The sequence below is a fragment of the Pholis gunnellus genome (assembly GCF_910591455.1).
Source record: "Pholis gunnellus genome assembly, chromosome: 1".
NCBI lineage: Eukaryota > Metazoa > Chordata > Actinopteri > Perciformes > Pholidae > Pholis > Pholis gunnellus.
Genome location: NC_136528.1, coordinates 18,286,192 through 18,358,280, shown reverse-complemented (window position 1 = coordinate 18,358,280; position 72,089 = coordinate 18,286,192). Strand labels below are relative to the sequence as shown.

Genomic DNA, 72,089 nt, shown 5'->3' with positions numbered 1-72,089 from the left:
ACCGCTATAATAAACACATGTGACAGGGTTTCACTGCCAAATGACAAGTGAGATAAATGTGTGTGTGAACATTTCACTCAAGTGCTTTACAATACTTGAAAAGATAATCCATTTTCAAGGAGAGAGGAGTGGGTGGGAGAGTTTGGGGTTTAAACAGCACAATAATCTCACCATATCTCCTCCTCGACACGGCATACTCTCTCCCCGCCACTTACTGGAGATGTGTGGATGTGATAACAGAGAGTAAACATACTCGGGCTGCATGTTCCACCACACACACACACACACGCTCCTTTCAAATCATTCCCTGGTGCCACCGCAGCTACTTTACAAATAATGGCCCCCATGTGTGTTCAGGGCTCCAAGGCTGTGTGAGGCAGGGGGACTGGGCTCTGTGCCCAGTCTGAAACCCTGTCAAGATCACTGTAAATTTCTCCTCGTTTTCAGCAGCTGTAATTTAAGGGCCAGATGTGGAGGAGAATGAGGACAGAGTCAGATAAACAGCTTGTTACATATTTCTTTTCCATGCATATTATGGTACATGGATATCGTTCCACCCCACTCTTTGGCAAAAGCCATTTTTTTTAGATGATCTGAAATTGATGAGTTGTATACATAGGGTTGTCTGCTCAACAATATATATCATATCTACATCAAATTATCTCAGTTTAAAATCAAAAATCAAAACATTAATTAACTGTTCTATGGTTTGTGTTTGAATTTGTGCACACCATTTCTTTTTATTGCGGCTGCAAAATGAAATACACACAAAATGAAAATGATACACTGCTTCACACATCCAATGGGATCTGTCGCACACTCTCCTCATTTAGTAAACAGAAAAGCCAAGCTTTCACTAACACTGACTTACCACCTTGTGTAATAAACATGTGTACAGAAGCTCCATTACTATATATGTGACAATGCCTTCTCCAATTAATGGTCCCAAGTTTCCTAGGGTTGAACAATTCACAGTGGCGCCCATAGAGACACTGGCAGTGTAAACAGTGGGTTGTACCAGGGAAAATGATGTTAAATCCTTTAAAATCCACGCTAATTGGAAATATAATGGAGGATGAAGGGACACTGCTGGACGAGGTAGGAGGCTGATGAATGTGTGTGGACTGGATATATAGAAGGAATCTCTCATGCGTTTTGGAAAGGAAGGGCAGCCTACTGCTAAAACCCCGTCTGGAAAGTCACACTTTGTAAGTTTGAGTGACCGGGGCAGGAAACAGTACGGCAGGTCACAACGGCCTGTGGATCTGAGGGACAAAACATAGAGACATACATTTATTCAGTTGACATGGAAACTCAATCATATATGAAAGCACGCGATCACACTGAAAGGACTTCCCATCCCTTAATTTTGATTTAAAAGATGGTCAATATCACTTTTATTTATTGTCTCAGAACGCCATCCATATCTAATAGAGATTATTATGTATGTCCGTACAGTAAAGTGTATTCCTAATCACGTCTTTGTCTATGTGTATTGAAGCGTGACCTATACCAAGCCCAACGCGCACATTCTTGTACACCCCCCACCTCCTCCTTTTCATTTCATCCTGTGGTGCTGCCAGTCTCCACTCACAGTTTCTACTACACACAAGATTAATGCTGCTTAATTAAGAGCACAAAGTGACTAATTGGGGGCACATGTCAGAGGTATATGTGTAATTTGCACATCAGTAATGATAAGTCTGGGTACATCCCTTGTGTCAAAACATATTTAATTGCAGCTGGGATTTATAGCATTGGTTGCTAATGCCAGGGTAATTACAGATGTGGAGAGACAAGTGAAAACATACACATGTAATGCACTTAAACTCATATAGAGTAAGCATTTTAAAATCTGTTTTTTTTTCTTTAAATGAAGAAGCATCATGCAGTCAAAATAAAACCTAGGTTTTAAATACACACACCCACTCAAGCAGTGTCTTTATGTTTGGTGTGTATGTGCATGATATATTGTGCACTTTTGCATGTTTGTGTCTGTGTTTGTGTGTGTGTGCATCCTGTAAAAATGGTTGCTACATTGGCCATGGCCAGACAGTCTGTGACCACACAGAGAGTAGCAGCAGGAGGTCGACACCTCCCTGGTTTACAGCCTTCTGAGGAGGGAGCCTCATTTTCTGCCGGTGTTGGCTTCACACTTTATTTTTCTGCTTATAGTACAAGCACTAATATTAGATCAGCCGGGACTGCAGCTCGATAGAAAATGCTTTATGCTTGTTAAAATAATTGCTCTCAGTTTTCCAACTCATAAAATTGCCTTTGTAATTCGGTGGGGAATGTATCTACTGAGACAATCACTCTCATGCCAGAGCGATGGCAACAGTTTTAGTTAGTGGCATTGAATTTCCACAGAAATGAATCCTGGGTGCAGCACAGAGCGGTAATTGTTGAGGTAATAGTCTTATTAATTCTGCCACACTTAAGGGGGCAAACAGCAACTCCAAACCCCCTCCCACAGACCTCTTCAGGGGCAATTTCGGCATTCTGACTTAATGGAAATCAATTCACTGTATTCATGGATAATCATTTTTGTACTGCTGTCTACTATGTCTTGCTGTAGATTTTGCCAGTTTGGAAACATGCCGTTGGCTGCCGGCAGCGGCCTACTGTGCTGCTTACAAAGGCCACAGCTCTGTTAGTCCTCCTGAAGAATTCCACCTAGAATTCCTTTGTGTCACGGTGCTCTTAGCTGTACACTGGTTGCTACAGAGGGCTTTCACAGGCATGGTCCCTACTGGTGTAATCCCATAATCCTACTGCACAGGGGTCTTAGAACTGGGATGGAAAGTGGGGTGGGGTAGTGTGCTTTAATTAAGATCTGAAAAGGGGGCAACAATGTTGATGAACAGAGGAGAGAAAATGAAGTAATGGGTGGAACTTGAGAAAAAGGTTATGTGTAAGAGAAAACATTCACATCTTTACACAAGAGTGTCTACAGAATGTGAATCAATAACATTTACTGTGGATGTAAAACACAGCTTAATACTTAATTACTTACTTATTTTGTTGTGGACAATGGTGATCATGAAATACTGCTGAAACAGAATATTTGATCTATTGCCGTGAATTAAAAAACGGTTACAAAATTGAATGTTTCTGTTTCAGGTCAACAATACAGGGTATGCTTAATGAAAAGCCTACTCTTCAATACAAATCACCTTATTTACTTTGCCTGTCCTCTCTTGTTGTGTCTGATTTCATTCCTTTCAGTTAGTCGGCATTATTGCCTCCTCTTTTGTGCTATTGATTTTGGGGAATATGGTTATTACAACATAAAAACCTTAGAGTCTCCATCTATTCATTGCACTGTAGGAAGCAGGGAAAAAAAGAGTAGTAACGAATCCCATCTCCAATTTACATTCACTTTAGCTGGAAAACATTTATTTCTGTGGTGACAATCAATATCACTTACAGAATAATTGGAATGTTATTAATCTAGCAATATTCCTGTGTGGATGTATCCTACTATGGATGTGTGGTACTGGCAAATAGGAAAGATACATTATTATTTCATTTAAGTTTATTTCAGTTTTCATTTTTAGTTAGTTATCCATGTAAAAGGTATATTCAGATTGTGCATACGATTAAACCCTGTATCCAACTGGGTGTCTTGGGGCAATTTACAACGCAGGTAAACTGTCAAAGGCTTCCGAGGCCAGGCAACAGGAAGCACCTGGGGTTCTCTTGAAGCTGGCAGCAATGACAGACCATCTCTAATCCAATCACAGAATGACGGCAGGGCGACTTCAGCTGTGCCTGATTAATATGTTGCTCTGGTCAACACAAGAACACAGATTCAGAGTTCTTTTGTTTTGGTTGTTTGAATGTTTCATTTATATTTCTCAACATACAGTATTTATGTCACACACATGGTTAAATGTCCCATGTGTATGCTCTCTATAAAAGCTTTGTTTGCAAAAGCAAACCCCACGATATTCATCAGGTCAACGCTTAAGCTCTGATCACAGGTGGCCTGCAAAACATGAATTACCCCAAAGTTATACTTTTTCAATAACAATGCTCTTTAAGTTTGAATAAAAGTACATTTCTTCGTTCTTTTCTGTTGTTTAATACAGTGAAGACCAGAAGTTAGCATTGAAGATATCTAGTTCCTGACAGAACTAAAACATATATTTCCAGTTTGATCACCACTCGTGGTGCCTAACCATGCCGTTTGGTTTTATGAAGTATTAAATATAACACTAAATGTAAATCTTTGGCAGAAAAAATGTTGAAAAAAATGTGACCTTCAATCTGCAACAATCTTCTAATAAAATGTTTTAAAGCAGAATTGCATTAATCATTTCAGCTTATTTGAAGGAGCTTGTCTCTTAAACTATTCACAGCAACACCCATGAGACTCATAATTTAAAAATCACACAAGGCCAAAGGCCACATGTTCATTCATACTGAAATGCCTCCCTTATCAGAGTACAATGTTGTAATCACATGACACGCACAGTTGACCCGGACAACTGACTGATAAAATCAAATTACATTTCAAAGGTTTCCAAAGCAGGACCAGCTGGAAGAAACACCCTTGTTACAATCATAGCAGTGGCTTGCTGTCTTCCTATGTAGCAGTTTAAGCTACTGTATAAGAGGAGCAGCAGAAAAGCTGCTGAGGTAATAGTTTATCATACAACGCATATATGTTTTTTGTCCAGCCACTTCCCACCCAAACTTGAACATTGGGCTGGCATTTTTGAATTTGAAATTCCTACACTTGGAAAAGACTTGTAGTGGAGTAGGCCAAAATGGACAAAAAATGTATCTGCATAATGTAAACATGGTCTCCAACCTGACATATGAAGGCCTCACTTAGATAGTTTGGCTCAGGTCTCACTATAACACTGCCTGACAAGTCTACGGGGTAAAAAAACCTTTGACTCAGCCAGGAACCCTTGTAATTAGGTGTAATGCTGGGTAGGCCTATTGTAATACAAAACTACATGACTACTTATTCTAAGGTCTTCCAAACCCACAGCTAAATGGATAATAGCTTGGCCTTAGAGTGAAACATAGCTGAGCCACGGAATAAGAGATATTTAGCCCGATTTCTCTGCTGAATACAGAAACTAAATCAAATAGGTGGAAATTAATAGATGGGTTAATTACACTGACTGTGAGTGCGAACCAGTTAATAAGAGCAAGTTGAAGACTAGATGATTCCCTGGTGAGCAGGCAGGATTACCTCTGTAATCTCTTCTGTCACATATAGTGATGCCCCAAATCTCCCCTCGCTCAGAGGAGCATTCAACCCGTCAATTGAAATGAAAGAGGCCTTAACGAACACCTCTCTCCCTCTCATGGAGCACTCGGCCCCTGATTATAGTGTGTACGCTAAAGCTTGGAGATCAGAGTCCATTGAGGTGCAGGGTGAGCTTGATTCTCATATTCCTTGAAAGAAAGAAATTACACTCTCTTAGCTGTTGTGTGTGTGCATGTGTGTGTGTCTGTGTTTGAGTGTGAGAGAGAGACAGAAAGTAAACTCTCATTGAGTAGGCTATGACTTCCTCTTTCTTGCAACATTAATCTCAGATATTTGCAAACTATATTCTACCACAATGGAGTATGCAAATGATGTAAATATTTAACAAAAAAATTACTAAAATGAAATATTACAAATAAGTAATGTTAACTACGGACTGCAGAAATGTAATAGTCCTGGCAATATGCTAATATTTCAATCCCCAGTTGGAGTTAAGGGACCGAGGGTAGGAGTCCTGTTTCTCTTATGCATTATCATAAATCATAGTAGGCCTATTTAGTCATTCAATACCACACTGTCCCCTAGGACCATAATCTGTTTACAGGAGCATTGCAGCTTTGCATAGTACTTTCAAATCCATACCAAATGCATTTTTAATTGGTAAATAAATGCAAAATGCATGCTAACAGGCAATTGTAGCAATGCTCCTGAATGCTTAAATATGGTTCCAAGCATGATGTTCACATTATGGATTTTGCATCACCGTGTGTTTCCAAGGTGATTTATAATCAGCCAAGCATCCAGTCTCTGTTATAGCATAATGGAAGGTCTTGAACCAAGCTATGACTTCATCACATTTTAACATGAATAGTGAAGATTTCATGGAGTCTCTGAAGCAGAAACCTCATAAATTGTGTGTAAGAAAAAATATCCAACAATTAATTTTTTAAGCTTCTACCACAAACAAGTCCTGACTTGTTCTGTACATTACCAGAACTCCAAAGAGGTCGATATCATCCTTGCCACAGCAAATGAGTATAGTAACATGTACTCTACATAATATTGAAGGTAGCCAGTTCAAATATTTTCACCCTCTAATTTTAAGCTTTGTTACAGCTTTGTTACAGTGTGAGGTGATCACAACAATGCATGTGCAAGCAAATCACTTTGCTTCTTCTATAGCAAAACATTGTCTTATTTTAAATGCAAGGGGTTCACAAAATCAGTAAGACCTGAAAAACCCAATAATCATTTAGTTTTGTGTGTTACCTGAGCAATACATTCATACAGTAACAAAGTTTATTGCTCATTTTCTATCTAGGCACAGCTCTAACTTGGTTAATTATTTTTTAGCAGGACCAAGAGCGTGCTTTAAAATGTGACTGCTGTTCCAGAGCCAGAGATCAAGGGTCAAGGCACAGCACCATGTGCTGGAGCACATGATTCTGTCACAGGCTAGGGCGTAAAGAGCATAAACAACCATTTGATTGCGCAACAGTTGTCACCGATGATAGTTCGATGACGTTAAGGGAAAGGAAACCAAAAGTCTTTCACTTGTGTCTTGGGGAGAGAGACACTTGTCAGGCTTGATTAATGGACAACATTATAGTGGGTGACTTAAACAATGTTAACCTTTAAATGATATTCATCCCATATTATCTACTTTATTCTGCTGGACATTACCACTTACAGTATTTAATACACAGTGTGACATTTTAACAACAAATATTGTGATGATGTATGTGATTGTAAACAAAAGTTTATTCAAGCTACAGCAAACTTTCTTTCAAAGTGACTGACTTTAATTTATGAATAGAATGACTTTACATCAATAGGTAACTATTATGGCACCATAATACTATCCTCTCAATAATCCCTGGCAGCACTCCAGGAGGATACAGTGTCTGTAAATTAGATCCAAAGTCGAAACATTCCCTTTTATTACTTTAATTGAGGAAAATTGAAGATAGAAATACAAAGCATGGCAGAAAGAGGCAGAAGTTGCCCTGACGTTATTGTTTAACTGTTAGTTTTGTTTTATATTAAATGACACTTATCAGGTTTACAATGAAAAGCATACTGCAGAAGTAAATTTGTATAAAACTTGGAGTGTTCAATATCAATCTTGCTTGCATTCATCTGTAGATTGAGAAATTACATATTTGGCAAGAAACAAAAAAGTCAATTTTTTCATTTTGGTCCTAAAATTGAATCCATTGAAAAGACTAACATATTTACAGATAACATTACGTCTACAAGTTTAAATATTTAGCTTGTCTTCTTATTTTAAAGACAAAGTACATGCAGATACATATACTGAACATATTTTATATATATCTCCTTATCCAAGGAAGGAAGGGGGTGGTGATATGCCATTTGTACGAACACTGGCAGTAAATCAATACAACCAGAGATTTAAGATACTGTCCTTATCATGCTTTCATCACATCCTTATCAAAATATGGGCTCCTTCAGCCTCGTGGGTGATCAATGAACATTGCTGCTGCTACTGAAACAAACACAAGGGCATCCTGTGCTCAATTCTGCTCTTATCTAAACCAGTAATCATTTGCTCATCATCCAGTATTTCATCAGTGATCAAAACCAAACACTTTCTTGAAATCTGCTTCACATCAGCCATTGGATAGTAAATCCTTTCCAAAATAGTAATGGACACATATTTAAGAAGGGAATCACAAGAATAAGAACTCTCATTTGCTCATAAAAATATGCAGGACCAATGTACAGCATGTTACTATAGTATACATGATTGTACTCTATGACACATTTCTACCAAGAAGCTATCTGTGTCTTATCTAAAGCTGTATAAAGCTGGTGACGAACACGAGATGCTGGTAAATGATCAACCACAGGGTATGGATAACCTGGTAAACAACCAGGGGGAGGCATGCATATCAGGACTTGTGAAATGATTTTAGGTATTTAGGTATGAAAACATGGTTCTATAGCACCCCCTAGAGTAGATTTTAACTTTGCAAGGCCACGCCCCTCATCCTGAGTGCTCCATTGACTTTAAATTCAATGTCCAGTTCCATCTGCTCTACAAAAAAGTCCATTAGAACCCTCATTGTGTTTAGAAAATGTAGACCAATGAACATTAAATGGTCATGGCTTTGTACATCAATACACATAACTTCCAAACCATTTGGACATCATCACGAAATTTGCAGCAAATGTCTACATCACATCTCGTAATATACCCTTTTCATTCCATTCAGCCACTAGGGGACATTGTATCACATGTAGGCTTAAAAATAAGTCTCTTGGGACCATGCTCTAAAATCAAACAGAAGTCGGCCATTTTTGATTTTGTGTGATTTTTCCTTCCATTTCTGTCCAGTCCTTGGCGCACACTTCGACAAACTCCTCCTAGGGAATTTATTAGATCCACTTCAAATTTGGTCAATACAATCTAACTTTTGTGATTAAAAGTTATCAAAAGCTTTACACATCATGGAATGGCGTAGTTGTGCCGTGGCTTTACATGATTCCCCATTAAACAACAGGCTGATGTAACGTGACTAGACTTAATCAAATCTGTCCCAAACTTGCCATGCTTGATGAAAGTCATAGCCTGAGAATATCGAAAAAGACTATTTTCACTCATAGTCAAAGCGCCACCTACTGGCGAAAGGAAATCAGCATTATGTGACAAACAACATCCAATTTACATGACATTTACATGATTTGGTCTACACCTGATACAAAGCAACATAATGCATGTTTGCGCGTGTTCCCAAAAAGGCCCTGATACTATATTCTTCACATCTTCTAACAAGAGAAATTTGTGTGCAGGGACTTTATCTGTGGTTGTTGAAACCACTTGTTTCAGCTCTATTCCTCTCAGTCAACATCATTGTTGGGCAGTGAATGTGTTAGGATTCTGATCATATTGGGCTCTTAGATCGTTTATATTCTGTGCCTTCATTTCGAATGTGAGTGGGTATGTTTGCTCAAAAGATGTGTGCTTTGTCTCATATTGGCGCTTCACATTGCTGCTTTAATAATCGTCACATTCTCTGAACATATGAGACATTCTAGTTTTGAACTGCCCGTGGGAAGAATCCAATTCTTGGTCACGCCATGTGAAATAACTTTTCTGACTATTCATCCAGTCTCTCCCTTCTGTTTGTATCTCATTAAAGCTGTGATGCTTATCGGAATGCATATATTTGATTGGCTGAGTAGCATCACAATAAGGCCTGGCAGGCTAAATACAGCGCTCTGGAGGACAAGACCACCAAAGACCTGCATCTGAAAGAACAAAGCTTAGAGTCAAGAATAAAAGCGTTGCTGTCAAACCACAAAGCTCTGGATGGAAAGTTAAAGAAGGAGCTGGCCAAGAATGAACAGTTAGAGGCAAAAATTAAAACAGGTGGAGGACAGAAGAGGGACCTGGCTGAGACACAACAGAGCCAGGAGATGGAAGTCCAACAGGTGAAGGAAGAAAACAAGGTCCTGGAGGACGTCTGTCTAAAAATGAAGAAGAAGAGGAAAGGCTTCTTTGGCAAGAAGACAGGTTTTTTCAGCCGGCTGCAGAAGAAGAAGACGTGTGACAGAAACAGAAAGGTGGAGGAGGTTGGTTCTTCAGCTCAGGCTGGAAATCAGTTGCTACATCTTTTTCCCAAAACAAAACAAAATAAAATCTAAATCCTTGAAAAAAATTAAACGAACAATCAAATCAATGTTCAATGTGTCTTCATCTCTGGTTAAATATATACAGTATTAATACAATTGCATGACATGATGGTGACTATAAAGAAGAAGTACTGGTATCTGTTTAAGTGATTTTAACAAAACTGAAGCTGATCAATAAAATGATCAATATTACGTTATAAAAGATGTTCAAATTGTATTTTAGGTTAACAACAGGAGCTGGTTATGTAATAAATAATGATATTCTGTAGTACAAAACATCTTCATCACTGACGGGTTTATGGATATTTTTAATTAGTATTATTTACCGGTAATATAATATAATTATTGACAGAAAGTTGTAAACTACTCATGAATGTGAATCAATGGTATATATGTTGAATACTTGAAGCTCACAGCACAGAGGTGGACCACAAGTGTTAATACTAATAAAGACAGTTTTTCTTGCTGGCTTATATAAAACAGACGGAGACAGATCAGATCAATCAGTACGATCAGAAACATTCTGCATCGGTTGAAGCTGCAGCCGCATTCCATCGTGGGACAAAGTGAGGTTTATTTTGAGATTCCTTTGTCTGCTGTTGAAAACACTCAAATCTGTTTTTTTTCAGGTTTTAGTGAAACCTCTCCAACTGACAGGTGAACACATCTGTCGGCATTCAGGTGAAAACTACATTTATTTTTGTAAGAAGTGAAAATCTGTGTCAAGATCTATAAGACCTTAATGTGATAATCAGTAAGATTTTCATTAAAATAAATGTCTGTTGAGTCACTATTTATTGCCGAAGGAGGTTACCAATGGTGATTGCGCCTGTGGCCCACTGATGAAAGTCCTGCAATATTTCTATATTTGCTGTATTAATAACTGGGTGTCTGTGCCAACATTTCCACACAGTTCTGTTTTAAATGCAGCCACCAGAATGATAAACTCTGAGCACAATTCCTTTGTTTTCACTCAAATAGAAATCCTGAATCAACCAGGACTGAAATCTTAAAGATTGCCATGTTAAGACTCGGTTGCACCAACAAGGATTAACATTTTAACCCGTTTAAATCAAGTTCCTTGCAAAAAAGTTAAGGGACAGACTCTTATCAGTTGAGTTTTATGATCCTGCTGCTGAATTTCTTTAGAAAGGAAACTGTTCTGGAGCTGAGCAGGAAGTCTCTATTTACTTTACTGTGCTGTTGTGCATGTTTATCTCCTATTATTTGGCCATGTTGCTCCACTAATTCAGCTGTTTCTTTAAGACGGAGAAATTAGAGGATAATTAATTATTTTAATTTGAGTAAGCAGGCATCTCCATATTGATAAAACTCTATTTCATTTTGGTTTAAACTTGGATTTACTAAACAGAGGTTAGTTTGTATTTGTGCGACGGCGCTCTGCTAAATTCTAAATCTGGATTTGCTCATTTTAAACCTAGTTTTTCTAAACTCTGAATAAAACTAATGTCAGGTTAAATGAATCCTTGCTGGTGCAACCCGGCCTAAGAGGAGTGAGGAGTCGGCAGTCACTGACAACAAATTGTGAATCCCCATAACCCCGAGAGGTCCTTGAGCATAAAGTCATAAATGAGCACAAATAATATTTGGCTGGTGGGTCCAGCAGTATTCAGGATTAGCTGTGGACGGACAGATCTGAGAAAGCTTTGTTTATGTTTGAAATCATAAAAACAAATATGATAAATTACAGGACCAGAATTAAGAGAACAATTCACTGCAGGCACAGTGAATTGTTCTCTTAATGCGCCAACAAAAAAACAATTTCTATGAATTGTCCTTTGGTTCTGGTTAAGGTCAATAAAGAGCACACAGAAAACACAACGGACTTATTGAATGAACAACCAAAGTGATAGTCGCATGAACAGCAGCGTTCATGCGTTCATTTAAAATAGTATTCACAGAGACATTCAAGGTCTAACTCCTGCACGCAGTGTCTGATGGTCAAGGAAGTGCAAGGTGGCATCAACCAGCATCCAACCAGCACCCTCGACATGCCCAAGGGTGCGAGGGCCCGATCAATGCTCCTTGCAGCTTTAATTATACTTGAAACAGTATGATTTTTTATTATCTTATATAGGGCCTTCCCAAAATCATGCAACCACAACCCATACAGTTAGGTGTTACAGCTTTAAACACATGAATGGCATCCACTGAAGTTGCAACTGCAAAACTTTACAAGAGTCACCTAGTAATATGACATGAGTGGGTGTATACCATGTTTACTATTATTACATTGTCTTTAATAATTGCCATTGGTTGTAGTATAGAGAGAACAGGACCTGCACAAATATGATGGCAGTGATTCAGCAAGGGATTTCTTTCACACAATCTTTATCTATATTTTCACATTTATTTTATTTTTACCATAAGAAAGATAATAATAACAAATAGCATACCCTGCACAGCGTTGTTCCTAGTATGTGACACCTGTTATTACTTGTATAAATACTTATATATAACTGCGAGAGCATGTTAACCAACAAAGAGCAAGTGTGGAATGTGTGTGTGTGTGTGTGTGTGTGTGTGTGTGTGTGTGTGTGTGTGTGTGTGTGTGTGTGTGTGTGTGTGTGTGTGTGTGTGTGTGTGTGTGTGTGTGTGTGTGTGTGTGTGTGTGTGTGTGTGTGTGTGTGTTTGTGGCAGAAAGGGTGGTAGACAGCTTACACAGACCCAACAGCATATCACCTCGTCTGTCAATCAAGCCACAGGGGAGGTGAAGGGTAAGGAGGAGACAGGCACGCTGGCTAATCATTTTGTAATCAGGCGTCAAAACAAAACAAAAAAATGTTTATCTGATCAGCGCGGGCGGCTGCCAGAGTTGACATGAATGTTTTTTCCTCCCGTGTCATCATGTCAGGGCTAATGGACAGTGGTAAGGAGGGGAGTTAATTACTTTTGACGACGCTCCCCGCTAATTTCCCATTTATATGGAGTCCCTTTTCTCCTCTGCCAGGCAGGCAGGCAGAATGCTTGGCTGCCGTTTGTATCAGATCCATCAGAATATCTACACTACGTCTTTGCATATCAAAACATTATAGACACCATTGTTTCTTTTCCTAATTGTTTTTTTTTTTTTTCAAAGCTCTCAAAGTGAGGAAGGGTAGGCAGTATTGCTCCACAACAGGGGCGACACATTCTCACTCCTAACTGGTTACATACAAACGACTCCTTGGCTTCACTTTCTAACGCACTAGTCCAGGAGACAAATCATGGAAATGGATTCCTTTCGATGTGTCTTTCAGTTTCTGGCCTGTTCCAGGCTTCGATTCTCGTTGTGTCAAGTTTTAATTGAATTTTGATAATTTATACAGATGCCAACACGATATAAATGAATTAGATTAGTGCACCAAACCAAGATCATTATCCTGAAAAGACACAAAAATCAGATATACCTTCCACTCTTTTGTCATCTATGGACATCATTTTAAGCACGTTTTAATATCAAAGCAGTGTTCACAACACCTATGTCTACATTTTAGTCTGCTTTCTACTATTAGCCTTAAAGTCTCTCTCTCTATTCTCTTTCTCACACACACCCCACACACAGAAACACACTGGCGTACAAAGTGTAAAGTTGTGCTTCTCAAAAAGCAACAGTTGATAGTTAAACATTATTTTTGGCTACGGATTCCTTCCAAGGGTAAACAACAGAGCAACACTAGACTTGAGTTGTGACACCAGCTGTCCCACACCTAGGAAACACTCTTTGACTCGCAGACGAGCATTGGAGATGTTTCTACTCTGACTTCCTTTCACTGTGTGTGAGTGACACTTTGTCATCTGCCACACAGTCACAACCTCTGTCGCTTTGCTTTCTTCGGCTGTATTCATTTTGACGTCACATCTTGCCAACAATTGCCATTTTCTTTTCAACTTCTTACCTCGCTCCTTTACTTTCCAGTCATCATTTTAAACTCTTGAAACTTTGGTCTCCTCATTTGGCTTTCACCCTGAGATTTGTGAGCCTTCCATTTGATTTGACCCTGCTCAAAACTTGTTAGAAAGATTTGTGAGCTATCTGATAATTGGACATGTGGTAGAGGGGCAATTTTACATGTGTTTTACTTGTATGGTCAGCGGGTTGAGCGGGCCAACAATTAATTGCAGGTTGGTTGTTCAATCCTTAGTTTATACTGTCCATGTGTCATATTATATAATTGTTGAGATCTTTGGATAAAAACGCTACATATATGCAGTTTAATCATGAATAATCAATAAATGAAAGAAAGAAACCACATGATGCTGCTTTGTTTACCTTAATCGTCTGTAACTGCAGGTATACAAACACCAGATATTGTTTCAAAGAAATTCTGGTGTTATCCCTTCCAAATTACCCTCAACTAGGTCTAAATCTATGTCCCTGACAGCTGGCTCTGAGACCCAGAGAGCCCCCCCTTAAACCATTTTACATTATTATATGTTATGCTAATGGTAGCAGTCAGCATACTTCTATCTAGTGTTGAGCCTGATAAACGATGGGCCTTCTGGCAGATATATGTGAAAGGGCCAAAAGTGAAGAGGGACATTTTATTCTTGGCCATCAATCTGACCGGGATCTGTGGGCACTAGTGGAGGTAGTGGTAATTCATTTTGAAAGGGGCTCAGTGGGCTACGAGGGGCCCTAAGGGGTGGTGATGGGTCCTCACCCTATGATTGAGATTCTGAAAGTGGAGCTGTTTTATGGGATTCTTAATTTAGAGAGGCAGGTACTGCCATAGATGTCTCGTCAGTAAAGCAAAGGGGCATTTGGGGCTGACCTCTAAGGGGAACATTAATTAACCACAAGTTGGAAAAATTTCAGCTCACTATTTGTGCATCTCTTTAGGGAAATACGAGTGAAAGATGCATTCAATATACTTTCTAGACAAAGGGAAATAATCTATTACTATGTTTAGGAACTGTAAGCCATGTACTGTAAGTGTATTCAGAGTCTTAAATGATTTATATTGGTCATCTATCTTTGATTGAATGGGAAGTGGTGACATCCATATACCTTGTAGGTCATAGATATAAATGATGATACACCGACAAGCATGTCCCCAGCGTCTCCTCACAGTCCATATAGGGAAAAATAATCAATCTTTCTGCCAAAGAATCTCTGGAAAAGTAGCAGTGTTGAAGTGAACAGCACTACCTTGATGCTCCAAACAGTGGGTCTATGAGGGGTTGATTCGTTCAGGAATGGCTCTTGGAAGTCAAGAGATTGATCAGCATTTACGCATGACACCATTCAATCAGGAAGACAAATCCTCTGTGTCACTCTGTGCCGTGTGCTATTCTATGGGAGACAGGCATTCTCCTTGCATGCAAACAATGTCCCCAATTTGTCAGAGACACAATAACAGCCCTGGCAGACGCCATTTGCATCACTGTGTGAACAACAAATGTAATTGATCACAATATTGATTATAGTATTTTGGAGAAAAGAGATGTCCCTAGAGAGCAGTTGAGGCAGTTGAACATTCAGATACTTAGATTTATCTGCTTTGACCTTTCTGAAGAAATCTAAAATGTATTTAAGTAACAATGACTAAACATAATGAGATGTAACCTGGTTCGGACTCTTGAGAAAAGATACATATACAGAGACAAAAAACTAACTAAGAATAAAGACTATATGAAAAAATGGCAAGAGATTTCTTCCATAAATGACAAACTATAATCTTGTTTCGTGTCTTTTATCTTATCATACAAGCCCTAAAATTGCAAGAAAATTGGTAACCAATAAACATTTTTCATTATGTAATACAATTAAATTCTACAACCATGGAGTGCTGTAATCATGAACAAGACTACACTGTGATCATTTAAAGATTGAGACCAAAGTATAGATAGTTAGACGGAGTCAAAGATGAGAGCAAATCCAGACAATGTCGCCTGGCTTCCACAATTTTGCTCTCAGTCCATTCTTTAGTAGTAAATGACGGCTCCTTATCTGATGAGATAAATGATTTATTCAAGAATCTGTGGAGGACGTGGGTGAAATTCAGTTTTACTATACTCTTGTTAGGTGAACAGGACATTAGGGGTAAAAAAAAGGAGAGAGGGTATCTTAGGTTGACCACATTAATATGGGTAGTACAATGTCAAGTCAATATATTTCCCTTACATGACTAAAGTTGTAGAGTTAAAGACACTTCTTCAGTTCTGCCATCAGTCAGCAGAACAAAGGATGCAGTTGTACCACTTGTTTGAGTCAGCCAGCAGACAGGGTAACACTCTAATTGAAGATGTACATCACACTGCAACAGTTGCATATTATTAACACACAAAACAAGGGCCAATTGATCATTAGTGCATCAATATGTAGTTTGCATAAAATTATTTCCTTTAAATAGTCTCTGTTTGAGGTGACCCAGGGTTGGCTCATCAATAATGTAAATGAGCCATTAGGGCATTAAGAGGCTGTCTGTGGGAATGACAGACCACCAGGCGTCAGTGAGTTAATATCCAATACAGCACTTCCTGTCACGCAGGCCAATGGCCAGGCTGTGTATAGACACAGATAACACCTAATGCCTGGCCTTTATAAACAGTTCAAGTTAAAAAAAAGTTTTGTTTTTTATGTATGGATAAATATATCTTGAAGTGGGACATTGACTCACAAACGTTAACCTCTTTGATTTCATTTACCAATTTCAATATCCTAAATTGTTGGACTTATCTAACAGCTGACTGTTGTCTGTGACACACTTTGAAATAAAAAGTGATTAGAGATGATTACAAATGTGATATTCTCCTCAGTAGAATTCCCAATAAAGCAGTCAGAGCTCATCTCAGACCGTGCCCTTTGCCTCAATCCATAAGTGCTCCTGGCTGCCACCTGCAACCTTGAGACTCCCCTTATCCCGTCTCCCTCCACTCCTCTCCATGCCTGCCAATATTAAGGAGCCCGATGGAGTCGCAGTGAGAGGAGATGTTTACCATGAAATTGGTTGTTTCATCTTTAGAATCTGTGATGCAAGCCACAGAGAGGGATATCAATGCGATCCATCACACCATTGATTCTAGCAGGATAACAGATTCAAACTCACTGCCTAAAGGTTATTTAGACAAGATCAGTCTGTAGCAGGTTGCTGTGTTTAGACAATGGTGCAGTACTATACAGTAACCCCAACCCTAAATATACTTTAGATTATACGTTTAAAGTCACAAGACAAACACTTAAGTAGAATGTATTCAACTTTAGTGTATAGATTGTTGTAGTACAAACTTTTCTCTCTTTGTGTACTTTTTTTAAATACAGGAGCAGGCTGTTTCATATCTAGTAAAGTACATTGCAGGATTATGGCACATGGCTAACTTTGTTGGTGTTGGTGGCAAAGGAAAAAAAGCAGGTTATTTGTTTTCTCCACCCGCTGCCAGTAGAGATGACTGTGGAAGCCGTACTTGTGTATGGAGTTGAAATTCAATCAGGTTGTTTAAATTCAGTTTGGACATTGGCCAGTGAAATCAGAATTTAATAGAGTCTTGTATATGATATTAGAAAAAGTTATCTGTTGTGTTTTTCTGTGGACAATAAAAACTGACGTGTCATATACACTTACATGTCAGTCTGTATCAGTCCATGTCAGACTGGTAGTGTAAATCAAGCCCATATTTAAGATGTTAGGATAATGATAAACAGTAATAGCTAAAATAATATGATCATATACCTCAGCATGAGTGAGCCATAACCTGCCATGCCACTCAGTGCCCATGCTCTGCCATCATCTCCGAATGCTAGCACACAAGGGGGCTCGTTAGCCTCCTATTACAGATGTGACAAGCACACCATAATAGCGCAATTATCCCAAAATGCCAAATTTCACTCCCAAGGAAAAGGAGTGTGTAGTGATTAATGGTGAACACTTAAGGGGAAGAGTTAGACAACGCTGTTGGATAGGAGAAAATATGTATCAGGCTGCCACCATTACAGATGCTTCCTCCCTCCTGACAACAGCAATTCATTTGAGATGCTATTAACATGCATAATTATGCTAATCAAGCAGTAATTAAGTGCCAATTCATCAGAGACCTTTTTTTTAGTCTGTAATTTCATCAAGCATGGCTGTTGGGGTTTGTTTTTTCTTGCATATTTCGTTATACAATATTGTCCAAATGAGGCACTCTCATTTCATCTAACAGCCCCTTTGCTGTGTGTTTTTGAAGTTTGTAAACAGGATGTGTAAGAGATGGGATGTAATGTATCCCATCTCTTACACATTCATGGCATTTACACAAGAGGTTCTTAAAACCACAGTACATGGTGTATTCATGAATAAATACTATCAATACAAGTCTTTCTGAACCTGAATGACAAAATAGCCATTTGTCAGTGCTTTCCAAAATAACCCATATCATCAATCGAAAAGTAATTGAGTGTCTGCTGATCTGCCGCCCCTAAGGAAAATGAAGTTTACCATTTTGGGAAATAAACATATTTGCTTTCTTGCTGGGAGTTAGGTGAGTGGACTGGTACTAGAATCAATATCTGTTTACTAAATATGAAGCTACAGCAAGCAGCTTAGCACAAAAGCTGAAAACAAGTGGAAGCAGCTAGCCTGGCTATGTGCAGGCCAGCACCTCTAATGCTCACTAATTAATAAGTCAAGCTTGACTTGTCGCGTTGTGAACATTTTTAAAAGATCTTTCTGGCAATGTCTTCTACCCAACCTGACATCTAGTAGTACAACACTTTCAGCTTCCTCTAGTATGAGCAGCTTCATACAAAACCTTCATACAAAATAATCAATAATATTAACCTACACATGAAGATGCAGAGAAAAATGATGGTGAGCTATACTGTTCCTAGAGACCTGCGTTTATGCAAAGATTGACAAGAAAATAGAGTATCTGTGTACAAAACAGCCAATTTCTTAATTTTGACTCAAAAGGGGAGCATGCAACTGTATTCCAAAGCAAATTTAGGTTGCATGAAATCAAATACATCCATACAAACTATCTCTACTCAACTGAGCTCAAGCCACTGAGGAATGCCATGTGACATGATTGAAAGCCTCTAAAGCATGATGGAAGTGGACCTTGTGTGGAGGATTTTTGTCAGTAGTATTAACTTTTTTCTTCTTTGTTTTGTTCAGTGTTTTTGTTTGATCACTTGGATTGATCTGTGATCAGCATAGCAGCTGTGTCTTTGTATGTGGAAAACCAGTTTACTGTAAACTCTTCTTCCCATGAGAGATGGGCCATGACATTGCATAATTCTTCAATTGATTTATCAATTTATACACCAGGTCATTTGAAGAAACAAACAATGCTGACGGATATTTTCTCAAATACCTCAACAGGTTGGTTTTCAGGAAAATGTAAGCACACAATAGGGTGTGTTAAGCATTTAAAACAAATGACTAATGCTGCTGTTTTTTGGTGAGGACAGTCTCTGTCTTTAACTGTGCGACCTCTTCAAATCCCTCATGTCAAGAGAAGATTGTTCATATATATGTGATAATTGCTTTACATTTTTACCTTTACAGCATATGCTTGCGGAAAGATAATATAGAACCAACTGTAGAACTCAATGAATTATCAATAGCACCAAACGGTGCTCGTGTGTTGTCTGTCTGTCCCAATCAGAAGTCAAATGTCATGAGACTGTCAAGGTCAAAATATCATTTTCTTCATACTTTGGTTTATGGCCAATTTTCCTCAAAATGAGTGACATTTGGCACAGCATCAGTTGTATTTGGTGTTCAGGTTAGCATGCTAACTAATATTAGCATGCTAACCTGCTAAATTGAGATGGAGACCATGGATTACACATTACCTGTTTACATCGATATGCTAGCATTGTCATTGGGAGCATGTTATCATCATTTCTTCATAAAGCAGCACTTACACAGTATCTCTTCTGCAAGCAGCTCTTATTGATCTTTGAAAACAATGGGAGCCAATTACTCTTGGTTAGTATGGTAAACCAACATTGTAACCGGTATTGCAACTAACGGTTGGAAAAGCTAGACATACGGCACAGTATGTATAAATAAAAACACTGCAGAGTAAAATTGTCGACAATTTTACTCTGCAACACTTCAAGAGTGTTTTGCATTCATCGTCTGTTCTCTTTACAGATTGCCAACATTAACCTCTGCTGATTGACTTTCTCTTTGTGTCCCTGTAATGGGCCCCGAAGAATAAGAATAAACCAACCCACATAAAGAACTGCTCTCTCTATGTGTATCTTCTAAAAGCTGTCATCTTATCCCAGTTGGTACATTAAAAAAAAGGCTTTAAATGTCTAGGATAGACAACAAATTGTTTTGCACTCCAGCATGAAATCCAGTCATCATAAGAAGTTTGTTTCACAATTATATATTTTTTTTATCAAATGCAACAGAAACCTTCATTATCCTTTATATGTAGTATCTCTGCCCCTGCTTTGGTACACTATGCCACTATGTCTTCTGAGGTTGTGTGGCACATATGAAATGTTATCTGCAACGGCATTCCTCTGTCCACTTTCACCCAGAGAGTCAGACAGGTGTTCTCATTGGACATGAAAGCCTCTGGTGATGCATGTCAGTCTTGATCACCCATGATGATGGCCTGAGGTAAGGAAACTGCTTCCATTCCTCTGACACGTGAACTCTTTTGAGTTTCAGCACTTTTATGATAGTTTTGGCAGCCAGAACAACCAGTCAGACATTAAGGTGGACAGTCCCAACTCCGACTTTCAGTCGTTTGTACTTCAACTTTCCAGATCCTTTTCCTTTACTATGATAGAATTTGTCATTTTATTCCCTGTCTACCTGTTTTTGTCTCAGACCATTTGCGAATATTTCCCCATCTCTATTGTTATGTCAACAGTGGGTCCCTTGACCCCAAAGGTTGATCTTGGTGTTAGTCACATAGTCCTAATGGCCCAAAGCTTCTGGAGTCTTGTTTTTCAATCTTTGGTGGATTGGAGATCTACTTGATCTACTACTTGTTCCTGTAATTGTCTTATCTCATAATCACAGTTGTCTCTCCTCTCCTTCTATGAACTGGCCACAAACTAAGCATGAAAAGGAAGTTGCCTTGGCCACCAATAAAAAGGCCCCTTGGCGCAGAAGGGGCCAATCATAACCAAGCTCTTCTACTTTAGTTCCTCACATCATGTTCGATCATTCTGGTTTTGGACTGCCACTGTCACAATTTCTATGGTGATGGGTTTAGATCATCGGCAGATAATAAAGGAGATGTATCGCAACTGAATTTCGGAGTAAATACTATACAACAACATGCAATCCAGATTGTTATGCACTCAGCATGGAAAGCAAACAGAGAGAAACAGAGAAAAACAGCCTGGTTGACGGTGGCTGGCTGTACAGGAAGAGATGGGCTCTGAGGTTTGATGGGGCAGAAGAAGGCTCATGCAGACGGCTGGCTGCTCCTTTTGACGGCGTGTCAGAGTTGGCTCGCAAGCTGCTCAGCCGCATCTGGGTGATGCAGTCATCATTGTGGCAGGCCTGTCAGAACAAACTGGTGCGCTGGAGACAGATACAGCTTTAGTGGCAGGATGGGGAGTGCGCAACACATGCACCACCCTAACATCGAATATGTTCCCCAAACTGGCAAGCTGGTGGCAAGTTAATGACAGGAACGACCAGTGACATCATATAAAAACATGATTACGCTCCACAAAAGACATCTGAGTGAGTCCATAGATCAAACAGACAGGGTGATGACTTAAAGCACTAACACACTGGCTACTGGCATCACTTAAAAAGTAGCCTTGGTAACAGAATAGAAGTCGGCCTCTATAATTTAAAAGGGAAATGTCACCGCAAAATTGATACAGCATAAATAAACATTACTCTCACACACACACACACACACACACACACACACAGAAACACACCGAAAGAAGATAAGACAGAGACAAGGAGAAAGAAGAGTGAGGGCTCAGGCATTGCCAAGAGGAGGTTTGTGTTGCATCACCAATGCACTGTTTTTATTTCTGATGTATTCAAATTAAATGACAGTCTCAGTGGGAGAATAATGTATAATCATTAGCAAAGGGTTTGCAAATTATTTATGCAATGTAAACCATAATAACATCTACTGTTTTTTTCTTATGCTGCAATTAACAAGTAACTTGGAAACCAATAAATGTCACAATCACTTTCACTTAATTAAAACAATAGGTATCATATTACAAGGTAAGATGTCAGTCATACCACAGTCTCCTGCACATAGCAATTTACTGCTAAAGCGTTATGAGAGAGGGTGACACAAATAATAGCTATTAAGCTGTCAGCTAGTGGAGGCTGGATCACATTACTGAAATTAGCTGAGATGCACTATTATAAACAATGCCTCTCTTAACACATACACATGGATAAACACACATATCAGACTGGAGTACTCATTTTAATATATATTGAAAGGTGAACACATTTACAGCCATGTTTTTTATTCATCTCTATATGTATTTTTGAGATTGATCATTTGTATTCTGACTAAAAGTCTTAAAACTGCCTCTAATACAATTCTACTCTGTTTCTAATCCTGGACTGTCCATCAACCACATGACCTATGCACAATCTCGAGAACTGTCATTTGGAACCACATACGACTCAAAACCAGTTTTTGATTAATGTTGAAATCCTTTCATGTCCTTTGTGCTGACATGATCCATGTTCCAATATGTCCAGTTTAAAGTAGTAATGTAGTCCAACACACCGCAAGTATTTTTGGCAAACTGAGGACTGAGGCAGTGTCACTTACCTCCAGTATAAAAAGGAAAATTAAACAATAATGCAAAATGACAAACAAGCTAAATACTCAGTGGAATTAACTGTGAAGTAGTATTCATGGCACATGACAAAATCCATAGGCAACACTGACATCTGCTGGTTTAAAATAAGGATACCTTTTTTTCTAAACCAACTGTTTTTAAATGTGTATGATGCCTTTTATCAAATTGCATCAGACATTTACCAAAATATGTCATTTTACAATTATCTCCTTTGTATTTTTGGCTTTACATCTGAAACCCACCCCCCCCATCCTAATCCTCCTTCCTTGAGCCCTCTATATTCCATTTAACATGGATCAATTGAGTTGTGTTACCCACTTATCAGCAGGACTAATTTATTTATGAACCTGTCATTTGTAATCATTGATCAGGATTTTTTTCCGTTAGGAAACTAATGATATGCAGAGGTAAAAGATTTCCTAATTATTGTGTTTGGTCTAATTGAGACTGTGTGCTTCTGTAAGAGGGTTCAGAGGGGAGCTGACTGCTGCCCTGTCTGCCACACTGACAGACACGCCAGCAGAATCCTAGTAGATTCACTCGGAGTGAAATTGGTCATTTATTGAGACTTTGTTTCATTACAGCCCTCAGTCAGTGTAAAATGGAATACTGCTTCTAATACAGGTTCTGTCTCATTTGGCAAATACAGTAACTGCCTAACAATGACAACACACTGGTATTAGATGAAGTGGACATTAGTTAAATAGAAAGCCAGAGGCAAATCTAGCCCTAATCAAGCCAATCATGTCTGATACGTTACGATCTGGTTTGAGCTACTTATGAAGAAAAGCATTTATTTTGAAATCCAATAATGCTATGCAGCACAACATGGCAGTTATAGTCAACCAATGACATTTTCAGAAAATATATACTTTACTTAAATAAATCAACAACTCAGAGGCATAGACATGGTATTACTTTGTATTATGGTCTAGCAAGATGTTTCCTAATATCGTCAAACATAGTTGAAATTAGTTCAAATTAGAGACCATCTTGCCATGGGATCACACCATAGCAACGCCAAATTAGGCCGGGGGCATTAAGTAAGGTGCAATGACCCCTTCCCCACTTCACACATCCCTACCCATCTTCAAATTTAGCCGACAGTTTAATCTCACTGCACACCCGTAAAGGTCTGTGATTGCATCTTTCACACATTGACGAAATCTGTCCAGACACCAGAATTTAATAAACCAGAGTTTATTCCGTAGTACAGTAAGTGTCTCAATGACCACATTATGCTATGATGACACACACTAGACATACAAGATGAGACAACAATACCAGTGTTGTTGTTGTGGCTGGTAACAAAAGTTGTATATTGTACTACATCCTTTCAACTGTATACTAAAACCATATAACATCTTTCTGGTGTCAACAACAATCAGTGGATAACTAACTGCAAGTACCTCCATATAATCGGGTGATACTAAAATAATTGTATTCTGGTAAAGTTGTATCATATTTTTGTCATTGTGATAATCACTAACCTTTCAACTTTGTGAAAGCAAGCCACATTTAAAAGTTGAAGCTGTTAATATTCACCAACAAGAGGATCATTGATTGTTTGACTCATTTATTTTCATTAACTCATCAACAAAATCAAAACAGGTTTCATGTGAGTCTTGTCAGCTACATTAATGCGCATATTCAGACTCGTCAACTTTCAACCTGGGCTGGAACAAAAAAACAAACAATTGACTGTCCATTCAAGGACCTAAGATCCATCATCAGGAAGTGATGTGTCTCCGACTTTAATGAAATCTACAGCAACACTGTTCATATTTGTTTGAAATTAAAAATTTGTAAAACATCAATTTGAAATCTACATCTGTTACTCACATAACTACCATAAACCATAATCGACCATACATGTAAATATGATCAAGCTGTTCAGTGACAATAGTAAGCATTTAAGCACCAGGTGGCAGCAAAAGCATTTGGTCTCCAAAACTTACAAAAAGACTAACTATTGACCTTGCTTTGATCGTATTACTGCATATTCACAAGGATCTTATTAAACAAGGCACTATTTTGGGTAGGAGACTCCTATACAAACCTTATTCAAAGGTGCAGAATAATTAATAGATTTATTGTCAGTCACACAGAGAATCAATGATTGGCACTCTGAAACACTGACACTGGTGTCAATTATTCACTTTGCAGTCAATCCAGATATAGAACAAGAAAATGTCACCAATATTCTAACTACATCTGCAGAAGTTTAGATACAAAATGGTCAGCACAATGTTGTTTTAAAGCAAAAGTATAAGCTTTGGAATCCAACTGTATACGGAATGCAGAGAGCAGCTTTCACACAATGTCACCATTCATCATCATCTTTGATGAATATTGCTTTAACAACACCTGGTTAAAAATACATTAACAACAATTTACATCACCTGCTTAGCACAGCATTTTTACATCCCATCCAGCAATTCAACACATGAATGAGGGGAGTGTGCTGTATTTTAAATTATTGTTTTGGGCCATTAGCCTGAGCTTTTATCCCCACTTGCTCCCGGGTCACAGCCTGTCTGTCCAAGGTGGGGCTAAGGCCCCTAAGTGCTGCAGAGGGCAGGCGAGAAACCCCATTCACTGTCAGTGCTCCACTGTCTATTGGACAGATATAGTCCGCAGATTCATCAGGTTTCCTCTTTCTGAGATGACTGAATTGGGTGAAGCCCAGCTTCTTTGGCTGAAACAACAAAAGAAGTTTAACCCATCAATAAATCATTTAGATTTAATGCTGCTTCAACCACTAAACATTTGATTCTACGGTTGTGCTCCTACCTTTACTTTAGCAGTGGTAGTCAGGGGCACATGGCCTGTGGCATTGCCGTACTCTCGCTTCTCCTGCGTGGCCTGATGTCCCACCAGGGTAGAGAAGGCAGTGGCGAGGTGGCGGCGGAGCAAAGTCTTCTGTGGAGGAATATTTAACAGTAGTGCCAAAGTCTCTGAGCTGAAGCGAGGCTCCAGGATCTGTTGAAGAGATTTTTGACAGCAGATGACAGCAACACATTTAGGTTTACAGGGTTGTCATGAAAACGTGGGAAAAATCTGCTGCCAAGCTCAAAATGCTGTACTTACAACCAGCCCACCATGAACGCCGCTGCCCCGTAGATTTGGAGCGTACTCGGCTAGATCGACTGCTCTCAGCCACTCCATAACGCGATGGTTAGACCACTGCACCACCTCTGAGGGAGAGGGCTGTTTCTGAAGAAGTTACAAATCAAAATATAAATTTTCCATCTAACTCACAACCAGTTGAGCCTTCCTTAAAATTGATTAGAAGTCGGCAGTATGAAGCTTTGACAGCACTGGGGCTTTCAAGGCAAGCAGTATGAAAGAAACAACGTGCTGCGTATGAAAGCATTTTATGTCTGACGCCATCTTGTGGGTAACTGTTGGGATGACACCTATTCACCATCTAAGAGCAGTATTTACAAAAATAAATTTAGCCCAACATAACACACAACATAAAACATATACATATATAAAACTGCTACATACGCCGCTCGCTGGCACATTCAATCTCAACTTCTAATCACCATTTTCTATCTTGGCTTACCTCTTCCCCTGGCCTACGTCGAAGACAGTTGGGGTTGAACTTGTTGGCATGAAGGACATGGATGGCACATTTAATACTGAGATGATGAAGCTGACTGGTGACCTTCAGAGTCAAGAGGTCATTCTGAGTGAACAGCAAAGGAACATCAGTGAACTTCATGAAAAGTATACAGATTCATAGCATGTTTTCAAAACATGTCTGACAAGTTAATATATGTATTTTCAGGCCTCCACTTTAATAGAAAATGTCACAGTAGATGCAGGATTAAGTCTTACCACTGTGATGTATTGTATCATTCGACCATCCACTCGGGCCTCATGGAAGTGGTCTTTGTACTGAGGCAAACCAATATCATCCAACCAGCCTAAATGGGCAAAAATCAGACATTTATTCACTTCACTCACTAAAATATTGAATGCTTAATCAAGTTTCATCAGCTGTCAGCTGTCAACATATGTTCACTGTAACTGTTCAGTTAAGATACAGTTCCTGATTTTCAATTCTGGCAGTAGCTATATTTGCATTCTTCTAATATATGTATATCCCACACATTACATGTCTTTGTTTGATTTGTGGCCCGAGAAGTCCCACTCTGTATTTGCTGCAGCATGAAAAGTTCATAATATTCCATTTAGAAAGAGTCTTACGGGTGACCCAGATGTAGTCCAGGTCTGACGATTTCTCTATAACTTTAGTGGTGATTGCCTTTAGAGCGAGCTGCAGCTTCTTCCTGTGCAGTGGATTCTTCATACCCATTTCCTGAGGTTAGAAAGGACTGTTTGTTACAATAACACTAACGATTGGGGAATAATTGCAGGTTTACCCACACATCATGCAGTTTAATTTAGCCTGATAAACCTTCTTAAGTTTCCAACATATCCGATGTATCGAGTATTTATTCTCTGATTGAATACCTAAATACTGTGTAAAGTTGTAAATTCAAGATATTTTGACAGTGTTTATTTTCAAGTGCCAATAGTTGCCTCCTTTATTCTCTGACCTTCTCAAAGTCCTGAGGTGTGGCAGACAGCAGCGTCTGTCCATTTTCAACCCACTGCCTGGTAAGATTGACGTACTGGCCCAGTCCATAGTCCTCTAGCCAGCCACATACCTGCTCTTTGGTCCACTGGCCGAATGGAACGTTCATATCACTAAAATAAAAAATAACAAAAACATAAATCATGTAATACATTTATAAATGATTTTGTTCTGCTGTGTACTTGGGGTTCTAGGAAATGGTGAAGGCAGGAGAGCCAAACCAGCTAACAGCCAAACCAGCTAACAGTGCTAACAGTGAAACACGTGGCTGAACTGGTTTTGCACGCACAGAGGAAGAGCAACTTCATTGTCTGCTCAGGTTGACATTTCTCCACTATATCTTTTCATAGCAAAGTAAAGTATTGTTTCTGCTGCTATATTTATGTTCTTAATATTGTATTGATAAGCTTTAAAAGAGAATATTATAATGGTGACCTGGCTGATACAAACCCTTAAACACTTCCAATAGGAGTAGCCTACACTACTATGCTTTACCGTGTAGAGTCATAAGATTCGGGGGTCCTGGTCAGTCTGGGTCCTGCTGTCGCACGAAGTCCCCCTCTTCTAAACTGACCGACATCTGGATCCACTGCCTGCAGCCCTCCAGACTGGGTTCTTCGAAGTCTGTATGGGTGAGGGTTGACATGCTAGAAACTACTTTCATTTTCAAAGTAAACTGATACTATATTTGGCACAATCAGTACACGTTCACTTCATTGTTGATAAATATAACAAAGTACTATAAAGATTTACAGTAGGATAAAGGTGATAATGGAAACAGTTACTGCAGTCTTCAACACTGAAAGTCAATGACAGTAATCATTTATTAGGTACTCAACATCTGACAGTTTTGTGTAATTGTGTAATTTCAGTAATTCTATAGTGTTTACTTAGTGAGTGTGATAGTAGGGTAAGTGCAGTAGGAGAAGGATAGTTTAATATATGCACAAATGATTTCCTTATGAAAATATCTCTCTTAATTGTTCTCTCTTACAGAGAGAAATATTATTTATACACAATTTAATACATTCTATATAAAACATATGTTATTTAGCCTCACAGTACATATTTATACATATACTTTATTTAGGTCTATTTAATGTTTGGTTGGTCATATGTGTTGCCGTATTGTTGTTATATCAATGTATTTTCCCACACTCACTTTCCCCAGAGTTTCTTAAGGCTCCTGTTATTCTTCATGTATTCTGGTGAGCCCACAGCTCGTTGGCCAGGCTGTTTGTTTGCTCCAGAGTGAACAGGGGAATTATCGCCTGAAGTGCTGTCATCAACTTTCTCAAACTTTCCTGCAAGAGGTTACAAAAACCAGTCAGTGCAATACTACTTAGTTCGATACAATTCAAATTGTAGAACTATGGAGGGCTATTCAACAGTTTATAGGTGCATTAGTTAAAAATTGCAGTTTACTTGTGATAATTAGAGCAGACATAGCCTCACTGTAATTAACATTTCAATGATGGGAACTTTAAAAAGATCAGAATTTCTAAATTTATAGTTTCCCTAAGTTAAAAACTAAATCTGGATGATGATGATAATGATGATGATGATGATGATGATGATGATGATGATGATGATGATGATGATGATGATGATGACTGAGTAGAACGCATTAAAAGCGTTGTTTTTTTGTTGTATCTCTTTGCATACCAAACAGAACCTTAAGAGCTAAGTAACACAAATGTTTTCACAGCGCTCTAATCAGGGGAGGGAGCACAGGTTGCAGATCATTGAGTTTGGCAAATAATTCATTGGTTAATGGGGTTTAAGCAAAATGTTACAAGGTGTAATCTTTATCATATGTGCTGCAATCAGTCACCACTCTGCAGCAGAACGCAGCAGGGAGAAGTCAGGGTGGGGCTCAAGTTAAAACTGGTCAGTAAAGCTGTGGAAGGGTGGAGCTGGTATGAATGTGGTCAATCAGAGCAAGAGAGAGGGTGTGTTTGGTAAGAAAATCCATCCCATAATCCATCTGCTCTGACAGGAGCCTCTGCAATTAGATGTGATCAAAGGTGCAGTGGTTGTCTGCTCAAAGGAGAGTGGTTTGTACCAAATATGAATACTGCCCCTGCTCATGGGAATTACTGGCCTTGCGACTATTACACAGAAAAAGTTTAATCCTACATTAGGGATTATTACTGCACTCTATCCATCATCATGGGTTAATATATCTGGATTTACTTTGGCTGGAGTCTCCATCTTCGCTCCCATCTGGAGACTTTTGACTCTGGATTTCACTGCTGCTGTCTCCGCTCACATTCTGCTCTGACAGAGAGGAATTCACAGGCAGCATCTGACTTCTAGGGTCATCCAGACCACTCTGGATAAACCACACACACACACACAGATACAGAAAATACAATAACTGTTAATATATGTACAAAATCAAATTATCTCATGCATCAATCATGTAATAGAGAGTAACAGTAGATTAGATATAATGTAGAAAAATCAAGGATTGGAAGCAGAAGGGTTGATTACATGCTTTAAAAGAAAATTGACAAATGACTGGCATATGACATTTGTATGATGAGTGCAAAATACCTTTTGTAAAGGTCCTTTTGTTAGGTCATTCATGCTGCTTGATAAAGTCTGTGGTTCTGTTCTGAGTAGATAGAAACACAATGATCTCAGTAAAATACAACTGAGAGATATTGGAGAGTCGTCCACTGACGAAAAGCTGCCTCGCTACCTGTAGTCACTGTCTTTTTGGGCTGATGAAATAGATGTTTGTTGGGAGGAAGAGCTGCTTGTGGAAACCTGATGAGTAAAAATCATAAATAATTCAAAACCATGTTCATGTGAACGAAATACTTTAACTAGCTGTAATGGTATGTACTCACTTCAGACTTTACATCCACAGATTTTGCACTGGCAGAGTCAATATTCTTCATCAGCACATTCTCTTCTTCCTCACTGCTGCTTGACGGAGTCCTGCCATTTGACAATGAACGGACAGCAGGTGGAGCTACAGTAACAAAGAAAATGAATGTTTTTCTCAAACTCAGGTGGTGGCATATGTTCCCTTTTAGGAGGGAAGAGCTCTCATTAGGCTCCAACGTGGATGCTAACAAAATACAAACGCCACAAAGGAAGAATAAAGGAGTGAACAAGCTGATTACCTTGCCTTGCTGTGTGAGTGACCTCTCTGAATTGCTTGCACTGATTCAGGAGCAAAGTGAGCTCTTCAATTCGTCGGTCCTGAAGAAAACAGAGAGGAAACCCATTGAAGATGTTTATCTAAGGTTAGGAAACACATATATGGCCACACAAACGTCGCTATTTCAGCATATGGCCTTTACGTCAAAGTAGTGGATAGGGAGGGGATTGACACAGCACTGGCTGGAAATCTTAGTTGTGGTAACCAGCTGCATGCAGTTTGTGTTTTTTGAAGTGGTGCCCATGTCTGGTTTTGTCATGGTTCTCTTAATGCAGCTCACTCCAAAATTAGGCTTGGCAGATCGAGGCCTACTTAAGTGTGGCTTTGCCTGAAATGGCTCGCCTTGGGGTGTGTGTACGTGTGTGTCCTCAGTAGTGTGCCACATGTAGGCCCTCGTCTGTGAGTCTTTAAAGTCCAAGATTCTCTGGGAGGGAGAATACAAAAGCCCCTCTGTACTATAAATGGTTGGAGGGCGGCGCCTTTGAGAAATGACAAACAGTTACCGTCTAACCTTTCTAACTGCGTGATAATAGCAATTCTATATACAGGTCAGTAAGACTCGTTACACTGTAGTAAATGGATGACAACTCACAGACTGCTCTATACTACATAATCACTTACAGCTGTTGACCAGAAAGAGAAAGGATAGGTTTCCATATCAGTGGGAATAACTTACCTTTTCATCATTGGCAGCTACCAGTGATTTCATTCCACTCCTAAGCCTCTGCAGCTCCTGATCTAAATGTTTAAAAAGAAACCCCACACTGATTATCAATCTGTACAGGCAGCTGCTCATGTCATATACATTAGTATTTGTTATAGACATATAGTGGCATATGGCTATTTAGAAAGAAAGGAAAAGCAAGAATACATGCTAGCATGTTGTAGATTTATTCCTCACCAGAGCGCCGTCCAAACCATGTATTTTTAGATACAAGCCTGTTTTTAATCTACCAATCATAGCTTTAGCCATGTCAGCTCTTACATATTTGGGCGCACAGTCCATAGACACTTCCTATGTAACTACTACAGGCACACAGGCAGTATTGCTGGTGAATGACTATACTAAGCAAGATGTGTCCATCTATTAAAATTAAAAACAAACCAGACTGTATGCTCTTAGGAATCCATAAAGACAATGAAAAGGCCAAAGGGAAGAGAGAGAGTGCATCAATTTTGGAAACCAGTTTGTGATTGTCAAAGGTGCCCCTCTGAGCAGAAGGAAACAAAAGATAATGAAATAAGACATGTCTGGAGAAAGGAAATAGATACAAGATCAAAGATAGACATGGCCCGTGGGTTTAAAATTATTTTCATTAAGCACTGTTCAGGCTTACGTTTGGTGTTTAGCCTCTTCCTGTACATCTCCTCTGAGAGAGAGAGAGACAGAGACCCGTGATGAGACAGATTATTAAAGGCTAAGACAGACTTTTCCAACTGTTGTTACTGCAAGAATGCAAAAAGGAGTCATTAACTGTGTCACCTATCAGGCTGGCTAACGCTGTGATAGTGAGAGGCTGTGGTTGGCAGGTTGGTCGAGGGCTTGAGGCTGGGTGCTTTGCTTACCTCTTTCCGGGCTCTCTGGGGATTGAGAAGGTCTGGCCAGCAGCTGTGTGTGCAAGCTCTCGATCTCCTGGTTCTTACTGAGCAGAAGCTGCTGAAGGCTGATGATCTCTGCCTGTGAGTGTCACACATTGAGGAATCTTAGCAGAAAGGACATGTTGTTCTGTGCACTATATGTGCCAACACATCTGTTTAAACACGCACAGCTAAAAGCTAGTTTAAAAAGCAAAACATTTACATGCATCTTCGTGCCTGTTTTTAATTCCCCAATTGAAACTCCAATGTTTTAAGATATAGTCCTTTTTTCTTCAAATTTCAGAGAGCCTAATAATAGGGCACTACTATCTGGAGTTATAGTTTGTTTTGAGGTAAGTTCAGCCTGAAGTATTTGCCAGTTTGTTCTGTCTGTGTGTTGTGTAGAGGAAAGTGAAAGGTGGAAAATACACTTTTTGCTTCATATTCCAAATCATAACCTTCTTTTATTTCTTTAAAACATGTATTTAAAAGTTAGAGTATATACATAAACTCATACCAATAGCCAATATTCTAGGGTGCATTAGGATTTTTTCCAGTTGGATTAAAAAAATAACAGTCTGCTATCAGTAACCAAAGCTCCAGACGGAGAATAACACATTCTGTAAAATGTTGTCTTGGTAAACATCCAGTTGATGGAGGGGTGCCAGGATATTTGATTAAAATCTAAAAACAAAAAATATAAAGAACTACAGATGGTAATATACAGTATTCACATACACAGCGCATCAAACCAGGCAGACCTCCTTAGAGAACTTACAACAATTATTGAGATGGATATGTCCAACCTTTAAAAATGATGAAAATGTTGTGACTATAGGTCGAATGACACTTGAATGAACTATGAATGAAGTAGTAAAATCAAACACATTTTTTAGTGAGCAGGTAGAGCATCACAATGAAATGTATCCTAATACACAGACTGGGGACAGATATTGTAACAAAGGGAAAAGACAGATGGGAATGTGAAAGATAATGATTTTATCATAAAAGAAGTCAAAAAGTGACAAAACGAAATGCTCACAAAAGTCTAAGAGGTTAATGCCATGTGGTCATGCAAGTGGGGCATTAAAAAATGGACTAAGCCATCATTAAATCTATTTCTACAGGGCTTTAAAGTAGAAGGTAAAATAGACTTCTTAAGAAAACATAGGTGTCCATGCAAAACCGAATGACTCACGTAACTGGCTGGAACATTGGATTGGACAACATTTAGGAAAGTTGAGTTGAGAGTTAGCAGTGGAATGTGGGCACTGTTGTATCAGACATCTAGACACCACAAAAATCCAAACTCTCTTTTACCTTTGTTGCTTTGAGTTTTTTCTCGTACTGTAACTTTTGGTCCTCCAGGTGCTCCACTTTGTCCTTTAGAATCCTGAGCTCTTTAATTAAGCCCTAAAACAGAATGTTTGAGAACATTTAGCTAGTTTGAATTCAGGTGATGTTAATAAATCTGCACATTGTCTTTCATAACACACACTATTAAATTGTATATGAAATGCACCTATTAGTGTCACACACTGATGCATAACTGTTTCTCCAAACACATCATTTGGTGCTGCTGAGGATATTTAGTGAGTCCTTTCTTCATTTGCATCTGAAGCTATGAACACACACTAAAGTGAGACAAGCCATGCTCCACACAATATAAGAAGTCATGCAGGCAGGCTGTGCCTACACTTTCTTCTCCACAGTCGTCCTGCTGATTTGCATCTGAGCTACCCTCTTCCAGGCTGTGTGTGTTCCCATCAGGCCCTTCTGGAACCTCCTCTGAGGTTCTGTCACAGGACGGCCAGGGGTTTGAGCCCTCGCCCTTAGTGGACTCAGTGGGACGCACCACCAGAGTGCTGCTGTCAGCTGGGATCTCCAACTCCAAAGCCTTTTTCTCCTGGATCTTGCTATTGATCTCCTTCTGAAACCTACACATCTGCTCCTGCAGCTCACTAATGAAATTTACTACAGTCTGACAGATGCAGTGGGGGGAAAGAATTGAGAGACATGTTAAGAGAGAGTAGAGGAAATACTACAGAGTCAGTGTATATGTCTATGCTTGTTTGTGAATACAATCCTGAGAAAGTGTCGATTGGGTTTTGAGCCTGAATGCATAAATATGCTAGTGAGCTAGAATTGGAAACACAAATCTTTGGCTGATCCCCATAAACTAACTGCTCCATTGTGTCTACTGGCCCAGTTAGACTCATCTGGTCTAGGTGAACACATATTATTTTGTATCTGTTCATGAACCACAACTTTCTGCTATATACTTGTATTAACATTGTTATGCATAATGCTGTGACATATTCCAACATATCCAGGTCATCAAATGGGTAGTGTGCATTTATAAATTACAAGACGGTGCGTAGGTTTGCCAACTTTTAGAGGTCTTCCGTGCCTATGTTTGTTCTGAAAGAGCGTAAACAGCGGCCAAACTATGCCCGGACTGTGGACAGAGGAAGTCTCACTTGGGGTCCGGTACAGCGGATATGACAGATGATATGGACAGCCTGCATGGCTAAATTTAACTGTGAGCTTTCTGGCTCCACTGCAAGGAGGCTTCCACATGTTGTGCGCGTGTGTTCTTGCAAACGGTACAAACATGCATACGTGTGGATATGTTTGTGTAGTAGAGGCAGCACGTGGGAGGCCAAGTGTTCAAAGCAGATGTCTTTCCTATTCTCCTTAAGTCCAAACAGCTGTTGTAGGTAAAGCTGAGTTTGTGCACATGTTGAAAGCAGTCTACTAAGTCTACTCCAATGTCCTCAATCACATGTACACTATGCTGTTATTTTCTGCTTAGAAATACAAATCAAATCCCTATAAATGCTCAAGCATAATTAAATAAATATTTTTTTTCATATACTTCATTTATGTCAAATGTCTTTGGGAACATGCTGCCAGTTTCTTTACTTTCAGGATGGCCAAGTCAACCATTGCCCACCACCAACACTAAAGCCTACACACACTCATATTTGGCCGGCCATCCATCATGCCAGCTCTGCTATGCAGGAACTCTTTTAACATGAGGACACAAAGGCTCTTTGACCAGCAGTGTTTTGAAAGTAACTACATACAGTATCCTGTCTGGTAGTAGTGCTGCTTTCCCTGCTTCCTCTTTCTCCAATTCATATGGTCACTAAATGCTCAGGATGTCTGCTGGTAACTTAACACATTGGTCTTAAGCAAATACATGATTCAGTTTGAACTGACAAAAAATGTAATCCCTTAGAGACTTTTTTCCTGTGGACTTTGCCCAGCAACAACAGAGCCAGGGTTTGGGTGAATATTCCCTTCCATCTGTCCAGAAAGTGTTTATGATCTTCCATAAAATCAGCCGCTGACCTTAAGGTTCAATCCATCAAAACACAAGGCGTATTTTTGTGTCTACCCTCCTCATTCCTGGCAGAGTTGGGCTCAAATTTCCAAAGACTGAAGTGAAACAGAAGTTCCTGGGAGATCTTAGCTTCACTAAGTCCTCTTTTCAAACAGTCCTCAATTAAACAAACTTTAAGCTCATTTGGATATGAGCCATTCACATTTACATAGTAAGGAATATGAAGTTTAATTGCAAGATGTTCATAAGAATGAAATTATTTATCGTGGAAACTTTGCTACTAATTAAAAGAAAGCAAGGGAATCAACTCCACTGGTACTAATCAACATGGCAACCTTATTTTGATGGATACATATTGGCTTTAAATAAGACCTTTCACACAACACAACCATACCTAGAGACTGTACTTTACTGTACTGCATATCAAAAACAAAATATCACAAGGAATAGGCATACTTGACTCTGTGAAAAGCCCTACCTCTGCTTTGTGTTGCCTTTCAGCCCCATGGCCCTGCTTTCCCTCCATGTCTGCCAGCTTTAGTTTCAGGTAGGACACCTCCCCCAAAAGATTCAGCTTCTGGTTCTCCAGTGACGTCCTATGCAGGAGCTCCTGTCGTCAACAACATACAGCAAGAGCATGAGGCAGCACAAACAGACACATAATCACTTCAATGATACACAACGCTCAGTACTTACTGAACAAAGGCAACATTAAGTATGAAGCACGCTTCCAGATCTGAAATGACAGTCCCCTCAGACAAACCCACTGGTTTCAGACGCTGTTTGAGTGGCTAAATATACACAACCCATGACCACTATTTATAATGCCTATTTCACAGCTCACTCAAAGTACACAGCAGAGGGGGAGAGAGTGAGAGAGAAAGATACCAAAAGTATGCAAAACATTCATAGAAAGAACATTAAAATAACTTTGACAGGTGCATTTTCCTGTCCCTGTGAACTGCTGCCAGTCAAACCTGGTGCTGAGGGAGAGTCTGCTATACAGTTTTGTGACTATCTGTCCTAAATGGCTGTCAGCCTTGAGAGTTAAGCCAGGCTATGCAGGCAGATGTATTACTAATTTGGTTGATGTCAAGCAGGTGTTAAATCACTTAGAGTCCAGAAATGAGCATCAGAGGCATGCAGGCAAACAGTACATATGGATACGTCCATTTAAAACTCTGGCTTTGGAAAATATCTGGGCTTCTTCTAGAGTGTACACATGGAAAATATTTGAGCTTTGTCACCAGAAAGAGATTTACGGCTCATTTCCAAAGCCTCATAATGACCATGTTTCCAAGAAACCAACCCTAGCTGCCCTTTGATACACTGCACATACACAGCACTGAACTTAGAAGTAGACATTGAGCATTGGTTCACAACTCATCAGATAGTTAATCGACACATTCCTGGCCCTCATAAAATTGGTCAGAATAGGTTGAAATGATCTACTTTGAATGAAAATTTTACAAAAACAGTATTATAAGAATGAGATAAACTGATTCTTTGTAATACCTGGTTCATCTTACTCCAGTGTCCGCCTGTAGCAAAGGAAGAGTAAGTGTATTTCCTTCATAGATGCAATGGTTTCAAGTGCCTTGTAGTTTCAGTAGATTCAAGTTTCATACATCCATTCAATTCAGTGTCCCTCGTAGTGTTTAGTAATGTCTGTAGTAGGTTTCAAGTCAAATGCAAACAACTGAAAGTTGCACACACTCACACGCTTTTAACTCTTAAAGGAGAACCACCCCTATTATTTCTCCCTCCCATCTCTCCAACTTTTTAAGCTGTTTTCCCTCCCTCTTTTCCTCTGTTGTCCTCTCTCTCTCTCTCTCTCTCTCTCTCTCTCTCTCTCTCTGTGAGTAGGAAAGGTCTTGGTGGCTACAGGTTGTGGGTGTGGCTAATGGTGCTGGAATCACCTGCCCAGACGGACTAGTCTGGCCCTGCATAAACTAGAAAAGCACTCTGAGACTCTGCAGTGGAATGAGGCTGAGCGTCCTAAATATTTTGGTTGTCAAGGTAATCTGCAGCGGAAACACTAGAATCTGAGCAAGGAATTTGTTCCCAGGAAGCCAAATTCATCCTGAGTTACACTCTACAGCTTATGAGAAAAGATTGGATCTGCAGAAGAGTCATATTTAAAAGATAGATGGACAGTCTGGAACCGTGTCACATCTCATTAAATGTAGGAATAATATTGATGTAAAATCTCAGGATGTCTCCTGATGGAAGTTAGACTTTCCTGATTTCAGTCCAGTAATACATCAAACATTCGGTATTTAGAAAGTCCAGGGGAAGATGTTTTTACACAAGCTCTTGTCCATGTACCTGCTGTAGCATCTCCTCTGTGGAGTTGAGTTTGTGCTGATGCTCCACCAGAGAACTCTGTAGATCGCTGATCTTGGCCCACTGAGCTTCCACCTGGTCTGTCAGCACACTCACCTGTGTGTATTTGTGTGTTTGGAAAGCAAGTAAGTAGAGATGAATTACTTTCTTTTCACCAAAACTTGACCATAAAACAGTTTTCCCATCATTTAGTTTCACCTTATTATCACATAATTGCAGCCCGGGCCTAGCAATATTCTTAAGGCCTCCGATTTTCTCTTTTCTTCTTTGACTGCAGTTTCTTACTGTACATATCAGCTATTTTCATTCAAACAATGCAAACATTTCCTTTGAGAAGAAATGAATGATCCTTTTTGCCCCAGTATGTGCTTGCAACACTTAAGTGGCTCCAGCAATGTCAGCAGAACACATGTTAAACGTAAATCTGCACAGAAACTATTAAGGCCACACGACAGCTGATCACATGCTAAAAGGCCGGTCGGACCAGCCAAGTGGAGCAGCTTTTCCAAAGGAATGTTTAATGTGAGGCCAAACAAACAAACAGGGCACCTGCTCTCACACACACCTACACGCTACAGCACATGGTGGTGCTAGCCTCAACCTGTCTGAGAAAAGCACTTGTTCAGCAATTCTCATAACTACACACATATGCAGACAAAGACATCACACAAAACAAGACATTCTAGTGTCGCAAGAGCACCAACCCCAGCTTTATAACTGTTGCTTCACATATGCAAAAGTGATACAGCAATTGCGCAACATTTACAACATAATACTCTGATCTACCTTTGCCCTTTCTTTCCTTGTCCCTCTCCTGTAGCACCGCTATGTGATATGTGCACTGTTAAAAATCAGTTTCCACTAACAGTGTGGTGTTATAGGTCGTCTTTTATTTGAGCAGGCTCACACATAATGGAATTGATTCACCTTTATAAACAAATATCCTGACATGTTTTAGGTGAAAGTTTTAAAATACATGTCAAAAACACAGACAGATATTGTATTGTTTTGTATTTTGAACGTTAGAAGTGATAAATCTCACCTGAAGAATTAGTGACTCTTTGTCTCCCTCCAGACGCGACAACCGCTCCTGGTAGGACTCACTATTGCCAGATGGATGTAGGTTTACCTTGAGAATAACAATCAGCTATTAAGTTCAGTAAGTACACTGTTAATATAGAACAGTCGCCCAGTGGGTCGGATTTGTTTTTCTTAAATTAGGTTGCAGTCTCAGATATGTACACACAGATGCACGTACACACACACTGCTCAGTCTCAAACATTGTTGTGTCAATGGATCATGTGTGGAAAAGTCTGTAAGAGGTTTACAGGTCCTAATCCAGCATTTAACATTGTGTCCAACATTTTATACCAGCTGATCAGTGGTAAAAAAAAATGTTGGATGACGGCTGAGCTCAGAGCTGCCTATGCAATCAGGGATATTTCAGAGCCATCAGTGCAAGGGAAGCAAAGTGCAACCAAATGGGCTCAAATTTCTCTAAAATCCAGACTTTCAACCACAGCCATGGAAACATTAGTAGACCAGCATCCATCATCATGAGCCAGCAAGTGGTCTGCAATAATTTAAAAACACCATTAAGCTTTTAATAAAGTATACTCTTTGCATCAGAAAACTGAATACATGTGTTTTAGCAGTATACTTCCAGTATGCATACTTTAAGTGTTGTCATGACTTCACCATGTGGGTGGAAAAAAGACAGAGGCCTACATGTTAAAATAAAAACCAGAACCGGTTTGAAGGGTGCCAAGCCCAAAGTGTGAGATTTGGTTTAAACCAACACACTGGTGCCTCATTGGATGAGCCCCACAGGAACCACAGGGAGTCCCCGTGACAATGCCATGATGTCAATGAGACTATAAACATCAGCCCATACCTTCACTATGCGCCGTCCATGCGACTCACGTTACTAAAATGAAGTGAATAGACTAGGTAATAGTCCTAACTTCTCTAGCCGAACAACAGACAGTTCTTGGACCCTGAAAGAGAAACGGATAACTTGCCCCGTGCTCCGCCACTTTAACCGGCAAAGGGAAGATCACGGAATTCCCGAATTCTTCAAGTCAACATTCGTTGTTCTCTCTGCCGCCAGACCAGAACCAGCTTGCTGTTTAACCCGCATACACAGCATGGCCAACAAGTCCAAAGAAACACACCCACCACTATAAAGTGATCTCAAGTAAGAGGCTTTTGTCTGGGTAGAGATAGGTCATAGTGTGTTTGTAACCTTCTTTGTTTTGATTTAAGTCAGCTGTACAATTTACATGTTATTCTGTATTGTACGTGCTGTGTAACATAACTGTTGTGTTTCTTGCTGTACTTTATTAGTTAAAGGACCAACGCGGCAGCTGCCGAATCTGAGTCGGGCCAGTCGAGCAGGTATTTTACTTCTGTGGTGAGAATCTGCCTTGTTTTGAGTGATTTCTTCTTCTTTTTGTTCTTCTTTTTCAACTAACCCACATACACGTACACACACTCACACATTTTTTCATACACACGTGGCATGTAAGCGCCATTGTCAAGTCTCGCGTGACGTAACCACTACGTCCGCCATCTTGCTCCCCCTCTCTCTTTCCTATCTCCTCTGCCATTGTTAAGTCTTGCATGGCATAATCACTTACGTGACTACCTCCGCCATCTTGCTCTCTCTTTTTCTCTCTCCTCACCCTCCTACACACACAAACACACACACTCTGCTCAGATGGTACTTGGTACTTTGACTATTGACAGATTAAGTTAATGCAAGAGTGAAATTGTATGATGGAAACATAATTACGTAAACACAGGTTCACATATTTAATACCTTTAGTTGTGTTAAGTTGATGATCAGATATGACCACTAATCGGCTTGATGTGTTGGGGAGGTAGTGATGGGAGAGGAAGAGTAGCGGGAGAGTGTGGTTTTACTTTGTCTGGTTCGGTGTTGAGTCTTGACTAAAGTTATGAGGAAAACCAGAACGTGTTGGACTGATTCATTCCGTATCATACACCCACGACGCTTACATTAACACCAATTTTGAGACTTAATCCACAGTTTGGTTATTGGTCCCTGATCGCAGGGTGGTGACCTGTTATTATTAATATATATTAATACTTTAATTTCCATACTTGCTAATAACCAAACACGCTCCTACCAGATCCCAACAGTGTTATTACAGATTTTCTTTTACTTAATTATTATTTATCAATTGTATTTGTATCCCGCACAGTATCTCCTCTTGTCCCCTTGATTTTTTTCTATGTTCAGTATTTGGCAGTTTTGTGAATTGTGAGCAGCTTCCTGTGTGCTTTTAATCTGTTTTTCAGCCAACTTTTAAAAAAACAAACCTAGATCCAGCTCCTCAACCTAGCTGCAGGCGTAAATCCAAGCTTCTTAAATACTCTACATAACTCCACAAATCTTGGGCAACTCAAGTGCTTCACAACTTGGCCTAGAGTACAGTACTAAACTAATACAGTAATGTGTAGGGATGCCCCCTCCTGGTCGATTAGTTGACTAATTGGTTGTTTAGGTCTTAGTCGACTGAGATGCTTTTTTTCATGCTGAATTACTTATTTCCAAGATACGCATGAGCACATCTCTGGTAAACACAATATTTAAAGTCTTTTGCAGGGTCTTTGCAGAGACACTCTCACAGTTTTACAGATCTGTTGAATGAAACAACTTATTGCTAAGTTGACAAAATCGTAAGAGTGTTAAGAATGTCTTTCGTTGAAGATAGCCCTACTATCCAGTGAGGTTAATGTCAAACAAGCAGCGCTGATCTTTTGTGAAACTTCACGATTGTAATAGTTTCTGACCCTGTCGGAGAAGTGTTGCTATGACTGAACTTGTTTTGAGTTTTCGATGAGATTGAACTGAGATGAAGAAGAAAGAAATACAGGGCCACTGCATTACACTGCACTACATAGTACAGGTATTTCTATTTTTCCTCATCATTTATAAAGATAAGTCATACTTGTGGTTTAGGGGAAAAAAATTGACTATTTTGTCTGTGTAGATTATCAAGTAATTGCTGACATGACTTCAATACATCATGAGCCAAAAGCTCAAATTTGTACATAATAATGATTGACAAGTACATGCATGAAAATGCTTCCTCTATGGATTTAACATTCAATAAGAATTATAACCTAATGGAGGCAGTGAGGACTAATGTCCTCTTAATGGTAGCAAGATGGTATGTGCTGTCCAAAGACTCCCTATAGGTTCAAGTGGCAGGAAATTATCTCAGCTGACACACATAACCATTTATCTTTCACCGCAAACACTTTAACCTTGTAACCAGTTTGGCAGACTTGTTGTGCATTGAACAATCCATCCATATGGTGACCTATACTTTCCACCCTAAAACAAGACATTTCTGTAATCACATAAATAGTATTGTAAACTGCTTCATTTCTTACATTATCTCTTGTCCTGAAGGACGTATATAAGAGTGCATGTGTTGCATATTTTGCAGCACACCTCCTCAACTCACAATCAAAGCACGTCCTCCTCCAATATCATATACCACTGCAACTATCATTATGGTGTACACTGCACTGCAAGACCAAAATTAACAACCAAGATCCTTTGTGCAAACTTTCAGAATAAAGACATGAGGAACAGGCATGCAAGAATGTCTTACCTTCCTAAGCCAGGCAAAATGTTTGTAGAAGTCAATATCACACTCCATCCTGCAGGCCCATTGTACTGTAGGTCTGGTTCTTAATGTTACTAACAAAATTGAGCCAGTGCTATAAAGCATCAAGGAAGACAAACGGATACCAAAATCCAGAGTGGGACGAAATAATGTCTCTTAACTGTTCTGAGCTCTTGGTCTTCCTTAATCCAACTCTCCTCTTTCTACAGACCCTCCATAATGCCGTTGTAGAGAGAGCAGAGAGGACCTTAGTCCGTGTGGTTTGGAGTCTGGGCTGCCTGAGACTTTTAGAGCTGAGGCGAATAACTTAAACTATGCCAGTTGGCTGTACTTCCTCTTTTTTTTTTACCTCTTTCTAACTCCCCCTTTTGCTTTCTCCCTCTTTCTCTCGTAGGCACACTCAAACAGCTTCAGTATTTGTGCTGCATTTGTGCTGCACCTCATGATCTCTCATCTTTTCTGTCCTCCCTTTCTTTCTCCCATACCTCTCTCTCTGTCCGTCTGTCTCGCTCCGTCTGAAGTGCCTCTCGGTCGAGTTAATTTTGCGGGGCTTCCTAAAGGGGCACAGGGGAGAGGAAACTTTCTGCAGCACATGCTCGTCAGATGTGGTGCAGAGCAAAAAGTAAAGTCGAAGCAGAAGGGGAGGAGGAAGCAATGGAGGAGACTGAAAGGGAATGTGAGTGTTAAGTTGACAATATCAAATTTAAGTAACCTGGACCAGAAGATCAAACAATTGCTGCAGAAAAGGGGGGAGAGGAGTAGTGCAGGGGTATAAGAATGAAGATAATAAGGGATTGAAAGGGGGAGCAACTGCTATACCTTAACACAGGAGCTCTGGATCTCATTACCGGTGCAGTTTGCAATAAATCCATGCTTCCAGCTCACTACTTCTTAGCAGACATGAAAAAGCCCTCCAGATGTTAATGACCAGGATCAAAGACCACCATATCACACAACTAATAAAACCCATGGACCAATGTTGTAGTAGAATATACAGGCTGTATATTATATGCCTTTGCAAAATTCTCTATCCTTTCTCCTAAATTGGAGTTTGGATATTTCAGATTGGATGTTGGATTTGCACACTGGGTGTTATATAATGGTGTTGTGGTCTGGTGTCGTTCGATGTTTAAGTGTTGAGGGAAACAGCACTCACCTCATCTCTCTCCAGCCATTTTAGTATAACGTGTGCTGTATCAGTGGAGACTTGTTTCCTGAGAGAGTCCTGCTCTTCCTCACTCCCCTGCCCCTCCAGCACTGCCCTGAGGGCCTCTGTCAGCTGAAGAGCCCTGAGGGCCGGGTCCTTGATTGGGGCAGGGGTCAACTGTGAGGTACACTCTGATGCTTTGCAGTCCTGGCCACCTAACTGCATTAGAGCACTGAACAGACCCTGACCCATGTTGCCTAGAGGAAAGAACAACAGGAAATCAATGGAAAAGTAACTGAGAAAATGTGATTAGCATCTTAATTGCTTGGGTATCAGTACTGAGTATACAACTGATGATTCAGAGGTGAATGCAGTAAAGTAAGTACAGTCTCTGAAATGGCCTCTTGAGGTTGCTGTTGTGCTCCAATGTAGCTCACTGGATTCAAATAACATCAAGTGGCTGTATACTGTGGGTTCCAAAGTCCACAAATTAGAGGTTCAACTTGAAGGTTACTGTAATCATCATGTCTAAGTTGCAGAAATAACTTTTCACATATGCTGTCTGAAGTCAAATCAAAGTTACAGTAATGGAGACAGGACACAATATGGACAAAGGCATAGCTTTGTAACGCAGGTAATTTCAGTTGACCGTGTGTGATTATTAGTCATCTGTGATTTTTGTCGTTAAAGTGTGCTAATGGTTGGACTGTCACCTCTATTAATAGAACGTTGTCTTCTGACTCTGTGCAAAAACACCAACACACTGCTGAGGTTGGGACAAACAGCACTGACTAAAATGTACCACCTCTGCTAGAAAATACAGAAGGGAAGTAACTTGGAGTTTTTTTCAGTAAGTGCACAGTGAGATTTACAAGCCCAAGGAGAAGCAATACAAATACAAACACATTAAATTAAGTGAGGAATACAGAGAAGACAAATTACAGAAAAGTATCAAAAACTAGTGTTCTTCTTTTTCAGTCAAACCTCTCCAATGGAAACAACTAGTCTATTGAAGGTCTGATAGTGAAACAGAAAATCTTACCAGCAATAATGTCATCCATTTGCTCCAAGGCAGCTTCCAACATGTGGCTGGCATTTGACGCCATGCCAATAAACTTATAAAGCAGCACTAAGAGGTCCTCATTCACTGGTACGAAGAAGAGTGAAGAAGAGAGCGTTAGCTGGTGAAATCACCAAGAGTTTGAGATCTTCAACAGAAACACAGAGAGTTGCAGTCTACTCCCCTTTCTTGTAACACTTAGATCCTTTTACAGCAAGGCTACAACAGCTGTCCTGACATCTGAGTAACTTCCAAGTAAATAACCTCCTGAATGCGGCTTTTGGGCTTCAACTCCCCTCTCATTTTGTGACCAGAGCCTACCCATTGTCAGCGCTGTTATCCACATGAGGCCAAAGCTCATATTTAGAATAGTTTACTTCTTTGTTTCTTTGAGGGGTCTTTGTTTATTTGTATCCACTTTCACTCCACATAAACTACATTCGGGAATGAATTTTGACCAGTTAGTGCAAAAAAAAACAAAAAACATGGTGGAAGTGATGATTACTATATGTTTAGCTTAAAACAAACAGTTTTGAGCCACAGAGGTCACTTCAGGACATTGGACCACAGTAACTCGTATTTGATTGACATTGATGACAGAGGACACTCATAATGACAAGCAACGCACAGTGAAGCTGGAAAAAGCAGCAGCTGAGTCACACCCATAAGAGCTTGGAGTTTAGTAATATTTAAATTATTGATTTGATTTTAGGTTCAGTCTTTTGACTCAAACAAGTTAAAACAGTTCTGACAGCAATCACTTAGGATATACTGATACTTTGTATGCTGCCAAGTTGTATTGTTACTCTGTGGTAAGACAGCATCAGGAGGACAAGGCAGTGACAGAGTGATGTGAAGCTTTCCTTCGGACAGAGGTGATAAAAGCCAATAATGTAATGTGTCATTTGTATTAGTTTGTATAAAGACAAGTTAATCTGCATTTCATTTAGCTTTTGTCCATGTTAGTTCAAATGGCATTGTAGTCCATGAGTCCATGAGTTCTGCAAACAAAGAATGTGTGCTTTTGCCTGCATGTAAACTGGTTGTAAATAGCATGATATTACATTTAGATTTAAGGTTCATTTGTTGTAAAACCTTACAAATCTCTATCGAGAAACTTTATTTCAACACTAAAAGGATGCATATTTTTTTCTACACATTTTATTGTGAAACCTGAAAAAAACAATGGAAGTGTAAAATGCTAAATAAATTTAGGAGATATTGTTAAAGTCAATATCAATCACAATGGGAGAGATACAGCTAATTCATTTGTTATTTTAAAACATGAATCAATCAGTTATGACTTTTGGAGGGTTACTGCACAACTGCCACTTAGATTACACAGTTTTTTGTAATTTACCCCTTCACATAACCTTCTATTTGTTGATATGTGGAATATTGGGCTATATAAATTTACTTGACTTTTATCTAACCTCATTTCTGTGTTGGGTATATAAACTGAGCTCTGTTATAAACAGAATGGCCAACAGGGTGCATCACTAGGCAAGAAAAAACACATTTGCATACAGAGATCTTTGTCAAAAAAAGGCATAACCATGCTGCTGAAACTATAACATGTATAGAGATCACTTCGTAGATAGTTTGATATCTGTTTTTCCCTTCTCTGCGTATTGAACACAAGTTGTAGCTAAGTGTCAGACCTTTATTTAGAATGTGCATTCATTTAAATGAAGCTTAAGCGGACGTTCAGTCAGGAAGACTCTCTTTACTCTCCTTTTTCATTCATAATCTCTCAGTCTCTCTCGTTCCCTGTGATTACTATCAGCTGATTGTGGGCGATCACTTTAAATTAACCAACCAGATTCTGCAGTTTCCTTAAAGCGTATCACATCGTTGCTGTCAAACTTAGATAAATGTTCTCCTCCCTGCTGCTGTCAGTTGTCATTTCAGCTCAAATCGGATGCGACCCTCCTCCACCCGTCATCTCCAGTCGGCATCATTGGATTGCAGCAACTCCCTTCATCACCACCACCACCAGTTTCTGGACTCCCGTGGGATTCTGCCTTATTTTATTATTATTCACACTTCTGTGCCTGTAAGTCTTTGACTCCCCAGAGCCCATATGTTAGATACCAGGAGGTCAGAGTCCTGCCTTGTGGTTTGTAAAGGGTCACTCCCCTGCTCAAAAGCAAGTACCACCATCCAAATCCATAGACAGGACAGAGAGAGAAAAAATAAATATAAGTCATGTCACTAAAGACAGAGACACATAGACCAGGAAACATTTTTGTACCCTGCCATTTGGATACAATGTTTTAAATAATTAGCCAATTGTATGCTTGGTGTGAAAGCAGAAAATTACAGAATACCTAAAGTCCTGTATGTGTAGGCCTGCTGTGTATTGTGACACTTACCAACTGGGAGAGCTTGGTCTCTATAGCATGAAGATTATTGTGTCTGACCCATTGACACCAATGACAAGTATTAAGAAAAACAACTGTATATAGAAATAGAAAATCTTCACTCAGATGGTCTTGTTTACAATTTAGGTCATGAAGAGGCATCAGTATAACATTGAGACTGCTTCATAACCAATTAAATGTTCCCCACCGTATCTTTAAGCAAAAAGATTAGGCTCAGAAACTGTAATAAACTGATGCTATTCTAATTGAGTTTCCATGTATTGATGATCCCGGTACAGAGCATATATAAATAATATGGAATGCATAGTTCAGTTCACTGTATATTTTATGAACACACGGTCTAGCGGACGTTCCAGTAGCCTACTTAGCATTAGTTCATGTCAAGTTCATGTTCAACCACTAATGACCATCGACCACATGTGCAGATGGAAAGCAAACCATGGCACTAAAAAGGCTCAGCAATCCCATATAGCGCAATGAAATGCTCTTCTAACGTGAAGTAGCACTTATGTAACATTTTTAAAGGAGCCTGAGATGTTTTACTACTTCAGTTCAGTGTATGTGAATGTAGGACATTGGAATACATACTTAAGATGGTAACAAATCAGGAGATGACAACCCATCTTCTGCATAACATTCACACCAAAAGAAGATATTTCATTGATTAGACTGCTTTTCTTTAGATAAGCCAGCTGCATAAAGAAAGAATATGTTACATGAGATATTGATTATTACAGTCAATGTTGTTACTGTATCATGTAACCAAATCAACCAGTTCAAATATTGCATGTGTCCACAGTCTCCATTTCACAAAAGTAATTAGACATCAGCATAATTAGAACAGCATACCACAACACAACATTGGATAGTGTGTGGATAACAATACACTCAAAACCAAATCAAAATGTAAACGAGTTAGTAGAAAAGGCCACCCCGCAGTAGCATGCAGCCCATTGCGATACATTGTCATCTCTATTACAGATGTAATTTGCAGTTAATGTTATTGAACCTCTCCAAATCTAATGTTGTTGTATCTCTTATCTATAATCACAGGTTTTGAAAAGGGCTGATGCTTAAAACACTAGCTTTCCTTTTGGAATTCTGCATAATGTAATGAGGAAGGCAATTCTGTAATGTCTTTGTTTTTCTTCATAATATATTCATGTGATCCTCTGATTGTTGTAGTCTACAATACACAGGATTTACAGAAGCAGTTATGCTTGCATTTACAGTGTGGGTTCCATTTTGACCAGCTTTACTCCAGACGCAAGGCAATTGCAGCTCAGAAATATTGATGTTGTATACCATAAGAGCCTTGTGCCCTGGCGCAGCTTACACAGTGTGTCGTAGCTTGGACGGGAATCTGCACCTTGAAGTCGTACACCATTGATCACATAAGTGAGGGAGTAGCATCTGAAGCTTGAGAAGATGGATTTTCGTGTGATATGTGATCACGCAAATTCTTCTGTGATGTCAAACACATCGTGAGAACCCAGCTGTCGTGCAATGTCTTATTCGCAAGTAAGGATAAAAAGGAATGTAAGACTGACAAATGGATGGTATGCTCGTTTGTTCTCTTGCTGAGAGTTAGATGAAAAGGTTAATACCACTCGAATAAATATGAAGCTACAGCAAGCAACATGTCAACTTAGATTTGACTTAATGTAATACAATACTTAAATATATTTTATCATTATAATATATTATGATCTATGCAGAGATCAGTGGCTCAGCCAGGTAAGCCCTTTTAGTTGGCTTCATAGACCTCGAGTTATGAGTCAATATCATTCTTTTGTGAAAAAAGTGGGTTTTAAAAATTGAGAATTGGAACAGCAACTTCTACCCTAATTGAATTCAGTTCAGTTGTTGCACGTGAGAAGCCATACAACTTGTCAAAAGTGATACTCTTTGTCTCTGTGCCATAGAGTAAATGTCAGACATAATTATACCACCAAGTAAGATGATTTGTGGAAAGAGTGCCTCTTCCCTTCCATGTTACCATCCACCTGGCTGGATCACAGTTGTACAGCCTACTAAAAATGTGTCATAGACAGCGCCCACTAACAAGACCTCAACAAGCAACCCACACACCTCTGTCTCTGCAATGACAACCCACACCCACCCTCTCTTTTTCTCTCTTTTAGATGATATTCCATCATGATTCACACACACACACACACACACACACACACACACACACACACACACACACACACACACACACACACACACACACACACACACACACACACACACAGGTATATTCAGGAACAGAGTAAGTAGACAAGGTCATGCTTATTAATAAGCAGATGGCAGCAACTGAATGCTATCTGCCCTTAAGGCAATATGGGAAAGCCTTCACACTCATATTAGGAAAAGCTGCATTATTCATCTGGAGCCCTACAACATCAAACCATCCACAGATAGCAGCTTTCAGGGAAACCTCCTCGAGTTAACGTATCCACAGTATGAGAGTGACAGATGGAACAGCACAGTGGTCAGGTAGACATATTGCTAGCATTGCTTCTGTTATTTCATATTCATCTTGATCACAACTGAGGTCCCAGGAAAATAAACTATGTTTTGAGGGGATGTTGCAAACTGTGTCGGCAATTTGAGAAGTTTTGTAGTGCCCTGAATAAATAGTTAAATACTTAATTTCCCAGGACTTTAAAGCACTGAAACCGTAGCGTAAAAAAGTGAGGACATTTTTTTTCATGATACTGTGCGTACATTGTATTTTATGATATGAACAACCATATAGTTTTACAGTACTAGCTTTGTTTCCTTGGTCTTTATATTCTATGTGAATGAAGCAACATAAATATAATATACGTACGAAAGGGGAAAATCTTGTCCTGATTCCGACAAGAATTAGTTTGAACTACATTCAACACATTACACCGAAATGTTTATTACAATTTGAAAACGATAAACATATTTATCTCTATATTGGCTGTAACATTTTGATGAAATGGCAATGTAAACGGCCAAAGTAGTATTTTAAATTCTCTTCCTTCAGGTTGTTTGGAAAATACAACTGCTCTGAGGATTGTGCTTACTGCAGCTTTGAATTCTCCACTAAATCTGCATACACTACAATGTATGTAGCCTGGAGGATATAGTCTGTGCATGTAAACATGGTAGACATTTTAATCGCAGTTACAACATTTTATTGTAACTTATATTTCCTTAAATGAAGAAATAAAACACAAAAAATAGACATATATCAGACATAAATGATTGTTTTTTATGAGGAATGATATTTATTGATAACATTTAACATAATTTTCTTACAGATACCGTCTAGAAATCAACCGTCACTGTACATCAACTGACAGAACGACATATCCTATTCCCAAAAATAGAAATAGAAACAAACCAGGAGAAGATATCCCACCAAACCATGACTTCATGCACCAATTCATCACCAAATTTAAAAAAAACAAAAACAGTATGGCAGTTCAACTGGTTGTAGGTACAATGTGCAAATACAGACTCACCTCATTAAAACAAGTAACAATACTATGTAAAAAACAGTAACTACTGTATAAACCCAGGAATAGCACAGACTCAAAATGTCTGCATACGCCTGTTATTTTTCTTTTGGAACATTATAGAAAAGAAAACATCCATCTTTGTGGTCATTCAACATGCAACTGATCCTATCGAGCGGAGCTCAAGACAGTTTGTGTCTCTCTTTTCAGTATTTTATCAATGTATGCATTCATCTTTTATGACCATTTGTGTGCAGCACTCAGCAGCACTATTGTCCAAAGGTACAGCCAAGGCTTCAGATCGATTGGTGCTCTTATGTGAAGTGTTGCTCAAGGCTACGGAGAGGGAGGCGTCTTCAGAGAATTACAGGATCCTCCCTGACTACTAGTCCCTTGGTACTGCAATGAAGAGTCAAGCACAAACAATGTATCAACAGTTAGAGCTGTGCCATGCATGTGCAAAACAAATCCTCTCTCACACATCACAGATACAGTCCTATCAAATAAAACCAGAGCCAAATATTCTAAATCTGAGCTTTTCATCTTGAAACCTCCAAATAAATGTAGTGACCACCTACATGGTTATGAATTGGGCAGCAAAAGAAACAATGAATTATTCCCATTTGTTTTTTGATTCTAGTGAAGTCAGTTTATTTATATATTCACAACATTTTTGTGGAGTAGACTGTGTTACTGTGTTTCATTTACCAACTGGGAATACAAAAATAAAGCTTTTTACAGTGGCTTACTTGGCAAACAAACTAGTAAATAGACCTGCCTGCATTTGAAACCTATGGCCATTTTAGGACTACTTTACAGTTTTGGGAGTGGTGAGGATGAGGGGCTTGTGAAGACGACCCCTTTGACTGAGATGAATAGGGAGGAAGTAAATATTAAATGGGATTTCTTGAAGCTTCAATGTAGATTTCAAAGTAGCCTCCTACTCTAATAGCCCCAAAAGAAACATAAAAAGCTCAATTTTCCGTTTTCTCTCATTGTCTCTTTGTATTTTGCAAAAAGGAAACCTTTGATGTGCACACAAAACACACAATAAAGCCATTTTCCAAGCTGAGTGCACAGGTCAGAGATACCATCTATCAGCTTCTCAGCGACACTTTCTCTTCTCTGCTGTAAGAATATAATCTTCTTAGCTCTCTCCCTCATCCACTCTACTGCAATTGCCAGTACTTCCCGGGAGTTTTTTTTTCTTTCTCAAGGGTAGATATTTGGATAATTGCATTCTTTTTATTTATCACATATTAAAAACATGATACTACCCACAGAGAGCTGAGTGGCTTTCGTCTAAAACCACATGTACCCCCACATGCCCGGTGTTTCCCCCATCAGCCAGATATGTACAGGGCAACGGTTTCTCTTCACATAAGATTATGAAATCAGATATATAATGTCAACTAGGCTATAGAAAATGGTTTCTATCTAAAGGAAGGTTTTGCTTTTTTTTAAACACTTTACTTTGATGTTCAGTAGCGTACAGCCACATTCCCATGACTGCTGATCAAAAATCTTCTCACAGCATGATTGTAACAACACACTACTGTATCAGTGAATATTAATGAGACCACTGTGCCTTCATGGCTAGACAGTGATACACTTAATCACTTATTCATATACACTTACTGCAGTTTTTCATTCAGCAGTTATCACCGGTCTTGCTGTAAAATCTTTTGTGTTGCTCAAACTTAATGTTTTTCATAAATGTCAGTATTCCATCTATTTGCCTTAAGTAATCTTCTTTTACCTTCACCGTCAACTTTTATCATGTCAAACATGTTGACAGCATACATGTATATTATACCACATGGATACATAAAGCTTTTTCAATATTGTCTCTTGGGAATCTACATTTCGAACTCACTTTGGTTCGTAACAAAAATCTGCCTCCAACAGCTAAGAAAAACATTAAACATTAAAATAAAATAGTATGGAATTTAACACAGTTCTCATGGTCTATTAATATCAGATTATAACCTTCTACCAAACTTCAATTAATGCATTTTTGTTAGAATTTGCTCTAATATTTGCTTGGTAACAGCATATTCCTGCCTGAGGGCTAAAACCTGAATGTGTCAGAGCAGTTTTGACGGTGCAAGTATCAAATGATGTTGTGTGTGAGCAGAAATGTGTTCATGTTCGTAATGTGGTCAGTCCCAGTGTATGCATGGAAACACATGTCACACCCATCACAGTAAAGTCACCTCACCTCAACAATTGGATGCCAGTGGGCAACAGGTTTTCGGGGACATGTGAGCATTTCACTCCAGTGTTCTCGACCGAGGCTGTCGGCATCATTGCCAACTCGACACACACCAATGACCTCATTATGGCCTACGCTGTAGGTGCAGGAGGGAGAGAGAGGACAAACATGTGATCACAGCCCACCATGTGTTCCAAAAATAATGATGCACCACATTTTGAGTGTGAAAACTGAAACAGTCAAACTAGTTCAAAAAACCCTACAATGCACACAATGAAATGAAATGTTTCATAATTTTGTCCACCAGCATATGAATTAAAAATGACTCATGCAAACGAGGTGCAAACTACTGTATGACTTATATAAAGCCTTGTAAAAGTTCCTAACCGGTCGTAGTCCATCACTGCAATCAAAAGGCTGATCTGCTCTATATTTTCTGGAGGGACATCAAAGACAATGGCCTCATTGTAGACGGGATTCAAAGTGTTCCTCTTTGTCGATGTCTTCCTCTTCTTCAGTCTGCGACCATCACACATTAGTGAAACCTTCACATATGGATCTGTAAAAGTGAGAGAAGCACAACGGGAAGATATTCATTTTAATTCAGGATACCAGTGAGACTCAGTAGTTACAGGCAATATCAGCTTCTAATTACCAGATGCACCAGTGATATCCATGGCCTTGAGATTGCGGGCCTTTATCATGGTGATGGTCAATCTGCCGGCAGTGGGCAAGTAACAAAGCGAAAACATCAGATCCCCGAGATCCACATTATCCTGAAAGACAACACAAAACACATTTACTCTATCATCAGCTTTTTCTTTCATAGTGATATCATATCTTTTTTATTACTACTCGTTTTTGTTATGCAAATATCTATTGTTTTTTAAAAGCAACTTTACTCTTTGAATTATATTAACGACATTATTTCTAGTACTGCTGCTTTTCATCATTGTGCACTAGTCGAAGGTGAAGAATAATGCCGTGGCCATCTGACATTTGGTTACATAATTGAAACATCTCTCTCTCTCTCTCTCTCTCTCTACTCCCTGCTGTCACATTGCTCAAATAAAAGCCTCCCACAGTTCACCCGACATGGAGACTTCTGTTCAGCTGCAGAAAGGCAGAAGCTCACTTATCACTTGCTCTTAAAATAACTTCACCAAAGAAGTGAGAACCAGGAAAGCACACAAACATGTCTGGTGAGGACAACTCCTCCTCCAGTAGAATCCCTTGCTGATCTATTGGTTTTGGGAGATGGCATTTGTATTATGAATCAGGTGTCACTGTAATCATTCTTAAAGGGAAGCTCAGTGAGCTTATTGTGTGAACATAAAGCCTGAGAACTACGAATATATGGTGTCGCATTGCTAATCAGAGCTGCTATATTAACTGTGATTAAATCACGGCTTCTCATTTTTTTTGTCTATAATGGGAGATGAAAGTATGAAATTAGTGTCAAATTGTTATAAAAATCCTAAACAAGGACCAAGTGAGAAACGCTTTTGTGGATTATTTCAAGCGAGCTTCACCTTTGTGAAATAGTTCCTTTTCATGCTATTTAATTTGCCTTTGTAACACACACTTAATTGACTCTGCTTGAGCTGAACAGTATAGACAGGTGTTTATTAGCCAAAGTACAATATGTGCTGACTGTAGTTGATCATTTACCTAATAAACTGTAGAAATGGAGGGGACAAAAATGTAATTATTGTTCACTTATTCATCTTGGTTGATTCAACTTTATTGTGCGAAAAACAATCATGAAAACATATTTTCAGAAAATAGGTAAGCATGAGATACAGTGCGATAATATGCATATTTGACATATGTCTTTGGAATTTGCAGTGTCTGAAAAAGTTTGATTAGATTGTAACTCTATTATGAAAATAGGTCAGGATAAAAAATCTCTCTGTCCTCTCTTTGTCACTCACACACATTGCTATTTCTGCTGTCTACGATGTTTCAGCATTGCTCAGAGTTAATGTTCTTTTCTTGACATGGCACTTGTTTTTATCTGTAATCTGTGAGAGTGTGTGTGTGTGTGTGTGTGTGTGTGTGTGTGTGTGTGTGTGTGTGTGTGTGTGTGTGTGTGTGTGTGTGTGTGTGTGTGTGTGAGTGTGTATGTTTGTGTGTGTTTGATTGTAGGAAAGAGAAAGCGAGGGAGTGAAATAGGGAGAGAAAGTAAAAGAGTTTAAGACTTCCCAGCCTGAGACCTAAATTGACATGTATCTTGACGTGGGACTTTTATTACAATCAAAATAAAGTATTCAACAAGGCTGTGGTATAACACATTTAATTTACATGACGGATAAACTGACAATCCTTCTAGAACATGCATCCCCATATTTAATAGTAATACATTGTATTACACAAGCTTTTTATTGCCATTGTCGTTTTTCAAAATTATAAAAAGCATGTTCTGTGAACATTCAATCTGTTTCTATTACAGAGCTAAACACGCAAAATCTGTCGCTGAAAACAAACCATATGGTCAATCCCATTGGCAGTCATGATTTAATAATGATATCGTTCCTATCAATTAAGTCAACCAATCTACAGTGATTATGCTTTCTACTGCGACGGATATAAAATGTACTTTCTGAACTGGTGTCCAAAGATTAGCTTGTTTATGAGGGTAGGGCATGTGTGCAAATGTCTGAAAACAAGCATTTGTGCAAGTGTAAGAGTCCGTGTGTATTGTGTGTATTGTGTGTATTGTGTGTGTGTGTGTGTGTGTGTGTGTGTGTGTGTGTGTGTGTGTGTGTGTGTGTGTGTGTGTGTGTGTGTGTGTGTGTGTGTGTGTGTGTGTGTGTGTGTGTGTGTGTGTGTGTGTGTGTTCCGCATGAGCTCAGTATAGTGAGAAATTTACACAAAAAAAACTGCGAGAATGGAGATACTGTGAATCTCTAGTCCCCATTGCCACCTGTCATGTACCATTCTATTCCAACTGGGCAACATTGAAGGGCAGCAGTGTCAACACCGCCCCACAAAATGATCAGAATTTGAGAATTTACCCAAAGATATGAATATTTTTATCAATATCAATTTCGATCTGACAAAACTAGCTGAACAAATATCTTCATATCATTATTCTCTGCATCTCACTAGCTGTCCATTTCTCTGGCGGCATACAGTACATGGTCATGACTTGCCTGCAGTCAGACATGCCCATAAGGCATCACTTTGATGTGAGGAGAGTGTTGCTGCTGTATTTAGCTTTTTGAGAGGTCAAATAAATTGCATTTGTGCATGATGGCTCCTTACTTTTCTAACCACAGTGCTGAGGGTGCTGGTCAGGCCAAGCAGTCATCCACTTCTGCATGACACGTTGTGACCCCATGTGACTATGAATCTGTCAAGCTGGTGTGAAGGTGGTGTACTTTGCCCCTGTGAACTTATAGGGTTCATTAGAGTCTGAAGCCTGAGAGTAGCAGACGGTTACACATTGTGACCCGAGTACATCAGCAGAGGCAGAGTACTCTAAACATGTTTTCCTGGTCCTCAAACTGATAATGCTCCATTTACACAGTAACACTACATATTAACACTATAGTATTGTAGTTTACTGGTTTTGCAGTTAGTTTACAATAAACGTATGTACTTTATCCATTTGTACAGATATGACATTGTCATGAGCATATGATTATCTTATTATTCCTTGTCTTTGTCAACAGTGTTGTGTGAGCTCTGTCAATTAAGTTGAGTAAATGACACAAGATGAGTGTCAATAAACATCAGTCAAACTACAACAGCTGCATCTAATTAAACTTACAGTAACTAAAACAACATTTTGAACCCTTTTCCAAATATTTTCTTCTAGGATTTACATGCAGCTGTCTCTTAAGCTGTGCCTCTTTTATTTCCTATATGTACTGTAATGTAAGGCCATGGTGTCCATCAACAGCACACAAATTCAAATGAATGTATTGTGATGACTATTTATATACTTTTTTTTTTTTATTACAGTAAGAACTCAAAACCCAGTTAGACTTTGTATGTATTGTGAAAGTGGGACACAGCTGCTGACTTTGTGGATGTGCCAAGTGTGGTTAAGATGGCGGTATGGCTTGTACTGTGTCGACATGGCCCACATGTACATTTCAGTGCAGTAAGTGTGGTCAAGCAAAGACTGTTGATCCATGTAACCTGCCTTTGCTTTCAGCATTCACTGGTTGCACAAATATTTATATATATATATATATATATATATATATATAAATATATAAAAGAGAGAAAGAGAGAGAGAAGGATTATTGCCATCAGAATGGAAGAATGGTGTTATTGATGTATCCCACTGTGTCTAAGTTGTTGTCTCCTCCCTCTACACATAGCTCTTCTTCCTGCTTACTTTCACAACTAGAGAAACCACAATGGTGATTATGGAAATTATTACTGAAATTCAAGGAGCAAATTCATTAACTGTTAGTGAATTATGATCAAAAACAAAACAACATACACTGACATTGTGTACTGTCATTCCCAATACCTTTCTAGCGTTGTAAAACAGCTGCCTGACTAACCATTCCTGTATCATTTTGCTTCTTGTCAGGTAGCTGCCTCAACATGAATATTTGCCACATTCCCATTCTGAAAGAGTCTGATGTCAAGTACTAAGAACATTTTTATTTTGGTTAAAGGTTTTCAGCATGTCATAGATTCATTTTGTTATTATAAATAACATATGGGAACAAGATATGGAAGATATGCTCAGGTATGCAATTATAGATGGTTTTACAGCTGTTACACAAATTCACCAGAAACAGATGCCTTTCAGATGTGTTTCTGCTGTTGTAAAGCAAAACTACCATCTGGCATCAAGATTCATACACAAAAATGATAAACGGTGAAGCAGTTATTCTGAATGATAATGAATGTGAGAATAAAATGATGCATCTCTCTTTACTCATGCCACAGCAGTAAAAACACATAGACTAACTTCAGGTTTTAACAGGTTTCTTTACCCAGCTAAATTACTGATATATCATTATAGTACTCTGCCTATTTTAGTTTGGATTGACAGTTGGATCAGTTGCATTTGTAGTGAGGGACAGAGAAGCAAGAGACAAACCTTGACACCAGCAAAAATAAATTATGTTTTGCTTATTAGATACACAAGAAACAGACACACACAGCTGCTCAGTCACATGGTCCTGTGCTGCTTTGTAGAATTGACTCTGTTTTGCTAAATTTTGCCAGGTAATTGTCATTACAGTTCAGCTTTCATCAAAGTATTTTCTGAGAGAAAAACAACACACAAAAGATTTCTGATATTTTTGAATGCTTTTACATTGCTAAAAATATATCCAACAGTAAAAGAAACCCTTGCAGTCAGACAGTTCAACAAAGGTGAACTATGACCCAAACTGTCATTGTTGACGTCCATTGCAGTTTATACACTGACTGACTGTGTTTGTTGTCTCGTTGGACCTATTTCAGCAGTGTCGCCATGTTTCCAAGATTGCAGCAATACAATTGTATCGTTACAGATATAACCGAGGGCAGGAGCTGTGGAAATGTAACCCACCACGACACCTGCACTTCATTGATCTTGCGTTACTGACCTCCCTAGGATGTAATGAATTGTCTGCTGCAATCAATAGCAAGGATTCCTGTCCATGCCACTTACGCATGCTATGAAGAAAGGGATCAATGTTAAATTATAGCTGGATAAGCTCACACACTGAGATGCCTATCAATGAAGCAATCAGTGAAAGCATATACTCAAAAATATTGATGCATATTGTCCATTCCACAATCGATTTGTCAGATATATTTCAACAAGCCTTCAAGGTGTCTTAACAGGAAACAATCAAAAACATTGAGCTCTGACTTCTGTGGACAGTGACAAATCCTCAAACCCTCATCCTCAAGTCAGGTGTTGCACAAACGTACTCTCTCTCTCTCTCTCTCTCTCTCTCTCTCTCTCTCTCTCTCTCTCTCGGTCCTCACAAAGATAGTTGTATAAGAGCGCACACGCACACACACTCTCGCACAGTCAATAACACGATAAGGGACTTTGAATCCCGCAGGGCAGCCTTGCCCTGGATTTAATTTACATATATTTAAAAAAGGTGCGGTCGAGGGTACTGAATGTAAGATAGGTAGAAGATACAGTAAATGTGTTTCCTCATGAAAATGTATCTCTGTCCTTCATCTGTATCAGCGGGCTGATGTTATCAGCTGTGTCTAATAAAGGGAATTTCTGCATTTGCAGAGAGTCGTTGTTTTAATTTACTGCTCTCCAACATTTCTTAACTTCAGTGTACATTTCAAAGATTAGAAAGGCACTGAAGCAAATGTATAAAATATATTATATATCAGTAAATATGCCTGAGATATTGGGTTTTTGAGATTGTTGGTAGTGGCTTGTCTGTAAAATAGTGCAGGGGAGGACTTTGTCCAGTATGAACCGATATTCTGCTCAATGCTACAAGACTCTCACCGGCAGCGAGAGACATAAAAATATTCTTTCTTCAAAGTCAAACCTATTAACCTGATCTACCAACTAATTCTTCTCACGTTTATTCAGAGCTGACAGCTCAGTGTGTTGACAAAGGCAGTCAACTTTATTTGATACATTATACTGTCATTGAGAAACAGACTGTGCAGCAGCGTGATCTCATGGTGAAGCGTATAAATAGCATGCCACTTACAAGGAATATTTCGTGTGTCATGTCTACGCATTTCAAGGTTTTTGTGTGTCATTTAACGCCCCCGTTCTCTTAACTCGTCACATACAGACGCACAGTAGCAGTTTTAAACAAATGGTTAACGTTGTGAATTCAAACAATACTACTTTGTTAGGTATATAGGAAAAAATCATGGTTTGGGATAAAATAAGTATCTTTAATTCGTAAATTAAGTTACGTACATCAGTTAATTAATTCGACTTATTTACTCAATGTAAATAAGTCGAAGATTGAATTTTGATTTCACATGGAACACAATCAGCGGTCTCCTGAAAGTCATGTGTTTGTGCGATCTATCTATACACTCTGCCCTCCTCCCCCTGTGGACTTTCTTGCTCTTTACACTGGGTCACCTGACTTCTGGGAGGGCTTGCTCTGAGAGTTTAATATTGCTGCGGCGTAAAATGACAAACGAGAGCAAAAAAAATGCATAATGAAGAAATTACGTAAGAAATTGGCAGGTCATCACTGCACCATTTGGTGATATCAAGCTGTGTGCTGAAATGAAGGACTCAAATTTGAGCCAAATATGTAGCTCTCAATAAAATTGCAGCGAATCGTTCAGACTTCTTAAAACACCTTTTGCTTTTTGTGGCAATGATAACAAGTTAAATATAGCATGGCATATCTAAGTATTGAACATAAGAGCTGACTCACCGAGGAGACGCACTGGATGTCCCGGCAGAGTTTCGTCTCCCTGGGGAAATCTGCCAGATCCAGGAAGTTGTCCACAACCACTTGGCCAATAATGTCATGGCGTGAAAACCGGTCAAAGTCATAGACACTGAAGTGCAGCTTACGTGTAGGAAGCTCAGAGTATGCCACAGGAAACAGGAAGACCTCGTCAAACACAGGATTTAGCGTCTTGCGGTGCACCTTGGTCTGGTGCTTGGTCTGACGATCAGGGAGAAGGTAGATCTTAACATAAGGGTCAGAGGTGCCAGAAAAGTCCTTGGCTGGGAGTTCCTCTGCTTTGTGGATCTTAACTATTAACTGTTCCAGGTCGCAGTCAAATTTGAGGATAAAGTGGAGGCGCCCACAACCCTCGCCTCTGCGACTGCCTTCATCTCCCTCAAGGGAGCGCTGTTTGTAGAGTTCCGGTTTAAGGCGTCCTAGGCCCAGCCCCATTCCAGTGAGGGAGTCCTGTCTTTGGAACTGAGCCACGTTGAAGTCTGGGTTAGACAGGTTCATATGCCTGCGAATGGACCCATGTCTGTTGGCAGAGGAAAACAACAAACATCACCATACAACATCAACGGATTGAAAAACAGTTGGCATTGAACAAGGTTGAGGGCCATCAGCACTGTTCATGAGTATAAGTGATGGATGGGAGCACAAGTGTTCCAAAAATCTAGTAGCTCTGACTAAGACAAAACAAAAAGTTATACTGACCCAATTTCAGATATTAGGTGGCCAGAGGGTGGGGGTTCAGTGGTCTGTCTCTGTATACGAGGGTTGGTGTGAACCCCATTTTCTCGGCTTTTAGTCTGGGCGTCAAGTGGGATGTCTGGAGATGTGTGACTGATCTTCATAGCTGCCTCTGGTGTGGCAATGACCACAGGTGGTGGTGATACTGGAGTTACTGGAGCCTCCACTGACACCACAGACGCCACAGGAGTGGGCTCTCTGGCGATGGAGCAGTGTGATGACTCACGGCGGTTGTGCGCCGGGGGGTCCACGGCTGTGTAAACTGGCTGCCTGGATTCGGGCAGCGAGGGCAGAGGGCTCATCATAGGGTTGAGGTGCCCATGGGCCTCCTTGGTGGTAGGGGAGAGCACTCGCTCTCTCCATGGTATCCAGCAGAGCTTCCAGGAGACAAACAAGGAGACCCCAAACAGAGCCAAGCCACAGGCAGTCACTACCAGTGACAACAGACTCACCGATATATCTGAGAAGGTGACAAGAAAGACAGGAAATAACAATCTGACAGTGAATTCAGTTTGCTTCTTGCTTTGTTGCAAAGCTATACCTTAACCCCTTCATCATCACCATTATTAGCAACTTTGATAAATCAAGGAGCGCGAAAACCTTTTAAAAAATATTTTATCATTGGATATTTGATATGTAAAGTTGGTTACTTAGTAACCGGTGGGGTCATATTAACACTATGGCCTTACAGTTCTTAAATGGCTTGCAGGGATTTTTGAAAGGAAACACCGCTTGTGTATATGCACTGCATGCACATTACACATCCTTGTTTAAACAGAAGTTGACTAAATAGGGAAATTATCTTGGTCTTAACCTCTTGGCAGAGAAACCAATATTTCACCATTTCTAGCGGTTCTGTTTTTTATATCTTAAGATTAGACTTACATTTACATTTACATTCTAATATTTTAAGTGTGCTCTTAGGGCATAAACAGAAACCAATATTTGGCATTTTTCTATCTTTCTTAACTTAACCTTTTTACGGACTTTTTTAATAACATCATAATATGTTAACTGTATTACAGTTTAAAAGTATTGATTTAATTTAGATTAAATTTAAGAGCAGCAGATAAAAAAAAAACGTAATATCAAATGTTTAGTAGTGTTGCATAGTTAGTTATTTTGAGAGTATTTTTTTTAAGCAGTGTAACTGTTGTAATTACACTGTACAATGTACTATTGTTTGGCCCATTACTCCTTGTACTTTTCTGTAAGTGGCCCAAAATCAAAAAAGTTTGACATCCTTTGCATCAGAATTAGTTTTTAGGACAAATTATGCTTCTTTGTACTACATAACAAAACATTTACTTATCTTTGTCTTATTATAACAGTGGTGTTTCTGTGGGGTTTTCCTCTCTTCTTTTCTTTATTTTGACAAGGAATCCTCAGCAAGATTAATTAGAATTAACTATATTTATTTAATAATCCCCTGGAGCCTCATATCTGCCTTCAAGAGGATTGGGGATTTAGTGGACATGCTTATTTTAAGTTTATGGTTACAACGTTGTATTATTGTGTAAACAAATGAAAACTGAGCTTGTCAGCATCAGCACAGACAGGTAGAAACCAACTAGTTTTATTTGTCAAGAACAATAGATAGCTATTGGCACACAATTGACACAAAACAGAGAAATTCATAATGAAATAAACTTTAAAGATGTCAGATCTAAAAGAAAAACTAATACTATGTCAAACACTTGCCTATTCCAAACTTGTACGAGTTGATTTTAGCTCTATTGACTTTCTCTATCTCTTTTAGTAAAACAGTCAAAGCATATGCTTGAAAAATTGAAGACGTCGATATAAAGATAACAGTTTGGTAAGAAATGGTTGTTGTTATTTAGCCATGTTATTAAACCCAACCAGACCCAACAACTCTTCTGCAGTAGTTGTAGCACCAGACATGTTCCAGCAAAAAATGCTACGGTAGCTATCATGCACAACATAAATGGATGTCAGTGTACCTGTGGGCAAGAGCAGAAGCAGTGCCTGTGGGAGTATAAAAGCTTTACAGGAGTATCACACCATTTCACAGTCTGTCAAGTAAGAGTTAATGCTTACAAAGCATGGCATGAATATTCCTACAGTGCAGTTGTTTACACCAGCACGGGGTGTGCGAGTCACCGTGAATAGGGAGGTGAGGTGTAAACCAACAGAGTCTCCGAGGGCTTTCTGAATCTTCTCTGTTCTCAAAAAGTGTGTGACTCTTCCCGAAATAATTCCTTTTTTAAAATCATTGAAATAGTACTCAGGTCCAATCTAACATAAACTCTTTTTTTTTTAAACAGAAGTATTGCCTAATTTTTTGCATGAACTACTCATATCAGCTAATATACTTCACCAGTAGAGTTTAGATCTGCATGTAGGTCACATTAATACAAGGATGGAATGCATTTCCAAGATCAGTTCTTTTTCAGACTACTGTACCTAGTTTAGTTATCAAAGGCAAACACATTCTATGTACTGTGCCCCCTCACTCTCTGTTCTCCTATGCATGCTTTAGTTTTCATGAGGTGAAGTGCTGAAGTACTGATTGGGGAAAAAAACAAAAGACACTTGTTTTGCAATAAACATATAATTATAGTGTTATGAAATAATAACTAGCTCTACAAATATTCTTCTAAATCTTAATGAGCTTTAATAACAGCCGGGTGCATTTGGCCATCAAGAGCAAAGAGTACATTTATTGCCACAGGCAGCAATTTCAGTGCATTGTTAATCTTGAAATGGCTTTCATCTGTTTTTCCCCCTCATGTTAATGTATTGGTCCAGATTTTTTTTTCAAGTCTACCCTAACACAATACTCAAGTGTCCATTGAAATAGTGAGGTCACTCTTTACTAGGCTAACTTATTTATTTGAAATGCTCCCCATACAGGTCCCTGAGTGTGTTTTTAAAAAGATCCAATCTGTATTATCATATTTTATTCTGATAGGTAAAGCTCAGAGAGTCCGTATAATTGTCTTGTACCTCCTACTTCAGTCAGGTGAGTTTGGTTTTATATGAAACTATACTTCTAGGCTGCAAAGCTAAGACTGCTGTTTGTGGGCTATAATAATAAACAATGTTGTATTACCTTTGGATTTAAGCCCCTTACATTAGAATTTAGAAGTCCAGGCTCCTGCACAGTGTGTTTTAAATAGCATCGGTCTGCTGTATAATCCTAACCATGCCTATTATTGGTTATACGTCTCGTTGTATGTGAGGCCAGTGATACAGACGTGTGACCAGTTTATGTGCTGACTCTGCAATGAGCTATTAATTGCCTACAGTAATATAGCAAATTGATTTTGTCAGGTAAATAAACTCAAAAGAAAAGTAATAAGTGTATAATCTATGTATTTACTTTCATGATAATAATGAGTATAGCTAACCTGAGTAAATACCCCCTCATTTTTTAGCATAGCGTGTCACTTTAATGGGCAAAAAACTTCAGGATTTCAAAAGAAATCCATGTTAATATGGTCTAAAGAAACATACAAATAATAATAAATATAATGAGCATCAATCATATCAAGTAAATGTTCCTCTCATGATTATCAGAATAGAGAATGTAAAGGTTTTTCATTTGAGTCGACTAATTTGCCGTGTATCTATTCTGTGGCTAGCTGACTTTATAAAGAAAGTGTATATGGATACCATCGGTATACGAATAAATGTGAATGAGAGACAAATTGTAAAGTTCTTTGTCTGGTAAATGCTGTCTAATTTCAGTCATTAATCCTCTTTAAGTCTTTGCTCCTTTTCTAATGTTTGCACTCTATGTCAATATAAAATCCTGGATATCAAAATATGCCATTGAAGTTTTAACTAAAGGAGTCTGTTGTTTTGCCCATCTCCTTCCACTTACAGAGCTGTATGCAATTTCAGTGGTGTTTTTAGTTTTAGTCTTTGATGATACTTCATTTGATTGATATGACAGAGAGAGGATTTCTCACCAAGAGAATAACATGTGTTTTTAAGATTAACTAAATCACAGAACATCTTGCGACCAGGAATCAGCTTGAACTGAATCACACCTGGCAAGCTCGACTACACATCTGATGTAGAGTTAATTCTAAAACATTTACAATGGAATGCTGTAACACTTTGTTGCTTAGCTTTTATATTTTGTTAGTCAATTAACATTCATATTAGTCTCAAAAGACTAAGTAACAAAGACTGACAATAATAGTTTTGTATAACCTGTCCTCCAAACCCAACAGCGCTGCCTAATACAGGACTGGTTCTGTGTGTGGGCGCTGTCATTAGACCTCGCACAGGAACTCAGACAAACTGTCCTTTCTGTGCTTCGAGATCCTGTCAATACCAGAGTATGTGTGATTTGGGAGAATAATGTGGAGAAATTGAGGAACGTGCCATCTGAGGACACTGAGCCCACAGTCAGCTTGGCAGGCCTCCTGCAGAGGGCCGCTAACAGCAATCTCTGGAAGGACTCAGAGACTGCATCACAACAAAGAGGGTGGACCAATTTTAGTGCACAGGACCTTCAAAGGTGCAATAGTGTAGGAGGCAAACAAGTGCTGAAAAAGCAATATATGAAGTTCTACCTCCTGAGATGTTGTGTTTTGCCTTAAACATATGTCTGTGTGTAAAAGCTGTATTTATTGGAAATTGCTTAATTTTCCCCTCGATTTTCAGTTGTCGACTTTAGCATTCATGTCACCCGAAAACTCAAGATGGTTGTATAATTGTATATTTGTGAGGATAAAAAAAACTGCACAGTGACTGATAATATTACATATTCATTCAATTTGGGTTAAATTACCTTGAAGAGGCAGACTTTGACGTGAAGCGTCCATGTTTGTTTGGGAATATTGGAGTATTGGAATATTTCAGAAAAAGACAAATTTCCCAGCAGATGTTGACATGCCTGCTATTTATAACTCAGAAACTGGTAATTGCGATAATTCTGAAAATACATGAACCCAGCTTAAATCTTGTCCAGGAACCAGGCGGTAACCTCAGGTTCTGAAAAGTGAAGCCAACATGTAAGTTCCTTAAACTTGCATTCTCTCTTGTGGCCATCAGGGGGTGACTCATTTAGTTGCCAAAAAAAGTCTGATTGTATGGAAGTCTCTGACAAAATGACCCTACTTATTACTTGATTTATTACCTCAGTAAACATTGTGAACATGAGTTTAGGGTCTCATTTCTTAGTTTCAAGTCTTTTTCCTTATGTATATTTAGTAAATTATGGTCCCATTTAGAATAAAATAGACGACAAAGCAGGGTACGGTTTATAGGGCATTGCTACCTTTTGATTGACAGACCACTACCGCTACCAGAGCCGTACATGGAGGCTCTACGTCAGTCCTCTGCAGTCCAAATGTGGTCACTTCTTTTCTCTGTTTGCAAAAAAACAAGATGGCGACGGCCAGAATTCAAAATGGCGTCTGGCCAAAATGCCGAACTCGAGACTTCAAAACAGCAGTCCACAAACCATGGGAACCATGTCACGACGACTTCTTACAGCCAGGAACAGGGACTTACTGGAGTCTTGTCATCACCGAGAGGTTGCCGGGCAACCGGCAGTGATTCCAGGAAGTCTGGCCAAGAAAGAATCCGGCACATAACCCCGTAAAACCCACAACTTCGTTATGACACCTTGGACAGAGCCAGGTCAGGCCAGACGTTGATATGAGAGTGGTATTGATCCTCTAATCTAACTGTCAGTAACAGAGCTTATAAACACATTTCACTAAATGTCTTACCCTTCAGCATAATAGGCCTAAAGTCACATTAATTCGATCATTAAAAAAAGGGTGGGTTGTATTGATTCATCTTTCCACTGTGTGTTCCAATTACTTACTTATTAATGGATCACTCTGATCAGGGACAAAGCCAGATGTTGTAAACATTCAGGGCTCAGCCCAAACCTAGCATCCTAGATTCTTTTTCACATTTAAGGTTATTATGCACTATTTTTCAAGTAATTTGATAATAGAATGCGAAGAAATCTTTACATCTTTCCAGAAAGACAAGATAGTTGCCAAGGACGAAATAACATGTAGAATTTATATCGTATTTTGTATCTAATTGTTCTCCATCTGAAAATAATTTTGAACATATAACACAAGAAATGTCACTCCAGCAACCTAAAATAAGGCAAATTCTCAGATATTGAGTTACATGGGAATTTGGAATATACAGCATTAATAATCTTGAAACCTATTTTTGTTATACTATGCTGTGTAGTTCACAAAATTGATTTGTAGGTGATAAATCCATCTTCCCATAATAATCTGGGCATCTGTTATTGCAAATTTAGGATCCCCAACATTTCCGAGTAGATTTGTTCATCAATACTTTGAATTGACCATTATGGCAGAGAACAATTATTCAATTATTTTAGATTCAGTCAGAGGAACTGAGGGGCAATAACAAAAAGTTGAAGGTATTTCAAAAACCTACACACCTAAATGATTCAGGGCTTTTGAGAAATCATTGTGGGCTGGATCCCCAGAAGAAACCCATCCGCTCCGCTCCTGACTCTGATTATCTTTCTGCTACATTAACCTTTACCAGTATGGATCCCTGAACTTGCCGGGTCATGATTCTGTTTGTCCAGAATGTTTGTGAAAACACACACAAATATTCATAAACAGCCCTTAATAGAGACACTGAATCCCATCCCATCTTGAACTCTGGTTCAAAGGTATTTGGAGTTTTTTTTCAATTGCTATCTACTACATTCGTCATTTTAGTATGGGTGCTGCCATTATACTGACACATGTCAGCCGGAACTTAAATTGAACCTCATAGGAAAGCCATACTGATAGCTAACTCCACTACAGCACATACTGTAGAAAACCCACTGCTTAAACTGGAAAAGACAAGACAGATAGGGCCTATATGATGGATGAGGGAGTGAGGAGAGAGCTAGGAGATTAAGGAATAGAGGAAATCAGGAGGAGGGTTGAGGGAGAGGGGTGTTGAGAGGGACAGAAACAGGGAAGGAGTGGGAAGTCACAATGGACTTTCATTTGCTGAGGAATAATTGATGGTAATGCAAACCAATAGAAGCACAATGAATGGAGTCTGTTTGACGAGGATTGCAAACAGGTAGGATACAGTAAGTGTGCAAGCGCAGGTTCAAGTGCAACTCATTCAGGGAGGATAATAGCCTTTGTGCAGTCACTGCCTTTGTGATGTGTAGTTCTGCGACTATATCACTGCTGGCATCCGTGCACATGTGTCAAAAAGGAAAAAGGAGAATGTCAGACTTTTTACAATGTAGATTGTAAATAAGAACTGAAAATTATAGACCTAAAATATGTCTCTCAGTGAAAAGGAGAGCCCGTCGCCTCGCAAGTGTATTTTGTTGCACAAAAGAAAGCAAAAATGTAGTAAGATGATTAGAAATGTGAAGGATAATTGTTAAGATCGAATTTCCAAAGAAAGGGTCTTGGTTGGGAATACATTCTATCCAATAGCTTCACCACGCATTGTTTGAGTTTTAGGCGCAGAATGTCCAATGAAAGAAGACACATGCACGTTCACTTCGATTCAATTAAATGCAAGCTTTGCATCAAGCGTGCACATGATGCCTCACCTGAATCCGTATAGCGTGGCCTGGCAAGGTCTCGGAAATAGTAGATAAAATCCAGGCAGTGTTCGTTCTGCACTTCCCCCTTCGAGCAAAGATCTGACAGGAGTTCAAGTGCCTTTTGACAAATCTCGTCATCTCTGTCTCCAGGCATTTCCCACCAGCATCCTTATAAATGAAGGGTCTCGTAGGCACCACCAGCACACCACTCCGTCCGCCTGACAGTCGCTATTCCACGCTACTCAGCACGGCTTCTGGAGCCAACCACGCAACCGGCAGCGGCACGCCTACCCACACAATGGAGTCGCTCTGTATTAGAAAGAGCGAAAAAGAAAAAAACACTATTCCAAGTGATCCAGAATGCCAACAGCGTTTTCCAGATGTGAAACACAAAGAGTTTATGTCACAGTCAGGAAAACGGTCCCCTCACACTGCTGCTCTGGTTGAAAGCCACCGGTTGAATCCACGCATCGCCACTGCAGCGCCGCGCGCTGTCCAGGGTGCTGGATGTGTGCGCGCTTCAGAGCCGGACTCTCGCTACAGTGAATCTTTGCACCAGGCGGTCCGTTGTCTTTACGCCTTCAAGCGGTAGCGAGCTCAGGTAAAGTTGAGCAGCATTTTACAAGAGGGAGGGATAGATGCATTCGAGAGCGGTACAACCTGTAACAAAAGCTACGTTGAGCCTGGTGTGGTTTTACGTGCCTGCACGTGGCCAATCAGAGGATGACATGATTTTTTTTTCTTCTCCGTTTTGTGAAATACCCGTGGAATCTTTATCTCTGCCCAGCTGAGAGAAATTATCTTTTCAGTGATCTCTTCACTCGTGGTCCTGGTCCTGCCAAGACAACTGCAGTTATCTGCAGTGACATGTTATGATTTATCTTGCCATACCCTGAACTAATTACAAATTCAGAACAGGCGCTTGTTCCTACTCGTTTCTAGATTGCTCAGGGCATAATTATAATCAACAGCTCCATATATTTCTCATGGGACAATCAATGTCAATATTTTAAAGAGTGCACATTGTCGTGCTGTCATTCCTGTTGTGCATTTACTTAATCGATCAGTATGTAGTTCCTCTGAAGGCACACCCCTTCACCTTCACTGAGTTGATTTCAGTGATCGACAAGCCCAGCAATTACCGCATGGACTCTATGTGATTTCAGGGCGCATACTATCACACTTCAGTGGATAAAGTAAGAGCCCGAGTGTGTGCACCGCCACACCATAAGTGAAACGAGGCAGAGACGTCACAGAAAGACATATACGGTTGGCTCTCTTTTATAGGTTGGCTCTATGGTATACAGTAATGATCCTTCGATGTAATGGATATGTAAAGAAATCATTAATGAGGTCACTGAAAGAAAGAAAGTTGAAAGAGGATGCAAATAAAGGGAACAAAGAATTTCCTCATGTAAATATGTTTAATCAATATAACTGGGCCTCAGGATGTCTCACGCTTTCTGATAATTTCAAAAGGGAAAAAGAGACAAGGGACTATAAGCGAAAAAATTACTAATAAATGGGAATGCTGCTGGTGATTCTAATGCTTGTTCCACCAACAAAATGCCCAGCAGTCATCTCCCATCAAAGATAAACATTTCTTCTAATGAGCTGTGCCTTTGTGCATTTATCTCTTTGCTCTGCTGTCTCACAAATGGCATGTTTCTCTTCTCCGCACAAGATTTAAGATGTTTATCGTCAACATTTGCGATTTGGAGCCAATGTAAACTCCCGGGGTAAACCGAAGGGGCCAACACCCTAGCACGAGGAACTGTAGGTTGGGGGGGGGGGGGGGGGGGGGGGGAGGGTTCAGACAGTCTAAATATTTCTCTGATCACATCAGGCTCGTTTTAACCGTAGGGCAATGTCCCTTGTTTTTGCAGAGAGCCCCAAAGAAAACATGATATTGTGGTTTGCATACTATTTATGTAAAATACATGTCCTTTGGTTCTCTTTGAAGAGTTAAGGAGGTGGGAGTTTTGTGAGTGGAGAGACAAGTAGGTGATGGTGGTAATGATAATCTGTGGTAAGCGTGTGTTTGTGTGTGTGTGTGTGTGTGTGTGTGTGTGTGTGTGTGTGTGTGTGTGTGTGTGTGTGTGTGTGTGTGTGTTGTCCATTCAAAAAAAAATCTTCACACAGCAGTAAGTCAGCTTTCTTGGTGTCCATGGCAACTGTAAAAGACAGAAGGCTCTCTCCGTAGCCCAGTTCTTCTCTTCAACTCCATTCTGTCAGCCTCCTCCACACCATCATTTTAATTCTATAATCATTTTCCTCGTCTCTCCTGGCTGTCTTCTTTCATTGTAAACTGCTTCCTAATATTTCCTATATTAAATAACTCTCTCTCTCTCACCACGTTTCTCTCCATGTATCTCTAAATCCTATTCTTTAGCTCATGGACTAATGTATTTTTTGGTTTACCAGCCGGTGGCTCAACAGATCAACATCACTGAAGCAGTGTTCTCAGAGTGATAAAAGGCCAATATGAAGAATGCTTACACACACTGCATATACTGCATTCCCATAAGCTCTCCCAGCTCAGAGTGGACTGCATCTGGTCCTCCATCAGACACTTAATCATTCATTAATGGTGTACACAGGATTAAAATAGTTTATTCCTGATCTATTTCATGCGTAATTTGAATCAGTCAATCAATCAGATGTGGACTGTCATCAACATATGGATGGAAATTCATATTTCATGATTACACAACCAGATACTGTGTACAGTGACGAAAGGAAGGGCCCCACCACTGAACCTCATGGGACACCAGTGTGTGAGGCAGCACAGTCTTTCTGCACCACTTGACAGAAACAACTGATAATGAAGGATTGAATTAATTGCCATGCTAATAACTATTTATGCTACATATATATGTATAAATTCTGATTGATTTAGTTGGGATGAGGACCTTGAGACATATTTATTGGTTTTGTATTATTGTTTTATCCCTCTTTGCTTCCATGTTTCCTTTGGTCACAGATGTATTGGGAGTGTCTTCCTCTGGCTTTGCAATGCTGAGAAGATAATCTCAATAAAACTGTGGGTTGCCCCAGCTGCTGCTGTAGAATTTAATTCATTTGTTTCAGGGCTTTAGTGGTAATTATCCTCTAAACATGTGTTTCACGTTGAGTGGATGGAGATATCAAAAATGCTTCCTTTGGTTTTCAAAATGTTCAACACAGAGGATCATCATTAGGCAAAAACCAAAAGAAACTCCCAGTTTCATTGTATCTACTAGCTTATCAGTATTCAATGTATGAATATAATTAATTTTAGGATACAAAGTCATTTAAATGTGAAGAATACTGACTCACAAAAGTGAGCATCGATGGAGTTTTCTGAATGTGTGTTTGAAGTGCAGACATGAGAGGAAGAATAGGAAGCACCTCTTTTGACAAATGGATCCATCAGCCACAGGCAGGCGAGAACAGCATATATGTGACTAGATGAGTGTTCAAGGGATTCACTACTCGTTATTTTCCCTGAAATCTCACATCTGCTGCCCAAGCCTCTCAGCATTCTTTGATACAAAGTGTGGTTAGAAGAGGAGCTGTGCAGAGAAGAGGAGGAGGACGGCATGGAATTTTCTCTCATCTCAATTGCTCTTTCTGTGCCTCTATTTTTCTCTTTGGCTACAAGAAAGACCATGAGGGTTTGAGCAACGGGTCTCAAAAAAAAAAAGGCACAGAGGCAGAGCCAATTCAAGATATTTTGGTATGTGTGTGAGAGACAGTGTGTGAGAGAGAGC

The 72,089-nt window shown here is 39.4% G+C and overlaps 2 protein-coding genes across 7 annotated transcripts; both read right to left on the bottom strand.

The window, feature by feature from the left end:
• Positions 1–23,824: 23,824 nt before the first annotated feature.
• Positions 23,825–42,519, bottom strand: ppfibp2a (PPFIA binding protein 2a). Of its 6 annotated transcripts, XM_079158191.1 has the most exons (23): positions 42,351–42,519; positions 38,743–38,829; positions 37,683–37,796; positions 35,833–35,964; positions 33,702–33,986; positions 33,326–33,418; positions 31,994–32,105; positions 31,765–31,797; positions 31,104–31,165; positions 30,390–30,468; positions 30,111–30,235; positions 29,960–30,027; positions 29,812–29,872; positions 29,449–29,587; positions 28,415–28,556; positions 27,748–27,876; positions 27,215–27,365; positions 26,862–26,973; positions 26,490–26,578; positions 26,215–26,337; positions 25,734–25,859; positions 25,437–25,625; positions 23,825–25,341 (listed from the first exon to the last, which is right to left on the bottom strand). In XM_079158191.1, exons 1-23 carry the CDS (start codon positions 42,468–42,470, stop codon positions 25,120–25,122), a joined length of 2,793 nt encoding a protein of 930 aa, XP_079014317.1. In that variant the 5' UTR covers positions 42,471–42,519; the 3' UTR covers positions 23,825–25,119. The 6 variants fall into 6 exon arrangements, with proteins under 6 accessions (XP_079014317.1, XP_079014318.1, XP_079014319.1 ...); XM_079158192.1 differs by lacking the exon at positions 31,765–31,797; XM_079158193.1 differs by lacking the exon at positions 33,702–33,986.
• Positions 42,520–50,502: 7,983 nt separating this feature from the next.
• Positions 50,503–68,506, bottom strand: syt9a (synaptotagmin IXa). The gene is made up of 7 exons (XM_079161847.1): positions 68,344–68,506; positions 60,753–61,248; positions 60,018–60,573; positions 53,324–53,444; positions 53,056–53,227; positions 52,675–52,804; positions 50,503–50,852 (listed from the first exon to the last, which is right to left on the bottom strand). Exons 1-7 carry the CDS (start codon positions 68,489–68,491, stop codon positions 50,790–50,792), a joined length of 1,686 nt encoding a protein of 561 aa, XP_079017973.1. The 5' UTR covers positions 68,492–68,506; the 3' UTR covers positions 50,503–50,789.
• Between the last annotated feature and the right edge of the window lie 3,583 nt (positions 68,507–72,089).

What these genes read in the sequence shown, in the direction of transcription:
- ppfibp2a (XM_079158191.1), bottom strand. Translation starts at nt 42,470, where the DNA reads ATGCTTTATAGCACTGGCTCAATTTTGTTAGTAACATTAAGAACCAGA. An exon ending in TAGCTGCCAATGATGAAAAG is followed by an intron (nt 30,469 to 31,103) that starts GTAAGTTATTCC and finishes TGTTTTCTTCAG; the next exon opens with GACCGACGAATTGAAGAGCT. An exon ending in CTGTGGATGTAAAGTCTGAA is followed by an intron (nt 30,028 to 30,110) that starts GTGAGTACATAC and finishes TTTACTCATCAG; the next exon opens with GTTTCCACAAGCAGCTCTTC.
- syt9a (XM_079161847.1), bottom strand. Translation starts at nt 68,491, where the DNA reads ATGCCTGGAGACAGAGATGACGAGATTTGTCAAAAGGCACTTGAACTC. An exon ending in CACCTAATATCTGAAATTGG is followed by an intron (nt 60,574 to 60,752) that starts GTCAGTATAACT and finishes CTCTGCCAACAG; the next exon opens with ACATGGGTCCATTCGCAGGC. An exon ending in GGATATCACTGGTGCATCTG is followed by an intron (nt 53,228 to 53,323) that starts GTAATTAGAAGC and finishes TCACTTTTACAG; the next exon opens with ATCCATATGTGAAGGTTTCA.